General features: G+C 37.6%; 1 non-coding gene and 1 pseudogene across 1 annotated transcript; one reads left to right on the forward strand and one right to left on the reverse strand.

The window, feature by feature from the left end:
- Positions 1-3,295: 3,295 nt before the first annotated feature.
- LOC141591084 (ABC transporter G family member 28-like) lies at positions 3,296-15,545 on the reverse strand (annotated as a pseudogene).
- Positions 15,546-18,703: 3,158 nt separating this feature from the next.
- LOC141593190 (small nucleolar RNA R71) lies at positions 18,704-18,809 on the forward strand. Its single transcript, XR_012521294.1, has one exon. It is a non-coding gene; the product is annotated as a small nucleolar RNA R71 (small nucleolar RNA).
- The last annotated feature ends 53,280 nt before the right edge of the window (positions 18,810-72,089 follow it).

Raw genomic sequence — 72,089 nt, forward strand, 5'->3', positions numbered from 1 at the left:
ACTATGAGAGAGTCATAGTCATTCACTGAACCTAAATAAGTTGTTGATCACATGAAATCGATTGCTAATGTTTCCACCATTAGAACGATCATGCATGCCATTAAATGCACACACCGTGATGAATCATATGCTTGGACATAATAAGTCAATAACAAGTTAATTCCAATGATGGTCTTGTGAAAGCCTTAAAGAACACCCTTTACGATTCTCGATGAGAATTGAGGATTCGTTCTCGTGTTTGGAAGACATACTAAGTTGTGTGTTGAAGGGTTACACAAACTTAGTTTCCAAACTTATAAGGATTTAACGAAATCCTAGGCCGATATTATTAACTGGGGAGTAAGAGACTAGAGAAATGTTTTATTTTCAACCATTGCAAATTCTAGAAATAGAATCTAAGTACATTGTGATAAGATGGTCAACAAAGGAACTAGGAGTAGATTCCTCTATCATTGACTTTATCACAAATTATACGATAACAGTGGGAGCATCTTCCAGGTGAAAGAGCTCAAGTCTAACAAGAAGACTAGACATCTACTTAGATAAATTCATGTCATTAGAAATGACATTGAATAGAAGGAAATAGCAATTCATAAAGATAAAATGAATGGATACATGGAATATCCACTTACGAAGCTTTTATTGCATTTTGACTAGTGTAAAATGTACACTATAGATTATAAGATATGAAGAAGTAATAGGGTATTGACTATTCATATACGATAATTGCATTTATCGTTTGAGTTTCTTTAAACTCATCCATTACTTTGTTATATCCAAATGGATTGTTGAGACAATATTTAACACCATTGAAGTGAACAGGATTAGCATAGTATTCGCTCCTGGTTACTTATAGGAGGTGACGTCTCGAAGTGACTAGAGTGTGATGCGATTGATGGCAAGTTCAAGTGCCATAGAGTCATATGGGATGACAGTCGATCACATAGACAGACTGTATGGGACACTCTGTCGGGCAGTGACCGCTTATAGAGTTCTGGTAATTCATAAAGCCTGGTTGTGTCAAGAGCTACTATAGTATTCTTATCAGTCAATTCTTTTTACTAGAGACTATTCGCTCAAGTTGGCACAAATTTCTGATTGGCTTTGATTTATGGTCTATGACTGTCGTAACTGAGGTCAAATGAGTATATTTTGGATTATGATGAACTGTGGCTAAGCGAAAGGAATAGTGCGATAGGAATTGTCCACCCCTTTGTCAGGGTTGTTTGAAATCTCAGTGCCACTCGAGGAGTAGTGAACTGAAAATGCGTGGCCACGCTCGGAAGGTATCTACGGTAGATAATTTCGGTCAGATAGTTACTCTCCAGATCGAGAAAACCACTCAAGATATGATCAAATGCAAGTACGACCTGCAAGACACCTTGCATTGAGTGGGAGATTATAATAGGACAAGAGAATTGGTGACGCACACTTGTCTCGAACAAGTGGGAGATTATTGGAGTATGTGTCCTCAACAATAGTGCGATCACATGATTTAAAATCATAATTAAATCTCATATTAAGAATACGTAAGGAATGATTAATTTATATAGTCAACTGATCAACATTAATCAATAATGATTGGCTAACTAGAGTTTGACATTACTGTCGTTTGACAGTGGTGATCAGTTGATCCCTTCAGGTCACACCTATAGGACAATTCCCTTAATAGACAAGATGATTAATTATATGACGATACAAGTTAACCAATTCCTTAAAATTGAACAATTCTTTTGTGAGAGAAAATATTTATATCTTATTGTAATTTGATTAAATAAGATTTATTTTAGTAATTAAAATATTTTATTACTAAAATTGATTATTGTTTATGAAACAATTGAGATAAGAATGAATGGTTAATTATAATTACAATATATTGTGAATTATAATTAAATGACCCATTTTATTTATGTGATCAAGTATCACTAGACAATTTGTTATATGTAATTTAATTAATGTATAAAATAATATTTATTTGATAAATATGCACCAAATTAATTAATAACATGTTACATACTACATGTGACATATTGTGTGACAAGTGACAAATTGACAAAATAAAATGGTAGTCCATTTTATACATAGTGACCGAAAATGGAGGGGTTATGGTGGATTATGGATGATTTATTTTATGATATAAAATGATTACAATTATGCCTATACTACACTAGTCTTACATCTACTATTTCTTGTGAAGAACAAAAGGAAAAGCAAAGACCATGCATTGGCCTTGCTCCCTCACTCCACCCGGCCTCACTGCCCCATAAGAGAATCTTTTGCTCTTATTTTATACTCATTCATTTTTACATGTATTCTCACCTCCTTCTCTCACAACTCTATCTAAAACTTGTTTTAGAAAACATTAGATTGTTCATCCAAAATTCTAATAACAATAAAGGATTACTAGTGTAGTAATAAGGATAATATTATAATCATTTTAAGGATACTAGTATATTAATCTAGTTAGTTAATATATTAGTTTAAGGGATTTGTTTTGGGTGCAATTAAGAGGAGGATCTCAATACTTGGGATTAAGGAGGATCATCCATTACATTTAAGTTCAAGAACAAATAAGGAAGGTGACCTTATTTGTGCCCTTATTTTCGAGCCATATAACAATGTAAGGAACATTGTTTTTCTAATTTAATCACTTATTTAGTTATGCATGCACTAGATCTAATGAACTCACATTAATATGTTAATTAGTTCACCATTAGAAGAGTCTAATATAAGGTTAATGAACCTAACATTTAAGATGCCAGTTACTCTTTAGTAGCACCTCCTCCAAACTTATTTTTCATGATTACTGGTGACGTGTTAAATAAGGAGATATTGTGACATAAGATAAGACACGAAATAAGATAGAGTGTCTAAACTCGTTAAGAAACTTCTATATCTTAGTTCAAGAAAGTGCAAAACAAGAAGCTATGACTATGTAAATGATTTAATTGATGAAACTTTAAATACTCTCTTCGTACCGTTTACTTGTTTATCTTTGATAGCTTCATAAAAAAATTAAAAAGATAAACAAGTGATTTGGACACTTGATGCATGTGCTATGATATGAAATTATGCAAATTAAAATACTCAAAGGATGAGTATGACTAATAGGTGAGAGTATATTGTGTAAATACACAAAAACGATGGAGAATTTTATGAAACTATAATATTTGCACAAAAACGAGAGAAAATTATATGAAACTGTACTGTTTATTTAGATCACGTTCATGGTAAAAATATAGGGTAACTTGGTAAGGAAAAGCCCTATCACAATAAAAGGGCAAAAAACAAGTATTAAATTACTTGTGTCATTTAACTTTTTTATATGGAGTACATGTGTTGTCTTCATTGGCCATGTACGACAATCACATAATTGGTCAAAACGTTTCAAGTGAAATTCGACTTTCTATAACTCAAGTAAACTTTGACAATAGAAGTAACAAAATATCAACAAAGACTATTACCGACCTAGATGTTTTAATAACCTCATGAAAGACTTATACTTTATCTCCTAAACTATGTTAACTTACTTTGACTAAAAATTAAATGTTTGCCTGAGGTAGCTTCAAAATCTTCACAACAATAAAATACTAACGATTTTTAGCATTACTTTTTCTGGAACACAACCATGAAGATGAAAGCTATGATGCGACTAAGTATTCCTGCAAGAATCAAAAAGACTATGCAACGATTCCAATGTTCAAGGCTGTACCCACTTTGCATCAAAGATCCACAACGAGTAATTAGCCATACTCCAAAATACCTACACATTGAGATAAAAAGGACACTATATAGTCATTAAGTCTGCAAAATATATTGATAACGGAGTAAATAATGAATTTAGTATTAAAAACTCATTATTGACACTTTCTTCTTTTATTTTACACATAACTAGGTAATTAAATAAATAACATTTGCTTTATCAAACGTTGTTAAAATATGCAACGTGTATACATAGTCACGTAAAAAGAAATGTAAATTTTACTTATGTAATAATTTCAACAACTTTTTATTTATTGCATATATAAATAGGTATTCATGTACTTTATATTGTGTTTACGATATATATATTACTTTGTTCTACACATATATATTTTGTTAATAAAATTAACATACCTTTTTGCATTTGAAACTACAAAGGCCTCCAAAGCCCACTTCGTGTAAGTATATTTTCCAATTTCGTACATAGTTTTATTATCTTTTTCTTGACTTGCTATAAGAGATAGTACAACAGGTAGAAGCACACACCACTGCAATATAACAAATTACGTATGAAACACACTAATATGTTATGTAATGATTTAAGTTTTATTTAAAACGTAACATAAAATAATATTTAATATAATATTTATAAATGAATAATATGTACAAACACACACACACACACACTCACGCACACACACACACACAAATATTTATGATTAATATGCTTACCAATTGAGCTGGGCCTGTCTCGAGAAAGATAGCTAATGCATAAGCAACCCCAGTCACACAATAAACAAGACAAACTAGAACTGCGTAGTTGGCTTCAAAACTTGATCTAGGGTTGTTGAAAAAATAAAACATAGAGAGATAAACAAGAGGTTTTATAATGGTATTGAAATGATCAATTGTGTCTTTAGCAAGAAAATATGCCAAACTACTCATTCCAGCAGCACTTTCTCTCCAATATTGTAATCTATCAAGCGTAAAAGATCTCAAAGCTGCAATCTTGCATAAAAGAGCTGCAATAATAAAATATGAAAATCAAAATGTCAAATTATTACATATAGCCTAAATGAAACGGTTAACAAAAAAAAATTAATTGCATTATGTTGGTGATGGTGGTGTGATGGTAGTGGTCGCGGACTCGCGTTGCTAGAGATATTGTTATTTTCATTATTATTTTTATTATCGTCATCATCATCATTATTACTACTACTCTTACTACTGCTTTTACTACTACTATTACTGTTAATTATATAATAGTTCATTATTTGTATACACGAAAAAATCAAGTTTTATCTTATCAACCTAATGTTAAGACATTTTAATTCATGTGATAATCTTTTTAACATTTTTTCGGTCTACGTATTTGAAAATGTTGAATAATATTTGAATTTATTTCATGGAAACTAATTAATCCTATTATTTTCATTTTAATAAAAAAAATGACGAGTATTACAATTGATATGAGATCTAAATCCATGTTAATGTCTATCATTTAACAATAGTATCAGCCTTATAATTAAATATATAAATACAATTTTCTTTTAAGTCAAAGTTAAAACAAGTTACTTTATAAGTTATGTATTTTAGAATAAAAATAAATTACTTACATACTGCAATTACTGTGTAATTGTATCCAAGCGCCCCAAAAGTTTCATCGTTCACTTTAGCAAGAGTGCCTAAGCAAGCTCCAGCAAGTAGTAATATTAAATAATCAACTGCTTGTATTTTAGCTTCACGCAACCTTTGTTTTCCAACTCTGTAGGGAAATAATATTATTTTTTCAGTCATTACATACAAAGTAAATTGTAACATAAAATAAACCTTTGAAAATGTGTAAATGATGATATACTTAAAGTTTTATTGATACACTCTAGTAATATAAGTACCATTTACAATTTTCATTCACATTAATTTTATTTCTAATTAATCAAGTTCATGATTTTTAATTTTATTGATGACATTTGATATAATCTATAATAACTTATACCTTCCAAGAAAGTATCTATACTGTAGCAATATTCCAGGTGTTGTTCGATTTGACAAGTCTTTTTCTCTTAAAAAATTGTGCATGAGATTATCTCGCTTTAATACAAGGGCGCACGTCAATTCTTGCCAAACATCTCCTACAAAGGATTTATCTGGACGCTTATCGTTACTAGGTCTTGAAGAACCGTCAGGAGATGTAGAAATTTCATCACAAAGATATAACATATCCGGGGGTACGGATACCCATTATGAAGCATCCATCTTACTGGAAGTTGTTCACGAGTGACATTGGAACCTGATTTGATTATCCCTTCTAAAATATCAATATAATGATCGGGAGGAGTCACTCTCTCCGGTACAATGATTCCAAGACCTGAAAAATACTCTTCAACTTTTTTTGCCGAACCATGATACACTGTAAGACCTCCCTTTGCAAGTAAAATGAAATCATCGAACATTTTGAACAATGCGTAACTGTCCAGACATTTAATACATTGGTAAACAAGTTGATGATAATTATTTTAATTGAATGCAACATAAAATGTTATACTATGTATGAACGAATAGTCCATATTATACCATAAATAATTATTTAGTACCAATGTAAAATTATGCATTATTCAAACTTATTCATTTACACATTCTTTAATCACCCACATAACTTTGTTTGAAGAATAATACTCTTTATAACTCTCATATATATGCATGCAATAAATAAGATAGATTTTATAGATGCTTTAGCTATTCAAGTGTCAAATTTTTCATCATTTCATTTTCCATTTAACTTACCCCCTTATATTGTGTAAATAATTAGTTTCATAGCAAAAAAAATTGATTTTCATCACAAATTATTCAAAATTATCCCCTAAACTTAAAAAGAAATATTTTTTTTGTCGTTAAGCTATTTATTAAGAGTAGTTTGATAAAACTCATTACTTAAGATCGTTATTCTATTTTATTAGCAAAATACATGATAATAAAGTATTAATATAACTCTTATGTTTAAGAATATACGGAGTAATAAATCCTAATTAATAGATTATACAACCAGATGTAGTACAACTGACGTTGTAAAATCTGACTTTATATTAAATTTATAGAATTTGAGTTTTAAATTAAATTTTTCAAGTTTTGTTGTCAAGAATTTGAGCTATATCATAAAGTTTTCGAACTCAATCACTAAAGCATAAAAAAATAACTTTAAGAAAGGTAAAAAAAAGTACACATAAATTCAGTTAGATATATGTTGATTGCATAATGCTAATATACCGCTTGTTGTAGGATAGTATTTGTGAATAAATTCTAAGACAATTTTTCCTTACGAAAAATTCACGTGGTACCTTCGAACTGTGCCATTTTGCACGTAGTACCCAACTTTTTAAGTTTGTGCAATGATATCCTTGATAATTGATTTTCAAGCACAAGGTGCACTTTTTATCGTTCTTAAAATTTTCAATTTAGCACAAATCACAGACTAGATATCAAAATTGACTAATTGTTTTTTCAAATTGATTACCTCTTCGAGATCTATAAATTGATAAAACGAAAATGGTCATTCGGAAATTTAATATTGAAGATATGGTTAATATGAGATTTCCGTTAAAACAAACCCTTTAAAATATTAGTCGACAATTTTTTTTCTCAAATTGTAGATTATAACGAGATAATCATTTTAGAAAAAAAAATTGGCCGAATTTGAATTCCGGTCTAGGAGTTATGCTCAATTGAGTTTTTTAATAGCGACAAAAGGGTATGTTATGCATGAAAATCAAACATAGGGGACATAATGTACATAAACTTAAAATATTGGGTATCATGTACAAAGTGTTAAAGTTAGGGGTACCATCCGTTTTCCTTATTAAGAGTTATTTTAACAAGTTTGATACATTTACGGAGTACATTGTTAGTATCACAAACAAAAAGAGCAATCATATTTTTATTTTTCAGAAAAAGAACAATATTTTTCTAATATATATCGACATTAGACAAGTACAAAAAACTTAAATAGAAAAAGGTGTAAATAACAATTGTTTGTTACCTTGGTTGGTGAATAACCATGGATATATTTACACCTTCAAGTGCTTCACGTCGAAGTGCTCTAAGTAGCAAAAGCGATGATGAACTATCTAACCCGGAGGTTGGTTCATCTAAAATTAATAATGATGGTTCCATAACCATTTCTAGCCCTACATTAACACGTTTTCTTTGGCCTCCCGAGATTCCACGTTTTTCAATAGTTCCAACCATGGAATCTCGTATTGCTTGTAATCCCAAGGCTTCAATTACTCTTTCTATGATAAGAACTTTATCTGGCTTGGAGAGGTCATAAGGTAGCCTGTAGGTTAATGTTTTTAAAATAATTATAAATTTAACCATACAAAACTTAAGCAAATATAAAATGCAATAATCTCATGATCACATCCCTTAAGAATCAACATGTTATATGAGATTTCCTAGAAGAATGTAATTTAAATGCAAAAATTGCTTGAAAATCGTTTGAAATTTTCTATATATACTTTGAACCTATATATTTATATGGGTTATGCATTCATCACACTAACCTATAAATTTATTCATCTTACAATCATTAGGCAAAGTACCAAACTGATAAAGTACTTATTATTTTTGCCAAATAGTTTAAGTTACTCGCCAACATATTAAAAAAATCAAATTATGACGTAAGTTTATATTTATAATTCATATAGTTGGTGAAAATCATGATTTTTTCGATGTAGATTAAAACTCCTCAAATGTCATGAATCAACACTACCTTAATGATTCCACATTTTTCTTATTTGCGTATCTCACTCATAAATATCCCTTAGTATATGAAAAATAACTGTATATAAAAACCAATATTAACCTACTCACACTTATCTACAATATGACCCATTTCCCGTTACCTAAAATAGTCGTCTCAAACACATTAACGTTAATCAAACACATCCTACTTTAATAAAATTTGACTAGAATGAGTAGCCCTTGATCATCCTTAGCTAGAAATTAAATTCTATTAATCTACCCTAATTCACCGTAAACTATCACCATTGCTAAATATAACACATTGTTGATCACTTTAGACTAACTTTTTGACGACAACCATTTGCAAACAAAATAATATCATCGATCTCTTTAACACACTAGTTATTCTCATCATCCTTATTTACAAACTATGATAGAGCAAACACTTCTATACACTTCGACAAAGAACAACAAACGTGCACACATACACATATTCCGCTTATTTTTGAATGATTCACTAAGTTGTGGTTTTGGATTTGACATGTAATTAAAAATTCGAGGTTTATATAGGAAATGCTACATATGAGGATTGATATGGAAGTACGGTTTTAGATTATTGACAGCCTTGCTCGTGATTAGCAATGTTATAAATGAACTTATCATTATATATAGGTGTATGTTCTCAAATATACTTTCATAACTCGCCAAATTAGTCTTTAAGCAAATATGATTGTATTAGTTTCAAGATATTACTTACCTGCATCGTGCACTGAACCTTAAATTTTCTTCAACAGTCAGATTTCCATGTACTATATCATCTTGAGGCACAAATCCAATAATTTTCTTATAAGAATGAATAGAATCATTCTTTCCATTAATAAGAATTTGTCCAGTAACATGACACCCGGGTGCCTTGCCCGTTACGGCAGAAAGAAAAGTAGTTTTTCCAGCTCCGGATGGCCCCATAACAGCCGATACACGACCAGGCATAAGTTTACCGGAAATACAACGTAGTAAATGTTTATTCTTCCCTTTTAAAGTGAGTGTTAAGTCTTTAAAAGCTACCTCTAAAAGAGGTCTTTTACGAACTTCAGTATCGGTTGCCATAGAGATTATTCCAGAAAATGTCAAATTCTTATTTTGTTGTTCCATAGCCTTTTCTTTCTCAAGTTGCCCGTAAGCATACTTAAATATCTGGCTCCGAGTATGCAATTCTTTGGCCTTAAAATTTTTCTTTATATTTTTGTCCCCTATCTCTACATTGAAACCTTCGTTACTTTCAGGATCATCCTCGATGTCTTGCATCATTTTTGTTAGATTGCTTGGTTCTTTCTTCTTTGACTTTGAATCCGTGGAGGATGATGTTTGCGAAGCATTCAAATTGGTACTTGAACCACTTTGTCATTATTGTTGCTTGATTTAAAAAGCCCAAACCCTTTATGTGTCTCTTGTTTAAGTGTCTTTGTCTTAGAGAAAGTACGTGATAACTGTTGTTGAAGTCCTATGGCACGCTTTCGAGCGTTATCTTTTGCCGATTTCCATCTTTCTCGAGCTTGTGCGAGTCTCCTTGCGCTTCGACGCTCGTTCTCTAGATCTCGCTAATCGTTTTTCTCGAGTTGTTAACACTTGATCAGAGCAATTGTAAACAAGAAGTAGACTTATACTTAATATAGCCTGCATGTGTAATTATGTTTGGCTCAAAACATTGATTTCAATCACATGGAGAGTAAGATCACTTAATGATTATAATAAATAGATCAATATGAATGATAATCCATATCAATCAATGTTTAGGCTCCACTTTGTCTTTCTAATGGAGAAAGTATCGTCGATGTTGTAACAAATCATATGTCATTTTATATTAATTAAAAGTTCCAATGAATTAAGTTCTCTTTTAGTTATTTTCTTCTAAATTTTAAAATCCTTTAAATGCAACAGTCTTTAATTTCATAATCATAATGAAAAGTGGTTTAAAAACTATGTAGATATTGATCATAAAATCTTATTTTGTAGTGTTTCTTATCACTACAGTAAATTAAGTTTTTCTAGCTAACCAAAGGGTAACATATTTGTCATCTGATAATAAAGAGTTTAAAATACATAGATAGTATATGAAAAATTGATAAACTCTCGTATCGTAAAACCGATAAAAAATAGATGTAATATCATAATAACATGAGTACATACCATTGTATAAATGTAATTGAAAGAATAATTACCATAATTAGGATGCCATAAGCATGGATGTTTTGATTTGTGGCTTTTGGATTGCAACTCGCTAATTTGAAGCATGCTACAAAAAATTAGGAAAAAAAAAATTTGAATGCTGGCACACCATGTTCATATACATTAACATGATTGTCCGGGGATCTTATCATAGAAAATGACACTAAAATAAAAAACAAATACCAAATTCTCCAAACTTCAAGGTTTTCTGAAGGGGCTTTCCCCTTTAGATACCTTGGAATATCTTTAAATACGTCTAGAAATACATTAGACATGTATGACCTTTTGATCAACAAGCTGAAGAATAATGTTCAGCATTGGGCTACCAAATTCCTTTCTTTTGCTGGTAAAGCTCAGTTGCTTATATCTATAGTGTTTGGGCTTGAATCATTTTGGTGTGCCAATGTTTTGCTGCCTAAAAACAATTCTATAAATGCTAAACAAAATGAGCAAAGATTCCTTCTGGGAAATTGGGGAAGACCAGAGGAAATGGGTTCAGAAATATTGAGATAACATTTGTTCACCATGGCTGGAGGGGGTTTTGATGTGAAGGAGTTGGTATCTTGTAACAAAGAAGTTCTGAAAAATTGAATTTGGATACTTGAAACTAAGTAACAAGGTTTATGTTTCTCATGGAACAAGGTCTACCATTTCTCTTCCACTAATTTTTGGGATGTCATATACAAAGCTAAATATGCATAGAATTTCAGGAGTATTATAGTTTTTAAGGATGAGATACTCAATAGACCAGGAGCACGGGATAGCGCTTCACCCTTACTGAAATAATGGATATCCATGGGCAAATTCTGTGTTTCAGCTGCTTATGTTTGGTTTCGTACCTCCAAGTCAATCCTTTATTGGGCAAAAGCTCTCAAACATCAAAATATTATTCCAAGTCATGGGTTTATCACTACTTTGGCTGTCTAATAGAAACTAGCAACTGTTGATACTCTTATCAACAACGGGATGTATCATGTTAATAGGTATGTTCTCAATCAAAAGGACAATTAATCTCATCAACGCCTATTCTTCCAATGCCCTTATGTGAAAAAAGTTTGGAATGAGGTCTTAAGGGGGCTTGACTTGACAGCCAAAAGTGATACTTGTGAGCAGGAATTGACCTAGAACACTCAAAGGGGTAATAGAAGCCACTGTAAAGAAGCAGCATTGCTGCCACTGCCTATCACATATGGCATGAGAGGAATTAAAGAATCTTTAGAGTGGTTGAACGATCTCCTACTCAAGTTTTGTACAAGCTGAAATTGGTAGTTAGCTGCAGAATGCTTAGTAAAGAAAGGAACAATCTATATGATGTCATAATGTGTAGTCTAAGTTGGGCTTAAAGATAGATAAGCATTTAGGGAATACTCTTTTTATGAATTTCTCTTGTACCCTTTTTATTTTTTTTACCCCATAGTGGATGAATAAAAGGATCATAAACTTCTTGCAAAAAAAAAAAGTATTTTAACCAAGTGTAAAGAAAAAATAAACTTACTTTGTTCAATAGTAGAACCCTTCCTACAATAATGTCTGCATTTTTGGAGAGTCATAAATATTAAACAATCTCATTACATTTTGACTTATGGAAATGAAGAAGACTATTGCATGAAAGAATATAAAAATAATTACATCTTTCGTAATTATGAAATGAATAATGAGATTTTGTCACCTAAGTGCATATTCTTATGTCTATTTTTCATATTATTATATAAATATTATAAATAGGATCAAAAATTTAATATGCATGTCTAGGTGTAATCTCATTTTCTTTTCATATTAATGATTTTTTAGCTAATAATTATAAATTTATGTAGTTAATTAATTTGAACAAGTAGAATACCCAACACTACAAGAAATCTTTTGAGTTGTAGATGGACAAAATGTTCCTGGTGAGCAAAACAGTTCCTCGCTAGTGACAACATCTGACCACATATCGGCTGCACCACAAGTGTGGTTAGGCTTTTCAGGTGGTATTTGATATGTGTACCTGCAAATAATATTTTGTACTAATATATATATATATATCCCACGTAAAAAAAATAAATTTTGAAAAATAAATCAATAACGATGCTCTCTTTTACTTACGGTTCACATGTGCCCGTGGTTTTATTTAGCGTTGCTTCTGGGCAGTAAGCACCTAATGGACAAGCTACATCATATGAACGAGAAATTAGCCCGATTCTTGAAAAGTAGTAGATAAATAATTATAAAATTATACAAATTGCCCTTTATTGTATTAGTTTGGAGCTTATTTCAACTTGTTGCTCGAAAGTTTGATATAATATTGTTTAGGTAACAACAGAATTTCACAACTTTTCGATTTAGTGTACTATATTCATATTCCCCTGATAACCTACTAAATAACATGATCAAATTTTCATCAAAAATATTTAGTCTAATAATTTAAACAAACTAATTAAAATATAACAATTACTCTTATAGAAATTTGCAAAAAGTTATTTTATCGACTATAAAATATATAGTAAAATATATTAATTTCACGATTATAAAATTTAAAACGTTCAAATATAATGTTATCAAAAAGAAATTGCTAATTTCCAGAGGGCAGTGTGCGAAGTTAAATAAGCTTTGACGTTATGTTATTTTTAATAAAATATAATAATATAGAAATATTTAAGTAACTCTGATCTTGTATCATTCTCTACTTTATTAGTAATTTTATTTTTGATTAATTTTTCTTAAAAAGAAACTTACGCATCATGCATGTGATACCCTTAGGGCAAAAAAATCCTGCACAACAAGGTTGGCAATCTTCAGTTCTTTCAGGAAGATCCACGCTATTTTTCATATCCACTTTACGATCTTTTCCGGCACTACATGCCCATCCAGGCTCACATCCATCAATCCATGAGCTTAAGTTACAATTCTTGTTTGGTTTCAGATAACTAGAACTTTTTCTGCTTCCATCTAATAAACTAATCATATATATTTTAGCCTCAGCAGCTGTACATACTCGTTTAGGAACATCTGTAATTCGCAATGAAAATTGTTCAACATTAGGAAGTCATGATGTATACCATGAGTTTATTAAATTCATCCATCGTGCACAAATTAAAAAGATTTAATTTAAAATATTCAAAGTTTACTTAATTAGAAATCATTTTATCCTATAGCCATCTAAGCTATAAAATATATGTTGACATATATTTAATATTTGAATTTTCAAACATTAAAGAAAGATTTTATGTAGAATACATGTGTCACCTAATTAAAACTATCACATTTTAATTTAGGCCTTGTTTGGTTTTCATATAGGAGTTAATTTCCCATGATTTTACAAAACATGTGAATTGCTCAGAACTTGTTAGGTTGGCTTCCGGGAGTTGGATTCATACGGAAGTTTTCAATTACTTGGGGGGGGGGGGGGGGTATAGGTAATTAAACTCCTCCATAATGGAGGAATTGAGAACTCCTAAGAAAATGTAATTCACGTAATTTTGGGCAAACAAACAACATTTATTTTATCAATTCACGTGAATTTCCAGTTCACCTACTTTTGATGGGGCAACCAAACGACACCTTACTGTTGTGATTTTTTAATGATATAATAAGGGTTTTTCATCAGATGGAAGAAGATAGTTATATAAAATTATTTTATGGTTTGGATAACATTATAATGTCTCATCCTAATGGTCATTGATTTATGAAAATAGGACAATACCAACAATAGTATCTATCATTGCTATATAATTGGGAGTTAACATTTTTTTTACCAAATTTGAGTATCATAATTGTGTAGCACATGTATTAAAATTTTCAATTTTTTCGTGGTCCATGTAATTCTTTTGAGAGGTTAGTTCTCGTGCATATAATAGTAGCATGTTACATGACATAAATATGAATTAAGGTATTTATTAACTATTGAGCATGTTTGATTATCATGATTGTACGTGTATTATAATGAACATGTGGATTAAGATTGTGGTAAAGGAGAATGAGTAAATATATATTCTTTCTACTTTTGTTATACCTTAATGATAAATATATATGTTAAATAGAGTGACAATATATATATATATATATATATATATATATATATATATATATATATATATATATATATATATATATATATATATATATATATATCAAACTACCTATTAAATAGAGAGGATTATAGAGTTACTATAATTTAAAATGCTAGCATATTATTCAAATATAAGAATACCTTTTAGTTTTTCCATGCAAATTGTTAAGAAATCAAGGTCATTTCCAAAATCAAAAGCTGAATCCCAATCATATTTCCTAAAAAAAGTAAGATAAAATTATCAAGTTCCACAATGATTCTATTTTAGAAAATAATACAAATGCTATACAATATATTCTACATTTTGGATTACATACACATCTTGAATGCAAAAGTCCAAGTGTTTTTTTATATCTGGCTCAAAGACGTGACTTATATTTGAAAGTTGGGCGTACAAAACTTGTGCGACAACTCGAAGTGCAGCGGGACTTTGTGGCTGACTATTTAATTCTTGTTCTTCATCTTGTGCATAAACATTTGTTATCGAAGATAAACCAAATATAATAATTATTAAAAGAATTATTTGCAAGAAAAAAATTGGATTTATCTTTGCCTCCCTCATTTTTCACCCTCTTTTACAAATCACTCCATTAATCTTCTAAAAAAATATTTTGCATTAAAAAGATTTGTAGGGAAGTATAATATTGCATAAGAATCAATAGTAAAAAAAAATATATGCTAGAAAAAAATATATCAAGATTTTTGATGTAGATGACAATTGAATTAATGATGATTATAGGAGGACATTGGATTAAATATGCTATAATAACATCTCTTTTTCTTTATTTCTCTTTTTTTTTTTCTCACCCTGATTTCCTACCCTATCTATCTAGGTTAGATATGAATTTCTAACTTTTAGAATTGTGAATCATTAGAAACCGATGAATGCCTATATTTAAGGATGCTATATAGGGACAAGTAGTATATTCTTAGTGATGTATACAAATGGTGATTATATAGTGTGTATATATATAATCCATTCAAAACCTTAAAACCGTCGAACAAAACATATTTTTATATCTATTTCGGAATTGAAAATAACAAGTAACAAAATTGACAAACATTACAAATTTTTTTAGTTAGTTAATATTTAATTAATAGGTTAAAGATATATGTGAAATTAAAAATGAAGGTGAAAGAATATAGTCTTATACTCTACTATGCTACAATTAAATATAAAAAGTTAAAATTAATGTTATTACTGATTATATTAATAACAAACTCCTAAATGAGAACGTAACATATTATAGGGTCGCATTAACTAATAACATATTCTTTGTTAATGTGAATAAAGCATTTGCTAAGATTCATAAGACTGAAATTCAGAAGTACATAGTCGATTATGATCGTTTTGTAGACTTGGAGTATAATGTAATGGTAGCATCTTCGAAATTCGCTAATTCTTCTAATCAACCATGATATTTAACTTCAGATATCCTCAATTTTCTTGGCAGTTACAAATGAACAAGGAAAATAAACCTAGTGGTAGAGGTGGATCTTCTTCAGTAAGAGGGAAGTTTATTGCGAATGTTGAAGCAATATCTTTTTTTGAAAATGATACTTTATGTGAGATAAAAAGGAAAGAACGCATATCAGTACCTGAAAAGATGTTAGATCCCTCTTTTGTCAAGTTGTGACAAATGAACCGTCTAAATCGCATGCTCAGAAAAAAGAATTTGTAAATCCATATATTTGGAAGCAATTTTGCAGGTAGGACACTATATTCTACAATAGTTAATGATGGTTTTACATCCCATATGGACAATGAACTATGAAGCCTTAGATCATATGGCTTATGATCTGATACATTCTAAGTGTTATAGTTCTTGCCTAAGCTTATTACAATTTCTTTTTTTGATGAATATATCAAATTAGTGAAATATATTGAGAACGTTGAGATACGTGGTAAAATCATCTTGAGAAATATACCATATCTTCCTAATTTTAAGTATAATTTATCATCTTTAGGAAAATTGTAAGACCAGGCATGCTGCTCTGGATGGATGAATGCAAGTTTATATCATTTAGATACTAGTAACTCTTTACCAGTTGTAATAACTAACTGTACTAGGACTCCGCTTTCTGTTAGAGTGAGCATTGCTGATGTAGCATTGTTTCATAGTAGATTTTGGCATACTTCAATGAGAACACTAAAACATGTATTGCCAGGTTCTACGGTTAATAAACTTGTTTTTTTTTTTAATTGTAATACTTGCATTCTTGTCAAGCATCATAAATTTTCATTTCCAATTAGTGATTCTATAACATCACATATTTTCGTGTTAACCCATGTGGATTTTCAGGGACTTTACAGAGTCAAGACACTTAACTTAGCATTTTACTTCTTTACAAGTGTTGATTTTAGTAGAATAACTTGGACTATCTTTATTAAAGATAATGCTTCTTTTTTTCAAGCACTTAGACATTTTATAGCTTATGTCAAGAATCGACTTAACACTGATATTAGGACTCATAAAACTGACAATGGGAGCGAATTCATTCGAATATAGTGTGCAACAACTGTTTCTCAAATGGTATTGTTCATCAAAGGTATATCCGTGGAAATCCTCAATGAAATGGAAAAGTTGTGAAAAAATTTCAACATCTACTTAAAACTGCCAAGGAATTAAAGACTCCAGCACATTTGCCTAAGAATTATAGGGATCGAGAAACGATGTTAGCAGCTGTTGATTGTATCAATTTGATGCTTACTTCTACTTTGAAATGGAAAACACCCTTATGAGATCTTATTTGGTCTACCTCCTTCTTATGAGCATTATAACCATCGGTTTTATTTTTTATGCAGACATTAACAATGGTGATAAGTTTGAGGAATAAAGCCAATAGATGTCTGATGCTGAGTTATCGTCTCGGCAAAAGGGCTACTAGTTGTATGTCCTTAACTCTCATAAACTCTTTTTAAGTAGGAATGTGTTTTTTAAAGGATAATGTGTTTCTTTTTTATCTAAATTACAAGGCTCCTATGTTTCTATAGTTATGAACCAAAATATATCTCTAAAGCTTACACTTGTGCAAACTATATAAGAGCTCTCACAGGACATTTTGTTGTTTCTGATATTCTAACTTCATTTATATTTCATTAGATAATAATCAGTTTTCTCAACTTGGATTTAATATTCCTCATTATACATCTAATATTGGGATCCCCTCAATATAATTGATACTTAGAAGACGGTAATAAGGTGCCAAACACTAGCAACACTTTTATGGTTCTTGTAAGAAGATCTCAAAGAACAAGGCAGCTTTATACAAAACTGAAGGGTTATATTTATAAAGGTCTACCTTCATTGTTATTCATTAATATACAACATCTAATTTTTTGTACCAATGCCATTCCTTTTACTAATTTCTATATTGTATGTTTGACTCAAGCCATAGATTTAAATGGCCATTCCACTGGCATACCAACAATCACTTGTGTATATTTTGCCATTGTATGAGCCTTCAACTTATTCTTAGATTGAGACTGATCCAAAATGGCAAGAAGCTATGGATAAAGAGCTCATAACGCATGATCAAAATTTCACTTGGGAGTTGACAACTCTTCCTTAGGAATGAATGACATTGGACCTAAATAGGTTTTCAGTATCTATAAGCATACTTTTAGCCCCGTGGCTAAGCTAATTATTGTGAGAATTGTCATAGCTCTTGAAACAACTCGAGATTGGAATTTTTATCACCAGGATATAAACAATGTTTTTCTCCATGATTTTTGGAGAAAGAAGTTTATATGTACATGCCAGAATGGTTTACAAAAGGAAATAAGGATGGTATTTTGTTTGGTTAATATATTCGTGTATGGGCTTAAACAAGCCTCAATACAATGAAATGTTGAATTATCCAAAATCCTTCTCAAACATGGTTTTATTCAATCAAAATTTGATTATTCCTTATTTGATATTTCTCAGATACTTTCACATTGATTGTTACAGTTCATTTCAAAATTGTTGGACAAGAAACCATTGACTTATACCATGATGAAGGCAAGATCTACATATTGCCTTGAATTTTTCTAATGCTTCATACAAGTACTCTTCATCTCTTTGTTTAAATCCCATGAGTTAGGCTTTGGTCTCTTAGAATATTTGTCATCTTCGAAGGGTAAAAATTTTGGTATAAAGCCAAGAAAATCTTTTTCCACGAATTAATACCAAGTATTGCTCTAATTAGGCTCTTGACCCATTGTTTGGCCGGCCACCCCTGTCAAACAAAATATGAACAATGCCAACGTATTTGGTCTTGAGTTACTCTCGTTTAACAGATCACATCGCAATAATCGCAAAATGTTGCTTTGTGTTGGTGGAGATTCTCGCTTGGCATCCCCAAAAATTGACTCCTTTGAACCAATTATATGAAAGCGGTCTTACCAATAAAGTTCCCGGTCAAGTTCACTGGTGTAGGATACCCGTTTGGTAAAGTATCCTCGGTAGGAATGGGGTATGATGAAAATTTAGGCATTTTCGATAGATTAGATGGAACTGAGTTATAGACAGGATTAGTTTCAATTCTTTGTTTTGTAGAAGCGTTTACAAACTCAACACTATCCACTTCTCCAATCCCCACATCAACTAAGTTATCAACCCAAATGAACTAGGCCCCTTTGTTGTCCATGTAGAGCCTCTTTCAACTACCTAAACGTTTTTCTTATACTTCTCAAGGCCCTCTCGATCTATTGATCTATAGGTACTTGTTCTTTGCGAGAAGATAACCTAGGCATACAATGAAACAACTAGAAAACGATTAGTACTACCTTAAGGAACTAGGTTTCCCAAGGAAGAAAAGGCAAAACTAAAAATAGATGAAAACAAGTCAATGAAACAACATTGTCCCTTGTAACAACGCCATTTTTATAGGTTCGTTCTTTCGATGATATCAAACAATACTTTGAATTCTAACTGACTATTTAGGCAAGCCGGAGTTAACACACAAGGGCAGGTGATCAACGAAATGTAATCTACTTAGAGTGGTACCTAGGTCACTATTTTGGTTTTGGTTTATGGTCTAAACTAAAACAATATAATAAAAGCGATAAAATGGAATGTAAACTAAGTTATGCTAAGATAATCAGAATTCAAAAAATTAAAGAGAAATTGGGACAAATGGGTTCATATAGGGTAGATTAAAGTGTAATACTTAGGTCTTGGGTTAACTAGAAGTCTATTTTGTCTAATGGGCCTAGTCTCGCAAGCTAAAGACCCTACCTAGATGACATAAGCTAGCTCTCGCGTACACCGAGTCAATTTACTATAGAAGCATGGTTCTAGCTCACTTAAGGCTCTCGATCTTATAACTGCATGTGCTTAACAAGAGAAGAAAACTTTTAAACATTCATTTACACATTTCAACAAACATGTAATATGCAGCATGAGCTGATCAGCAGGGTTCTACTGATTCTAACCCTGACTCAAGCTCAAGCCAACCACAACCTGAACCATCTCCAACACAGATCCCAAGGAGGCTAACTATTTCTAATTATCAGCTCCCAATTTGGCCAACTGATAGAGTCCTTAGCTAAGCTTAATTGGTGGCCAAAATCTAGGGTTAATCCAGCCTAGTCAGTTTAGTATTAGCATTAAATAACAAGAGGGTAGATGGAATGTCACTGTCAATAAATTATATTTCCTGAAAATGTTCAAGCAAGGACCATAGTTGAGAGCTCGAGGTATTTGGAGGATAGACACTTTCACCCAACATCTTTTTACTAGCCAGCAAAGACATTTAGAGTTTGGAAACTCTAAAAGAGCAACAACTTGAGGCCTACACCAGAAACATCCAAAGGGGACTGACATTCACCTGTTTACCCTCTTATTTTCACCTTTTCTTTTAGTTGACTCCCTTTGTAAAATATATTTTTTATGATATGTATTTCCTGGATGGATTTGTCACCCTTGGATGTAAGAATTAAAACACTAAATCTAGGGTGAGAAGCCTATATAAGGACCTCTATCCACACTGCATTGAGGCCGACTTTTGATGAATGAAAACTAAACCTGAGATTACTCTCAAATCCAATTCTATTCAACTTGTGTTAATCTGTAGTTGTGTCAGTCAGGCCTGGTGGTTAGCTTGTGAATTTCTGTAACTAATTGATCAAAGTCTATGGTAATTGTTAAGTTAATTCTGTGCCTTGATGTAAATTAATTTAGCATTGTTGTTCAAGTTTAAGCTTATAATTCCTATGTTAATCTATGGGTTTCTTTGTTTAAATTTGTCAAACTATAATCTTTAGTCTCATGTGAGTCTTCTTTGGGGATTTCATGTCATAGTTATATCAGTTATTCAATAACAATCACAAAACAATTCACTTCAGTCAATCTGTCAGGACATTCATCTGTCAGGCTACTTTGTTGAATTTGTTAAAAATACTTAGATTGCTTCTAAGATACCGAAAGTTGGTTCAGATTAATTTCATATATTAAAGAAATTTTCTACAAATTTCCATGAATTTAGGAGATCATTTACTATTTTTACCAAATCACTGAAGTTTATAGTATTAACACTTTGTTAGTCAATTATCAATCTAATTTCCTTAAAATAGTGACTGTCCTGGGGTTATACACTGCAAATTGGTACCAAGAGATAGGTTATAACATAATTCCACCTTTTTTTAGTCTGGGTTGAGAGTATTGTGAGTCCATTATCCCTAACTACTTTAAAAACACAAAATAACCATGAGTGAAGAAAGATTTGCTGGAATAGAGCAGAAAGTAGATCAACTAGCAGGAGCTGTCAATGTGATGGATAATGTTATGAATGCTGTCATGGAGAGGATCCCAAACCCTGATCCTAGAAAACCACCACCAGTCAGAGGCAGAGGCAGGGGCAGGGGCTTCCAGGTAGGAGCAGGAAGACCACAATAACCACACCATGAGCAAGTAGAAATGGTCTGATTCAGATGAGAGCAATAAGACTCATGAAGAGATTCCTGAGTACAAATACATGCATCTAACAGTAGAATTTACTGAATTTTCTGGTAGCCTTAATCCTGATGATTTATTAGAATGGATTAAGGATATTGAGAAAGGCTTTGAGTATAAAGGTTATAATGATGTTAAGGCCTTTAATGTTGTTGTCTTGAAACTGAAAGGGTACGCTTCGCTATAGTTTGATAACCTGAAACACCAAAAACTTAGAGAAGGGAAGGAACCCCTTAGATCTTGGTCTAAACTTAAGAAGAAAATAATGATAAATTTGTCCATAAGGATTATACCCAAAATTTATTCATTAAACTCTCAAAGCTTAGGCAAGATGAGAGACCTGTTGAAACCAATTTGAGGGAGTTTGAACAGTTAACCTTACAGTGTGAGATTAATGAAAAACCTGAGCAAAGGATTGCTAGGTTTCTTGAGGGCCTTGATAAAAACATTGTCACTAAGTTTAGAATGCAACCCTTATGGTTTTATGGTGAGGTTGTTAACCTCTCATTGATATAATACCCGCCCCGTTAGGGACCCGTTGACTGGTCGTTGACGGACCTTAGACATATGGTAGACCCTTGAGAACCTTTCATACAATCGAACTTAGTACTTGGCGACCTTTAGACGTGAGGAACTCGATATAGCATAGGCTACTCGATCGAGTAGTCCAGTAACTCGGTCGAGTAGAGGCCACTCGATCGAGTGCGACAGTTTCAGCGGTAAGTTATAAATCCTAAAGTTCTAAACCCCAAATCAGTTTTCATTTCTTCTCTTCCTAAACCTAATCGACGACACATTTTCTCCTTCACCCTCCTTCAACCTTTGATATCCCTTTACACTTGGAGACACCATGGGGATGGAGACTTCAGTCGGGTAGCGGGCTTGTCGCCGGAATGCCGAGCATAGGTAAGTCATCATCATCGTACTTGGGTTTCCTTGTGGTTATGTTGTTAGTAATAGGGTTTGTCCCTACTGTTTGTGATAGGTGTTAATGGTGGTTGCTTTGTCTTCATACGAATTATGCGGTGTTGATGCTGATTGCTAAAGGTAGGTTTTCCTACTCAGTACTGTTGATTGATTGTCATATGTGGTTAAAGTATAGTTGATTTTGTGATAGAAATGTTGTGCTTGTGTACAGGGTACGTCCTTAGCTGAGTGGAGTCATCATCGGGAATGGCTTCCCCCCTTGATTCGCCCCTTGTGGTTCCCGTCACAAGGGGGATGTGCACATTAATGGAAATGGGTTATTCACTCTATGGTTTTGAGCGGGGCTTAGGTGGGAAAGGCTGCGGTCCCCCACTGGTGGCATGGAATATCTGTTGCGATGGATATTCTGGCAGGACTGTACCTTCGGGTTAGTCAGATGATTGGAGTTGGAGATGGTTATGTGTATGTTGTGTCTTGTGTTGTGTGTTGTTTTTTGGTTACTGACCTTATGTGGTGTTGTTTGTCTTTCTTCTTGTTATCTGTCCGCCGTGATCCATTATGGTGAGAAGTCAGTCTTAGTAGGTGTTGATATGTGAAGCTTAGCTGGGCGCGTTGGAGTTATGAGTCTTTTACCGAGTCCTGGCTTGGAGTAGTACCACCGTAGTTGACAGTTGTTTGTTACCAGTTGTATCTTTTCTTTTTGTTAAAGTTGAACCTGTAATAAACATAAATTGTTCTTTATTGACGTTATGCTATTTACTATTCCTCGGGCAACCAAGATGGTAAGACCCTTATCTGCTAGGGAAGGTCTTGTTAAGGCTCATTGGTAAATGGGGGTGTTACAAAGCGGTATCAGAGTGACGATTTTGGAACCTGTAACCAATGAACATAGTGAGTCTAATAAAATGAACCTGGTGTATGTGTATTGGGAGTCCCTTGAATTTGATGTGACTCGTATTTACGCATATTTAGTCCCTTAACTAACTCCGTTCTTATGCTTTCTAGCATGCATTAGGGTCGTTTCTTATCTTTAGCTTCCTATTTTGCACATTATATGAGGTGTTGTGCCTTTGGTAGGAAAGGAGTGTTAGCCTTGCGTGCATGGAGCAAAACAGATCTAAATTTATCGCATCTAACGACCAAAACTAAAAGGAGACCGATACTAAAGGCCTAAGTTGGTAGAACAAGTAATTGGGCAATGATGAAGGACTTCCACGAGTTAGGGGATAACCAAAAGAAGAAAGAGCAAAGCTGCCCTTCTAGACGAGCGTCCCAGAAGAAAGACGGGCATTCCACTAAGGAGGACGGGCATCCCCAAGCTCATCCTGGGCATCCCTAAAGCAGGACGGGCGTCTTTTGAGGCAGCATGGACGTCCATCAAGGGGAGGTCGAGCGTCCCAAGCTAGGACTTGCAAGGCGTTAGACTTCATTTAAGGGGCTTAATCGTCATTTAAGCCCTTAGTTAACCTAATAATTGTACTTAGTATAAATACTCCCTTGTAATAAAAGATTAACATTAACTCATTAGAATAGATTAGATATCAATTAGCTTAATTACATATTAATTCTTCCTTAATTATTGTTCAAGAATTCTTAGATCTAGTTGGGTAATTTGAAGATTATTTGGAATTATTGAAGGATTGACAACTCTTCATCATCAGTCAAGTTTTCTTCTATTATTATTTCTTTTCCATTTTGTTCATCATAAGTTTGGTACAATTTCTTTACTCCTTATTTAATCCTTGTTTATTACTTTACTCTTCAATCATGTTTATGCTTGTTAAAATAATTGACACAATTGTTAACATGATTTCCATGATAATGAGTGAGTAGTTCTTTAACTAGGGTTAATGGGGGATTAGGGGAGTTAATCATGGGGTAGATATTTACTTAATAAGTCCATATGAATGCTTGCTTGTTGTAGTTTCAATTAATGCACATGTTATGCTTGATGAAATGCTTTATTGACAACCTTGCATGATTCTCTTATTCTTTCAACAAGACTTGTAAGACATAAACTAACTCAAGACTTGTTAGACCATGCATATAGTTGAATAGGGAGAATTAAGTCGTTTTAGGTGTTGTAAAGTTGTGACCAACTCGGCTCCGAGACCCAAAACTACCTAGGAATTGTAAGATATAAACTAAACTGGATTCCACTACAACAATAAGTTGCTTGCATCTATGAAACTTATTTATGTGATATCATCATGATTCTCCTATGAACCTATGACACCCTAGTGCCTTTAATCAATTGTTTACACCCCCATTTATTTACCTTGATTTGTTTTCCAATTGTCTTTATTTCCTTTGTTAAGTAGTTTAGGCTACAAATCTCAACTCAAATCAAATTGTGACACTAAAACATAATTACTTGCAATCGATAGCTTAATTCAATACTCGTCCCTTAGGATCCGACCTTTACTTACCACTCTACCAAGAGTAGTTTGTTGAGATTATAAATAGTGTTTGATTGAAAGCTTAGGCGACAAAGTTACTCTCATCAGAATTGCTTGATTTTGAGTAAGAATGCGCCCTCATTTCCAAAATCCCGGCCCCAATATGCTTAAGCCAGTCACTTCGTATGGGAAATGGAGTCGGAAATTGTCTGTGCTTATGTGTGTAATATGCAATATATATGTGTACGAAGGTAATGTCTTGTGTGTAGGTGATAGAATATGAATGCGTAACTGTTTGTATAGTTGGGTATGTGTAGGTATGTGGATGGGTGATGGGATGTAATGCAAGTAAATATAAGGTTATGTGGTGACATGCAAGTGAAAATTGATTTACAGGATTGTAATGTTGATAAAACCGTATGAGCATGTTGTGTTGTAGAATTTAATATGCATATGTATGAGTAGGACATCGTTGGTGTTATGAGTAGATATGTGAATTAAGGTACGTGGTAGTGAGATCGTATGTTTTATGGCATGTAATAAAGTAGAATTGTAATGTTTTGATTGCGGCAATTGTGTTATATGCAAGGTAATCTTAATCGATAGTGATAGTATAGAAATAATTAGTGACGAGTTCTGAGTATGCCTTAGACTCCGAACGAATTGTTATTTTGCAGGAACCACTAATCAGACTCGTAATCTTTTGTCACTTGTTTTGATCTTACTCGACCGAGTAGGTGGGTTACTTGACCGAGTTTGCTGAAAAACAGAATCGTTGTCTATTCTGCCAATGCTGAAACTCGATCGAGCATCCCAAACTCGATCGACTAGAGGCTACTCGATCGAGTACCTCAGATACTCGATCGAGTAATTTGCTACAGTACACGGGCTTCCGTAAAGTCCTTCGAGTTTTATATCTTTATTCTTCTTATTTCTTATTTCTATCCCTAATTCTCTCATAAACCTCTTTCTTTTACAAAACCTTGGTGATTTTGTGCTTGATTTCTTCCGCATATTCCTAAGTTCATCCGCCTAATCCATTTCCAAACTTATTTAAGGTAAATATCTACTCTCTTATTTGATTTTAAGTCAATTTGAAGCATGTATTTATGTTAGATTTTCTGGAAATTCCGGTTCTATACCCAAATCTTGCATTATAATTGTTGTATTTTGATAGAAACCACCTTAAATTATTGTTATTGATGTTAGGAATTGCAAAATTAAACCCGGTTTATGACTATGTTCAACTCGGATTTTTCTAGGGTTTGCCCCACATTTCGATTTTTGTTCATCAAATTCATCTTAAGGTGTTGAAAAAGAATAAGGGATGTTAGTAGTATCATATTTGGTTCTTTATTTTGGTTATTTTCATCAATAACTTTCGTCTTAAAACTCCGTCTTAAAATTGCACATGGCTGAACTTTTGCCCCAAATTTGCTACAATTACCGACTTATTAAGCTTGTTTTTTGTAGGCATTCAGTTTAGTTGCTTCTATGACTTGCTTAACCTTTATATTTTGGAAATTTAAAGCATCTTTTATGAATTACAAAGAGTAGGGTAATTGGCAAAAAAATCGTGTTTTATCTCAAAATTTTACAAACTTTGACATGAGATTTATCTAAAGCATCATCTTTTTTGTATATGACAATTGAAAATTTTTACTTTTGAGTTTTTAAACCCTGATGTATAGCTAAACTATGTTGAAATAGATGCCGAGAACCGCAGCTACACGACAAAGCAAGAAGACACGCGTCGCCGAGGTACAGGTAGGGGAAGGAAGTTACGGACCCGTTATTCCGCCCGTTCCTGGATAGCCTACGATAATCTTTGCTAAATTTAAGTAGAGAGACGCTTTTATAGAGTTTTTGAGTCGCACCTTGAGACCGACAAGGTGCATTGATACGAGTGTGTTGAAAGAGTTGAAAATAGAAGCAGATGTCCGACATATCTTTGAGATACTTGGCTTGGAGGGGTTGTACCACTTGAGGAAACACTATTATGCCTTTTTGACCCTAGAGTTCTTTCACTTATGATGTGGCTGAGAAGATGGTATGCTTCCAGTTGATGAACACTAGTTTCTATCTGACCCTTGACCAGTTTGCCGATCACCCGAGGCTTATACGGCCCAAGAAGGGATATCTTAGGGATGTCTCGACCGAGTGTGGAGCCAGTGGCTACTTGCCCTTGTTCACTCTTAGATTTGCCCCTACTTCGAGTAATATGTTGATCAATGATATTCAACTTGTGACCTTGAAGATCTTTCTCCGGGCCATGACCTGTTTGCTCTACGGAAGGAAGAATGTGAGTAAGATTAACTCACATGAGGTGATGTTGTTGGTCTCTTACCTGAACCCCACCCGACAGGAGCGCTTTTCCAATAGTACCCCGACGATAGTTTGTGCCAGTTTAGTGTTGATGGTGAGGTCTTCGACGTGCTACCTCAGTTGTGGTGCTATCACCACTCACCTAGCTGAGAGGTTGACCAGTTTTGAGGCCTCTGCGGCTCTCAAACCTTTGACCTCTGTTGTCCCGACAATGGACAAGGCCTACTTCATCTCTCAGAAGTTGTTGAGAGCGTTTAGTGATGGTTGTTTAGCTTGGAGGGTGAGTGTAATACTACGGTTTTCTATGCTTATGGATACTCTATCGAGTGGGGCTTACTCTATCGAGTAAGTAAGTTTAGTTTACGAAACAGTGTTATATCTAATGGTTACTCGATCGAGTATGTTGGGCACTCGATCGAGTAAGGGTCACTAGATCGAGTAAGTGACTTACTCGATTGAGTAAGTCGGTTCTGCGGGTTGTTTTAGTCGGTTTTTGTTAGTAACGCGTGATTGATATTTAAAGCTTTCCGTCAGTTTCTCTATCACTTTTATCTTTTCAAAAACCTCTCAAAACAAAAGCAAGTTACGTTATTTCCATCTTCGTGTTTCTATCATATACCAAAGGCTAGATTCGTCGGATCGTCGTGTTCTTTACGTCGTTGAGTTCGTCGTGTCGTGGGTAAGATCCTTGTATAGTTTTTATATCTGTTCGTTGCGTTTGATTAAAACCTTAATTGGGTAATTTGGGGGTTTTGGAGGTATAATGTTGTTTTAGATGGTAATGGTATGATTATGTGTTTATAGGAGGTGGTTTCGTAAAGGAGCAATATTGAAAAGCTGCTTTGTGACGATCTTGTGATTTGCTAATTCCAGGCAGGGTTTTCTTACTTGGTTATTGATTACATATTTATTGATGATGGTTGTGTTTATTGTTGATCGTTAACGTATTAGATTAAATTGGTGTTGTTGTTGAATAAATGGTTGTGTTGTCTTTGTCTGTGGTTCGCGAGGTGTGTCCCCGGCCGAGTGGAGTCACTTTCCGAAGTGGCTTCACGCCCTTGATTATCCCTCTGTCAAACCCGCCACAGGAGGTGATGTGCACATTAAGGAACATGGGTTATCGCTCGGAATAGATGAGCGGGGATTTGGTGGGTACGACTGTGGTCCCCCACTGGCAGGGTGGAATACCTGTTGCGATGGGTATTCTGGCAGGACTACACACTTTAGTGTGTAGTCAGGTGTGTGGAGTTATAATGGAGTTGGGAGTTATTTGTTGTTTCTATATTGTGTACTTTGTTTTATGTAATCAGTAACTGACCCCGTTTTAAATGTTTTGAAAACCATGATGACCCATTCGGGGATCGTGAGCAGTTATTGAGCATGCACAAGATGGCTTGCGCAAGGAATAGCTGGGATGGAGTCGTCACAAGTCTTTAGAGTCTTCCGCTGTGTCTTGAACTTATTTTTTTTTTAAGTTGATGGGTTTTTGGAACGTTTGTATTACTTATACAATTTGGGATTTTGATATTGTACACTTAAATTCATGTACTTATTTATGTATGTTTCTTAATGGTCTATTTGATATACTTTGCCTCGGGTAACCGAGATGGTAGCATTTCCATGCATTAGATGGTCTTCGTAAGGCCCCTTGGTGTATGAGGGTGTTATAGTGAGAGGTAGGAGTTGGATGAGGGTGCCCGACCCGGTACATCTTAACGTGACCGAGCCGTTGGATGAGAGTGACCTTCCTGACCAGACTTACCTGATCATAAACAACCTTCTAGAGGAGATGCCTAAGTCGGTCGGGGGAGACCATGCTAGGAGGGAGGACAAGGTACCCAAGGAGGGGAGAGGATCCCAGAGAGTGAGAGAGGTGATTGGAGTCTTAGTTTGTGCAGCAGGGACCTCCCCATTACCAGTATCCTAGCTACCCGTCTTCCTTCAGCCCTCAGATGCAGGTTAGTGAGCATATAGAGAGAGTGTCCAATGCCTTGGTGCTGTGCAACCTCCATGAGATGGCTATGTGCAAGGTATTGGTATAATACCCGTCCTTTTATAGACCCGTTGACTGACCTTAGACACCTGTCTAAACCTTCGAAAATCTTACGAGATAACCTTGTGACGTTATAGCTCTTTGGAGTTGTTGTTACTCGATCTAGCGGAGGCTACTCGATCGAGTAGCTTAGTCACTCGATCGAGTATAGGCCACTCGATCGAGTAAGTTGCCTACTCGATCAAGTAACGGGAATTTAGCGGGGAGTTATAAATCGTGAAACCGTAAAACCCCAAATCATTTCTCCTTTCTTCCTAAACCTAGGTGCCGCCATTTCGCTTCTCCTTCACCATGGTTCATCTCCTTGAGGCCTTTGAGAGTGGTTACACCATAGGGATGGGATGCTTAAGTCGGGTAGCGGTCTTGACGCCGAATTGCTTTGCTTAGGTATTTTGTCATCATCATCATCATCATCGTCTCCCTTGATTTCAGTATGGTTGTGGTAGTAGTAATAGATGGTTATGGTGGTTGTTATAGGTGGTCATGGAGGTTGCTTGTTATCTTATGGTCGTGCCCGGAATTGTTGCAGTTGCTAAGGTAGGTTTTCCTACTCAGTACTGTTGGTTGTCTAGAGTGTCTATGATTGTGTATCGTTGGTTTAGGGTCATTGTTGTTGGTGTAGATTGGTTGTTGCTGTCCGTGGTTGTTGTGGTTGGCTGTGTTTGCTAGTCTATGATTTGCGAGGTGCGTCCTCGGCTGAGTGGAGTCACTTACGGGAGTGGCTTCACGCCCTTTATTCGCCCTCTGTGGAACCCGCCACAGAAGGGGATGTGCATATTAAGGAACATGGGTTATCGCTCGGATTAGATGAGCGGGGATTAGGTGGGAATGGCTGCGGCCGGTCCCCCACTGACAGGACTGGACCTTCGGGCAGTCAGAGAGAGGTGGTTGGTTGGAGGAGACGGTGATTGTGAATTACTGTGTTAGTTGTGTCGGTTTTTGTATTTGTTACCGCAGTTGTTGACTTTGTGTGGTTTTGTTGTGCTGTCTTCTTGTGTTGTGTCTGCCGTGATCCACTATGGTGAGCAGCCAGTCTTAGCAGGTAGATGTATGGATCATAACAAGGTGCTTGGAGGGACGAGTCTACCATGAGTCATGGCAGAGATATTTTCAACTAGTTTATGGTTATCACGAGTTATATCTTTTGTATCGTTGGTTTGGTTGAAATGACTTGTAATTTAATATAACCGTTATTTTATCGACATTTGATTATTACTATCCTCGGGCAACCGAGTTGGAAACGCCGTTATCTGTTAGGGAAGGTCTTGTTAAGGCTCCTTGGTAGATGGGGGTGTTACAAAGTGGTATCAGAGCGACGATTTTGGAACCTGTAACTAATGAGCCCAATGAACGTAGTAAGTCTAATAAAATGTACCTGGTGTATGTATGTTGGGAGGCCAAGCCGATGCTTGATTTTGGGTGAGTGGGCGCCCTCATTTCAAAATCATGGCCCCAATATGCTTAAGCCAGCCACTGAGTATGGGGATATCGAGTCGGGAATTATGTGCATAGATGTGTATGATGAATAGGTTAGAAATAGCTGCGATGAAGTATATGGTAATGTTTAGTGCATGCAAATAGTGATGACGAACTGTGAAAATGTGTGAATTGTTGGAAGTGTGTGTGGGTGTGATAAGGATGGTGAAGGTACTAATAGTTGCGTACTAGTGTTGGATAATGTGATAATAATAATGAGTTGTGAGTCTTTATATGCGTTTTAGTTAATAACAGTTGTTAAGTAATATGTATGGAATTTTAATGGTTGCATTGATAGAACAAGCATGAAACCGTTAGCAAACTTGAGTAATATATGATGGATTATTGCTAGATGGATGCTTAGTGTAGTGTAACATAAGCCGGATAATTGAATTTGCTAATGCGTAAGCAAATGTGAAGTAATGTGTTGATTGTTTATATGTATGAGCTCATATCATACCAAATTGTCTTGTATAATGTTTGACATAGGATAAATGATATGTGTAATGTTCGAATGAAATAGTTGTGTTACGATTGAGTAGAAATAATGTGTCGTGATTGGATGAAGTAATCTGTGACGATTTCCAATATACTTTGGAATCGACACGAGTTGTTGTAATACCCCGTAATTTAGTGAAGTTTTCATAACTAATTTACGAAATTCGAATAAATAATTAAAGACGTTTATATTTAATAATTGAAAATAAAACGGGATAAATATAAAAATAAAATAATAAAATACGGAATTGGAGTTGGGCCGTGTGCTATAGGGCTTGGGTTGGCCATGTATGTTGCGTAAATTAATAGAGTAGTTGTCGGGATTGAATAATTACTACTACTAATAATAATATATTTTATATTTCCTAATTAGTTCCTTATAACCTTAGCCTAACAATATAAATAGATGAAACCTCAAACAATGGTCCTTATTATTCATCAAATCTGAACAATAAATTATAAAGAGAGAGAGAGGGAGAATAAGAAGGGGAATAGTAAGGAATTTATCGTCTTTTATCGTCTCAAGGTAATATTCTCAGACCGTCTCATGTATACACCTTTGCTTTATTATAACTCGTAAACTAGAACACCTTTTGACGAACTAAGACTGTCACCATGACCATGGTACACCAGGGGGTGACCGGACCTCCGTTTGACCACCATTGACCGACAGGGGAAGGGTTGTTACTGGGGTTTTACGTGGTTATTTGGTGTCTTTGTACCGTTGGTGCAACTCGGATTTTACCCTTGTCATGACTATTATAAGACCTGCACCTAGGTGGGTGGCTCCTAGGTCATTAGTCGACCACTGTGGCTGGTTAGGGGCGGTAAATGTAGTGGCTTTTATGGTGGTTGGTTTGGATTTCGACATTGAGTATTTACACGATAAACTCAGATTTACACCCCTTACCATGACTCGTTTGACTCGAGCCTGGTGATGTCAATTGCGCACATTTAGTCCCTTAATTGAACCTATTTTGCATACTAATATAACATTTCATAGCCATTTTATCCGTCAATTCCTTCCTATTTTGCTTTCCTAGTACGTTTTATATGTCTTATAGGAAAGGAGATAATGAGGCGGAATTTCCGTCTCTCGCGCATATTCGGAAGCTTGTTGATGATCTTGGATGGACTAGTATGAAGAGAAGGCAAGAATGATGACCAAGGATGTAGGAATAAAGAGTATATAGGAGCATCATAGGCATAAAAGCAAGAAAAAGGGAAACAGCAGCTCAACCCGCGCGGGTCAAGCTCAAGTAGAGCAAGATACAGCTCAATCCCTCGGGTTGAGGCTCAGGTTGCGCGTTTTTCACTCGGGACGAGCGGATTGTTTGACAGAATGCTTTTCCTTGCTCCTTGATCCGCGTTTGTCCCTCGAGAGTTGCAATTCTCTACTCAACCCTTAGCATTGTTATTTACTAATCTACCCTTGCTTAACCTAATGATGTACCACTATATATACTCCATTTGTAATAATCAAGGGATCAAGTTCTCTTAGATTAGATTAAACCTTCCTTAGGAGTAGATTAGAATAGATTAATCTCAATCATTCCATAAAATTACATATTAATCTTTCCTTAATCATTGTTCAAGTTTATTATTATTGGGTAATTGAAGATTATTGGGTTATTATTGGAGAATTGACAACTCTTCATCAATCAATCAAGTTTTCTTCTATTATTCTTTGCTTTATTATTTGGATCATCTCATATAGGTGTAATCCCTTTTACTCCTGTTTAATTATTGTTAATCACATCATTAATTCATCATGTTTTGCTTTGTTAGTATGATTGACAACCTTATTAACATGTTAAACTTGATCATGAGTAAGGAGTCCTTTAGCTAGGATTAATGAGGAATTAGGGGAAATAAACATGGGGATTGATCTATACTTAATCTAATATGTTTTCATAATTAATTTGCTTGCTTATTGTGATTTCAACTTATGCACATGTTATGTTTGATGAAATGCGAGCCTATGAATCCTTGCATTTTTTGATCCATCCCTTATCTCTTCAATGAGACTTGTAAGATATAAACCAACTCGAGTCTCATTATACCATGCATGGAGTTGAATAGGAAGGATTAAGTCGACTTGTAGGTATTGTACAGTCTAGACGACTTGGCCCCGGGACCCAAACCTTCTTAGGGATTGTAAGATATGCACTAACTCGATCTCATCACAACAATAAGTGTTTGCATCTAATGGAGAACTTGTTTGTATGATCTACTCCCATGAATTCCCTATAAACCCATGATATCCTAGCACTTGTAATCATTTGTTTACATCTGTCCTTTTGTTGATTGTTTACTTTCCATTGCTTTTATTAGATTAGAATCATCAACCCAAATCAATTGTGACAACCCTAAGCACAACTACAATTAGATTGAACAATTTGAATACTCCCGTCCCGTGGATCGACCCCGACTTGCTTGCTATGCTAGTAGTTGGGTATAAATGTGTTTGATGGCGGACAACGACCCGCTCCATCAAAATGGCGCCGTTGCCGAGGACGGTGTTGTGTATTTGAATCGTTCTTTTGTCTAGTTTTAGTTGTGCTTCTTCTTGAGGGATCTTGGTTCCTTGAAAATTTTATTTCTTATACTTGTTCTATTTCATATGTTTAACATGTCTACATTCACTTTTTGGCAATATGAAAATGAGTCTTTTGATAAGTATATTGCAAGATTTGAAGATTATATGACTCATGCTTGACATCATGGTTTTACTGTTTCAAATTATGAAGCACGTTGTGTTGTTTATAATGGCATGAACCTTGAAACCCGCAACTTGGCATTTCACTTGAGTGGTGGTAGGATATGTGAGATGAGTTGTGAGGAATTTTGGGAATTTGTTGAGTTCGTGACCATCCATTGTCTTAAGAAAATTGTATATGACATCTTTGAGAGTGCCAAGGAAGTTATGGAATCGATAAAAACCACATTTCAAAAATTCATTGAGGAAAATTATGATGAAAATGAGAATTGTGAGAATAAGACACCTTTCTATAACCTTGAGCCTACCCACTATGTCCACAAATTTGCCACTCCTTGGGAAGATGGAGTGCTAGATGAAGAGAGTGATGATGAGGAGGAGTGCGTTCTTGATTGTGAAACCAATGATTGGATGCCGACACCTTACTCTTCTTGTGTAACAATGAAACCAACTTCCATGGAATGAAAGCTTGAGTGAAAACTCACCCTTTGAGGATGACATATTAGAAGGAGATAATTGTGTTGAACTTGGTGAGCCTTGTTATGACAACCCCTTTGATAATAGACTTGTTGGGATGAAGAATATGAGGACATTTGGGAACCCCAAATAGACACCCTCGAAATCACCTTAGATGATAATGAGAGTACTTGCATTGAATGTGGTGATTTTGACTATTTGGAGGACGCGTTGAGTGAATTGCCAACCGACTACCCATTTTATGTTCCTACCATCCATCACATCTCTTATGATTTTTGTCATAGTATTCTTGACATGCTTGTTCGGTCTTTAACTTGGGCATTTTTCAATTGCATAATCTTGTGTTGCTATCCATGCCTATTCATGTCCCATTCCCAAGAATTTGACCGACTTCTACGTGCTTTGAGTGCTAGTGATATTTTGGCATGAATTTATTAATTGACAATCTTTGGTTTGATGGAGTTCCTTAATAACCATTAACTTGTATATATGCATTTAGTGTAATTTTGCATTCATTCATTTAATAAATTGCATGAGAGATGAAAAGGAGGGATCTCATATTTTTAATTGAGCTTTTTGAAGGAAATTGATAAAAATGAGAAGGTAGAAAATGTAAAGAAATGAAGAAAATGGATATTTTGGGCTTGTGCACATCTTTTCTATCATAAAAAAGGTGTTGGGTCAATATTGCTTGAAATCTGTGCATCTCGAGCCCATCCCGTGCGGATTGAAGGACAAGAAAGAAGAAAAAGCTCCCTGCCCAAGAATCTGCGCGAGTTCTGAAGAAAATCCCCATCCCAGCTCCCAACCCGCGCGGGTTCAGATTAACCCGAGCGTGTCCACTGCCAACCCGAGCGTGTTCATTTCAGCCCGAGCGGGTTCAGCCTAAAACTGCAGAATTTGTTCAGGAATCAGGGCAGATCATTACCAACCCGCCCATGTTCGGCTTTTAACCCATGTTCACTCTATTTTCAGTCCGTGATATAGCCTTACACTTCAACCTCACCTACCATCTTCATCCTCTACCTTCAAGCTCAACCCCAACTCACAAAACATCACTCAAATGTCCAAAAATCTGTGAGCTATAATTGTGTTTCGGGTTTGATTTTTGCCTTCTAGCTTCAATACATTGCTTCTAGTGTTCTAATAAGTCATTTTCAAGGTTGTTTTGCTCTTATTTGTGGATATTTGAAGCATTCTTGAGTAGTGATACTTGGTGGATTTTAAGACTACAACAATGAGTTTTTGGGGCAAGAGTAAGACTACTACTACTAAGGGATCAAAGAGGAGAAAAGAAAGTAATTCTAATGCTCCACCGGAGTTCCAAATGCAAGAAGAGGAGTTAGTACCGGAGATAGAGCAACTTGATGATTTCCTGGAGGTAGTATTCATCAAAAATGAGCATAGGAGGCGATTTGTGAAACTACTAGGTAAGGAATTTGAGCCTACTCGTTTCATTTGTCGTCAAATTTTGGATAAGCTTGGTATTGAAGGACAAACCGAGTCTTTATTTAGAGGAACGGGTCTTGAGACTTTATTTAATATGCATGAGGAAACTTATCTTAGCCTCACCTTGGAATTTTTGTGTAGTCTCAAAGTCTTTGAAGGAGAAAGATATGGGGTGTCTTTGGAATTTAGGTTGTGTAATGAGACCCACCAAATACATTTGGGTATCTTTGGTGAAATTTTTGGACTTGTGATACCCAAGACCGACCTTGAGAAACCCGTGGGATTCACGGAGTCACGCTTGTGGAGAGCTATCACCGGGTTGGATTTAAATGATTTTAAGAGGTGTCATGCTTTCTACATTCATCACCCGGTTATTAGAGTGTGGCATCAATTTATAGCGGGGATTATCATTGGTAGGAGTGACACGGGAAGTATGAGTCAACTTGACATGACTTTTCTCGAGTTATATTTGAATGTCCAAGGTTGCCAAAGTACAACTTTAATCGCGCACTTGAATTACTTGTCCGATTTCGAAATCTAGCAAAGGGTGCGACAAAGTCAAAAGGAATTGTGATGGGTGGTCTTGTGACTAAGATGGCCAATGTTTTATGTCCGGGATTTAATGATGATGAGAGGTATGTAGCTCTACCCGGAGACACTTTGATTGATGAGAAAGCTATCTTTAAGCATAACAAATGGTGCAAGTATAATAATTTGGGAAGCATTGATTGGTACACCAAGGGAAGCACTACATTCACCCTTCCTTGTTGGGACCTTCCTCCTACCATGCCTAGGTCGAGATACCTTGCACCTATGCCGAGTTACCTCCTCCCGATTGATATGATTGTGGCTCCACCACCTAGGAGACGCGAGGAGGCACCTTCTACTCCTTCCCATGCACCATCACCATCCCAAGGTCCAAGCCTTGGATTTCCACCGTTCCTTCATGGTGTTCGGCCCTCTTATGCGGAGATACCTCCATACCCTCATGTCTACTGACCCTACTCACCTCCTCCTCCTCCTCCCGGCACCCCACCATCGGCCATGGATATCTTGATGGGTATGATGAGCAACATGGATTTTAGGATCCACCGAGGGCAAGAAGACAACTATTTGGCCCTTTATCCTCAATACTACCATATGGCGCAACAAGGGTTTATTGATCCTAATGGTCTTAGGCCTTCTTGGGTGCAACCTCACCTTGTGTTCCCAAACCAAGGAATGAATGAAGATGATCAAAGAGGAGGAGAGGAAGAAGAAGAAAGTGAAGATGATGATAGCCTTAATGATGGAGGCTTTGATTAAGATCGTGATTGTAAAACCCTTTCTTTCCCTATCTCTCATGTATAGTTGCATTGCATTTTAAATTATCTTGCATTTAGTTTACACCTCACTTGCATTTGTATTATATATCATATTGCATTTACATTGGTTAGTTCATATAGTATAGTTGCATTGTAATATATATCATATGATTAGATTAGTTTGTAATATATCTCACATGTTCATTAGTTAGTTGCATATAGTTAGTTCTTACATTCATACATAGTCACTAATGATCAAACCTATTCATTTCTACACTAGAAATAGTGTTTAAATCGGTTTAGGGAGGTTTAAGCATAGGTGACCATAGTTTACTAGAAAACATGCATCATATAGTGTAGTGTAGATTGCATTCATTTGTTATATATGGCATTTAGAATTGCATTTAGTGAAAGATCATAGATCCTAATTAGACTCTCTAATTAATTATCAAATTATCTCATAATTTGAGTTTATGTGATCTATGTAACATGCATGCAATATAAACGCATATTAATATAAAAGAAGAGGAAAACGATTTTCCTTACATTGAGAAAAGGTAGTATTTGAGCACAACCAAGATCACCCATCTTGGTTGTTCTTGAGCGTAAAATAAATGGCAAGATCCTCCATCTTTAAGTATCCAGAATAGAACACCTCCTTTCTTAAGCACCCAAGAACTTACCCAACAACCTTACTAATATTAACTAGATATTAATAAGATTACCCTTGATAATATGTAAATTTTACTAACAATCTTAATAATAATTATTTTAATTACCAACAAGCTTAGTATAATGTTCATATTAATTTTAGAGAGATGTACCAACTTTGTTCACATGCAAAATGCACAAGTAAAGTAGTGTACAAAAATGAACAACAATTTGGAGTATATAAGAGAGGAAAACCGGTGGAGTAGGGAATTGGTGGAGTGTAGAAATTGTCTTATTTTATGTTCAATTACATATCACATGCAAAAGACATAAGATAACTTGTGGAAGAATAAATAAATAAAGTGTAATGATTATGTTTGTAATCATCGACTACACTCCATTTACACAGTCCAATGTCCCATTTACGGGTCCATTTTGGTTCTTATCTTTGTCGCACAAATACGTGTAATTTTACTTTAGACATCGTTTCATGTTTAAATACTTCCATAATTAATTTCGTTCAAAACACTCCGTAAATATACGTTTACCTCTACACGTATTATTTACGTACCAATACTAATCACATTAGTCAATTATTTCCAATCTTAACAATTAACTGCTCAATTATTAATTCCCGTCTCAAATAATTTATTATTCAATTATCGCATAATTAAATAATAATTTCCGCACCTCGAGTTCACAACTCAATATCTCTCTAAATTAATTAATCGACTAACTTTTTAGTCTATTTATCAAGGGACTAATTTAAAATGTATCTCATACAATTAATTAGCTTACCTGTTGGGGCTCGTTACTTTAGGTGTGACCGAAAGGGATCAGCTGAACACCGTCGTCTCACGACAGTAACGTCAAACCCTAGTTGGCCAACCATTACCGATATACGTTGATCAGCTGACTAGTATTGCCAATGAATATCCCATGCATATTCCTTAATGAGATTTAATAATATTATCACGCACTATTATGGAGGACAAAACTCCAACAATCTCCCACTTGTCCGAGACAAGTTGTGCGATGATTATAACACACAATTGTGGATAACTCCTTATCTCAACAATATCCTGCTTGTACTCTACAAGGGTGTGTTACCAATTCTCTTGTCCATTTTAACAACAATCTCCCACTCAATGCAAGGTGTCTATCAAGTCGCACTTGCACATGAACATATCATGAGTGGTTTTCTCGATCGAGAGTGTGACTACCTGACCGAAAAAATCTCCCATATATTATTTCCGAGCATGGCCACGCATTTGTAGTCATAACTCCTCGAGTGGCATTGAGATGTTTAAACCCAACGTGGGTGGATAATTCTTGTCTGCCCTATCTATCCTATTGCACAATACAGATCACCATGACCCAGTAGATATCCTTTGGCCCCCTTTCACGGCACGACCTACGACAAAAACCAAAGTCACTCAGAAACTGCACTTGCTCAGATAATAGTCTCCAATTTAAAGAATCAACTCATAGGAATATCATAGAAGTCCCTGCCACGACCAGGTGTCTGTAATAGATCTAAGGGACTCTATTAAAGTCACTGCCCGATAAAGTGTCTCACAGTCTGCCTATGTAAACTACTAGTCATCCTTATGACCTTATGGTGTTGAACCTACCATCAATCGTCTTACAATCTAGTCACTCCGAGATATCACCTCATTAAGTGACTAGGGTCTAATACAGTGTTCATCCTATTCACTTGAATTAGGGCTGAACATTAGCTCCACAACCAATTCGGATAAACAAGGTATTCATGTTTTCAGTCAAACTGAATAACTGAGTTCTTAAAGAGACTCAAACAATGAATGCGATCATCACTTATGTAAATATCAATACTCTATCCAATATTTACATAACGATCTTCAGTAATTAAGGTATACTCCTCAATCAAATTGAGATGACATTACTATCATGTCTACCTTATGCCAACGGTTTTGGCTAGAGGATTAGCAATAGTTGCATCACTCTAATTTCCATTACTATTTTCCTTTTGTTCTATGTAATCTTTTCATCACATAGAACCTTTCTAAGTACATGTCTAAACAAGTTTTTTAGACTCTGGTTCTTAAGCCAGTCAAACAGTCCCACTGTTTTCACAGTCTCTCGGGAGACGATATTCGGCTAACATAACTACTCTAGTTCGATTAAAAATCCGGATATCAACTATCTCTTTTACAACATCGGTTGTTGTAATGTACTTAGCTTTAGTTCATGATTTATACATATAACTCTTATACAAATCCTTCATATGACATCTTTTATGTATGACTCCTCATACATATATGTATAACTTCTTATACATTTATATATATAATTTATTATACATATTATTCTTTATGCACATAATACTTTTACATGCTAACCATTCCTTAACGAGGCCCATAACATCTTATAAGCGTAGGAATGTTTCCGTGTAATCCTTTTACACGAAATTCATAAATTCCTCCAAACTACAAGAGTAAATCCTCAGTGCTTCTCAAGTACTCAAGGATGCTCTTGATAATCATCTAGTGACACTCACTAAGAAAATATTGGTAATGACTTCTCATATTCTCAATATGATAACTCCCAACGAGAGAAGCTTTTAGCATATTTAATAGATCCTGCAGCGGAAGCACAAGAGATCATATTAATTGTTCAACAAGTTGAACGAGTCAAGAATCTTATCACATAAGTCCCTTGACTATAATGCCAATATCCATGGAGATCTATCTCATTAGATCCGGATGTTTAAGATGCGCCATGTTACTCTCATATATTCACCCGAGAATATTTCTAGTCACTAATATGTCAAACACATATTTAGACTAAGAAACATCACCTTAGCTACATTTCTAGTCACTAATATGTCAAGCACATATTTTAGACTAAGAAACTCACTTTAGCTCCCACTAAACTCCATGTATCATCATGGTACCTTGACACTCGAGTAATACCATTTTGATAGACTACATGATTGAACCCAAAGTTCCAACTACTTTGACGTATATTAGATCACAAAAGGGATCTTTCAAGTATCCTAGACTTCTTAGCATTGACAAGATTAACAAAACTTCTCCCTTCATGAGATACATTCAAGGAGAAAGTTTCGTTATCTTTTTGCCAAATCTCATCCTCATGAGAGGCTATATTGTTAAGAACATACGAATTGATAAAGGCATTTGGGTTGTCATAAACTCTCTACAACCAACCCAAATTTTAAACATCTTATGTAACCTTTACGACAATATCAAGATAACCTACGAAAGTATTCGCCCTAAATCAAGTCTCTAAAACATCTGGTGTTTCCTTACTTATCACATCTTGTGTAAGGAGATCAATTCGAATTGCATGGTGACACGTCATCACATAGAGTTCATGCCATAGAAAAGTCTTTGATGAGGGTTTAAGATTCGTCACTTTTGAAAAGTAACACAATATTATCGCAAAATTATCTCCGTATAACCACTGAGCCACAATAAAGAACGTCTTCTTGCATTGTACTCACCACTGAGCCTCAATAAAGAACGTCTTCTTGCATTGGACTCAGTTTGTGGGTCTTGGACTTCCGTAAGTTCAAAATTTCTCTCACTCTGTCTTCCAGAATATGAAAATCTTTCTAGAAAGACAGCATTACGAGCCACAAACTCTTTGTTCTCGTTTTGGAGGAGTAAAAACCAACTAGTTCAATTTTGGATAACCCTCACAAATACATAAATTGGTTCTGAACATAAACATTTATGGTCCCAAATGTATAATAATGACAAGTTAGGGACCCTCCCTATCCATATCTCATATGGAGTCATTAAGGCTATTATAGTCGGGTTTTAAACTTTTAGTGAGAAAATACCTTACAAAATTGCGAAAAACCTCAAACTATATCTTATAAAGTTTGGTTTATCTTATTGACTATACCATACTCTATGGTTCACAATCTTCTTAGTGATTATCAAGGTCATTACTTGATATTACCCATTTGATCTTCAAAGTCATTACTTTGAAATTTCCGATCAACATTATGATCTCGTCGTGCTTTTGGTTTACTACTTCATTTTGAAAATATAACACGTTTCAAAAATCACTTTTATGTCTTATTAAATAGATACGAGGTTTTCATATCTACTCGGTAAAAGTAACGAAGTATATTTATAACCAACTATTGGCCTTACACATACGTATGTATATGGTCAATCACCTCACTATTGTGTTTCTTTTCTGCAAAAGAAAACATAATTTATGCACACACACCATAAGATTCTCAATCAAATGGTTGTTCGATGTGCTTATCGTTTATTCATTTAAACGAATTTACTTGAGGTTAGATCAATTGGGTTCACCGAATTAGAGACATTAAAACCTACAAGATAGTATAATATTTAGTTTTCGTGAAGAATGTAAAATTCCTGTAACCTGAGTGGTCTAAACCAACCACCAAGTTATCATAGGAGTAGGTACAACCTTTTGTTTTAAATCACATAAGTGATGCCTTCTATGTATAAACATAGATGATTACATTCTTTTAAAACCAAATTTAGGTACATTTGTCCCCATCGAAATCATTGCTACTCTAGCACCATTTCGATACAAAAATGTCCTATGTTAGACGTCTTACGTTTTATCAATTCATGTAAACTTCTTTACAAAGAAATGATCCATACGTGATATCTCATACCAAGATAGTGGAACTAGCCTATCCTTTGAGTAGATGTCTCTATCAACTTTGTCCTATTATATATATCTAGGGTTACATCTTCTTAACTCCCACTCACTTTCACATTCCGCTTTGCTTCAACAAGCAAAAATGAATCTTATGAAGACCTCTCTTCAAGTCATTCGTGATATTTTATACACTTAGTAAGAGTGAATTACTATAAAGTGAGTGCAACATGTGGCAAAATCTCAACTTCTTGCGAAATTGGACTACCTAACCGTTCAATTGTTATCATATGCCTAAACTCTTTAGCGCATAAACAATTGATTTGGCCTTTCTTGAAGTGAGCCATTTGACGGTATCATATTGGAGTATTCTAAGTGTTTTTGAAAACTCTTTTCGCAAAATTTTGAATTACTCTTGAGTAATAAAAACTAATATGTCATCTTCATGATGGAGGTGTCACTTCCGAAATCAAGATTCTCTTGATAAAATGTGACTTCCTTTTAAACTCGTAATATGAGTTTGCAACATGAAACCCTTTTTTAATATGTATGGACGTTAAGTTGTATAATAATCACAAAAATCGTTGTAAGCTTATGTAGGTGAATTGGTAAATCATGTTATCAATCATTAATTCCTTCAAAGAAACCGCTTTCTATGAAATAACGAAACAAGTATAATAATAAATAGAGGATGAAAGGAGGATGAAGTGCGCGATGTCATACATTTATGAGAATGAACGAAAAATAGGAAAAATTAACATTCAATGTTTTAATTTTACTTGTGAAACATCTTTAACAAGTTTTAACATTTATATAATGATCTCCCACTAAATTATATAAATGATTCCAAGACCCGTCTTTTGACAAAAATAGGCATCGCTTGGACGAAACATCCCATAATTATCAAAATTCGGTAAGTCAACGCTTGACTAATTCTACCATGAGAACTCTTGGTCGACGGATTTCAACAAACCCATCTACTAGCCCCGGTATACAAGACCGTATTATACCCTGTTGTGTCCAACCAACTTTGGCGCGTGATAACCGTTTACCACTCTACTTACCCGAGGTAAAAAGAGAACACCCCGCTTGGGCGAGCATGACTCTAATGAACAAGGGATTCATAGGTGTTACTAATTGGTAAGGCTAATCTCAATTTTAGTTATGTGAGAGATCTTGTCAATTTATTAATAAATTCCCTATAAGTGAACTAAGTCGGTGAATGTAAATGACGTGAATTGACAACCGCGAAAATAAAATGCATGTGAATGGCGATTTTGGCATGCGCGAAAATAAAAACAAGCAAACAAGTAAGCATATGAGTAAATCCTAGTATGGCCACCTAGTTAATAAAAACTAGACTATTAAATATCGGAAACCAACTCCTTGGTCCCTTGCCTCTTCATTCCAAAAGTGGCTTCTTCTTGTGGGATTTGGAACACCTTCCAAAAATAGACTCTGTCTTGATGTAATCCGTCTTTTGGAAACGCCGGATAAGAATAACTATTACAATTGAATTACATAGCTATTCCTATTATACATTAATTAATAAAAAAAATAAAACTATTAATTAATTACAAACCGACGATAAGAGATCGTATTTAATTACAAACAAATCGCTATTCCCATTCATTTCGGGTAATAACGATTAAAATAAATTAGGCCATACTAGGTACAACAAGATAAATACTTTAAATAAATGACAATCGTTCATTCAACTTAAATAAATATGCTTAAAATGCTGTAAAAAGATGCAAAAATCACCCTATCTATCAATCGTTGGTATCCATCTCGGTTTTTTGTGGATTTAATCGATTTTTAACTTGTAAAAATCAATAATCAACTCTTAAATCTCATTTAAGTCCAAAACAATTTTCCAAACTGTTTTGGACCTCAAAATTAGTCCTCACTAATTTTATGATGAATAATTAGTTTGATTTGGTGATATTTTGCTAATTTAATCGGTAAATTCATAATTTTTAAGTAATAAATCCAAAATAATTGAAACATTACCCAAAAATTGAAACAAAAATTTTGAGTATTCTGGAACACTCCCAAGAACACCAAAATGTCAGAAAAATTACCCCAAAAATCCGGATAAAATTTATGAAGAAAAAGATCGATATTTGTCGGTTTTTAACCACTAAAACCAATAAACATCAAAATAAGGTGAAATCACATTTTAAATTTCACTTTTAACTTTTAAATATACATAAATTTATCAAGGGCAGGAACAAATGTTTCAAAATTATGATTAATTTATTTCACTTTTATCGACTTTTATCTCATAAAATCAATAAACATGCAAAACTTCAAACCAACCTTCAAAAGTTTGCATACAATCTGTAGAAAACATGCATGAAACACCATAAAAATTTAAACTAATCATATTATTATCTGATTGAACCCTGGATGAGAGAGAGATGTGAGATGTGAGAGAGAGAGAGCCTTCTTAAATAATAATAATATTGATCAACAAAAACGAGTGTCGCCAACACAAATGTCACAACCACCATTCTGAACCACCACACGCCATCATCACCTGCTGTTGTCCTCCCACCGACCGCCCTGTTGCCCACCCCTTCCATCCTCTCTAAGTCCGGCAGCACGCACATAGGTCACCGCCCCCTCCATACCAACCACCATCTCCACCGCCATCCCTCAAACCAACACCACCACAAAAAAACCCACCGACAACCACCTATAAATCAGCCTTAACAAATTCCATCCTCAACCCCCAACAAATTCCCGATAAACCCAAATTCCTATTATTTTCCCCAATTCTGGAAAATTCCCAGAAAAAACCCGATTCCTCAATTGCTTTACCCCAACAAGTGATTAATTCAATCAGATCCAAATGGGAAAACACCCTAATTATCAAACTGACCGGGAAATTAATTGATTCTGGCCACCTCGCCGCCTCCATCAAGACTCTTTGGAACTGTAAAAAACACCCTCAACTCATTGGCCTTGGCAAAGGATTCTATTCCTGCAAACCCAAATCGATCACGGATCTTACCAACATCACTGATAATGGCCCCTGGTTCATACAAGGCCATTACTTCCATGTTCAACCGTGGAAGCCCAACTTTCAACCTTCCTCGACATCAATTACGACCATTCCCTCTTGGTTAATCCTCCCATAGCTCCCCATAGAGTACCACCGTCTCGACATCCTCAAAGCAATTAGAAATTCAATTGGAATTTTCATAAAACACGACCCCAACGGTTTGAACAGAAACAATGCTAGGTTCGCCCGTATCTCGGTCCATCTGGATCAATCTAAGCTGATCCCAAACAAGGTTTGGCTTGGTAATTTCTGCCAGGAAATCAAGTTGGCCGATAAACAAATTTATTGCGTTATTTGCCATGGGTTTTGCAAAGGAGTTTTTTCAACCTCCGATAGTCGACCTCCGGCTGATGCTACTCAAGGAAATTGCGATAGTGACAAGTCCACTTTGGAGACTGTTGCTAATTCCAAAAAGGACCCATCCCTTTTTCAATCTGAAAATTGGACCATTGTCCCTTTTCATGACTCTGGTAAAGTTCATTTTACTTATCCTAAATTACACTCTACATCCCCTTTAGGAAAGCCTACCCCTGTCCCTTCTGAGTTGTGCTCTGACTTTAACCCCACTCCCCCCTTTTCCCTCTTCAACTTTAACTTTAATCATAATTTTGGTTTTCCCTCCCTTTCCTCTATCCTTAACCAACCACTTTTCACCCCTCCCCTACCCATTTTCTCACTCCCCCTCCTAAAATCAAAAACTCCCTGATTTCCCACTCCACAAAATGACGACACCAACCTCTCAGTCACAAATAGACCCGAACCCGACTACACTGCCGACACCGCTCCCTTTTCTTGTCCCAACCACCTACATACCACCCACACCCCTGTTCCAACCCCCTCCATCACCCCGGGAAAAAATCACCCTCCTCCTCTTTCACCCGGATGCGAGTCCAGAGGAATACTTCCAACCCCCACCACTCACTCAACCAGAATTACCAGTCAACGAGACCACCTTCACTTACGAACGTTGCCTCATCTCGCGTCATGTAACCGTACCCAACCTACGGTCAATTCTCGCAAACCCGTACAACCCGCCCCCACCTTGCAAAAACATTTGTCTCATAAACACCCGGATGCTCTCGGGTTGCCTCCACCCGACCCATCTACCCGACCTCTCAGACTTACCCAATCTGCCCCCGGTGCTAATTTGCTTCTTGATGTGGTTCCTAAAACATCATCACCACCTCCACCCGTCTCTGACTGTACCACCCGAGCTGCAATTTCTACTGGATCCTATTTCCATCTTGCCTCAATTGAGAAGAATCTATCTATTGAATTCGACATCCAAAGACCTTTGGGTAGCGAGCTTCGCTAATGCAGTAGTGAACTTTCGAACTGCCACCCGCCTGAGAGCTCTGGACTTATGGTGCAGCTGGGACAGGGTGCCAAACTCAGTGCACAGGAAGCTGCTTTTAACCTTGTGCGAACTGAAACACAATCCTTTACACCCAGACCACGGGCTAGACGTGGACGTGGCCGAGGCCAACCTGAGAGCTCAAACCAAGCTAAATGACTCCCTCTCTGTCCCGCCAAACATGAATATCCTGTTCTGGAACTGTCGTGGTATTGCGAGGCCCTCCTTCCGCACTCACCTTGCCTATCTCATCAATGCCCATAACCCTTCCATCGTCATCCTCTCTGAAACTCGTGTAACCTCCCCTAAATCTCTAACCATTGTGCGTAAGCTTCCTTTTGACTCGTTTGAGGTTCTGGACCCGGTGGGATTTACTGGCGGTATCATCATTATGTGGAATTCGGGCAAGGCAACAGTCACCCTTCTCAACAAATACAACCAACTCATTAATGTGGTGGTTCAGGTACCCCTTACTTCCTTTAATTTTCTCCTTTCTGCTATTTATGCTAGTCCGAAATTCTGTTTGCGTCGAACACTTTGGACTAAGCTTGTTAATATGTCCGACACTCATAACCTCCCTTGGGTTTGCATGGGCGACTTCAATGAAGTCACCTGCCCCTCCGACAAACTTGAGGGCCGTGGAATAAAATTAAACCGAACTGACTTGTTTAAGAACGCTTTAGACTCTTGTGACCTCATTGACATCGGGTTCTCTGGACCCAAGTTCACATGGACCAACAGAAGACGTATTAACCCTATTTTGGAAAGACTTGACCGGGTTTGGGTGAACCAGATGTGGCTTGACCAATACCCCAACTCCCATAACTTTCACTTGACTTGCCTCTCCTCGGACCATTGCCCTATCATCCTAAAAACTTCCCTCCCCCCACCCCGTGACTAAACCCTTCAAATTTGAAAGTTTTTGGAACTATAACCCTTGCTTCCTCCCCCTTGTTTCTTCGACCTGGCCCTTCCTGTGCGGCTGCCCCCTACCAAGCTCACTAGCCTCGGCCTCACCTTTATTGACTGGGTTGCCGCTACTTTTGGTAGCCTTCCCAAAAAGAAAAAGAGAGTCTCCTCCCGAATCCATGGGGTCCAGAAAGACCTTTGCAATCACCCCTCCTCTAGTTTCCTCATTGACCTCAATGACTCTCTCACCCATGACCTTAACTGTGTCCTTGACTTTGAACATCACTATTGGAAGGATAGGTCCCACATTAACTGGCTTACTGATGGTGACCGGAACACTTCCTTTTTTTAGAAATCTGTCACCCTTCGTAGGTGTTTCAACCGTATCCTCTCCCTGACTAATGATATGGGTTTGACCATCTCTGGCCATGACGCCCTCAATAGCCATATTACTCAATATTTTGCCAACCTGTTTACCTCTGAGAAAGAATTCACTCTCGCCCTCCTTCCTCTCGGTCCCTCAGCACTGGGACCCCCTGTATAACTACCTTCACGATCCCTTCCGAGGAGGAAATTAGTTCTGCTCTGTTTTCTCTCGGCTCCAACAAGGCCCCCGGACCCGACGGATTCCACGCGGGTTTCTTTAAAAGATGTTGGGATATCATCAAACCTGACTTCATCCCCATTATTAACAATATTTTCTCAACAAAACATGTCCCTCCTACCATCAACCAAACCATTATCTCCCTTATCCCAAAGATCCCTTCCCCTCAAAAAATCACGAACTTCCGACCCATTAGCCTCTACAACACCACTTACAAGATGATAACAAAAGTAATTGTTAGCCGTCTTAAGCCTCACATGCATAACCTCATCTCCCCTAACCAAGGGAGTTCTATCCCTGGACGAGGGACTGATACCTACTATATCATTGCTTCGGAGATCCCCCATTCCATGCACTTCTCCAAGAGTAAATTGGGTTGGTTTGTCCTTAAACTTGACCTCGAAAAGGCCTTTGACAGACTTGAGTGGGATTTTATTAGAACCTGTCTCTTTGCGGTCAACATTGACCCTGACACTATCTCCCTTATCATGAGCTGCATCACTACGGCCTCCGCTCAGGTTAACCTTAATGGTTCCGCTCTTGACAATTTTCTCCCCCCTAGGGGTATTTGCTAAGGCGATCCCTTTTCCCCTACATCTTCATTATTTGTATGGAGGCCCTCTCCCGTCTCATACATCAGTCTTGCTACGATAATGATTGGACCCCTTACCCCATTAGGAAAGGGGAGCCTCTTTCTCTCATCTTCTCTTTGCGGATGACATTCTCGTCTTTGGAAGAGCTTCTGAGAGAAATCTTTGTGCCCTCCAAGATACCATTCTTTCCTTCTGCTCCTCCTCGGGCCAGAAAATAAATTGTCTTAAAAGCAAAATCATCTTCTCCAGGCACACCCCCTCTTCTGATGTTCATCTCTTTGAGGAAGCCTTAGGCATAAAAAAAACCAACAACCTTGGCACTTACCTTGGCTATCCTCTTCACAGTAAAAAACCTAAGAAAGCTGATCTCCACTTTATCCTTGACAACATCCAAACCAAACTTGCCAATTGGAAATCCCGCTTCCTCTCTAAGGCTGGGATAATCTGTCTCATCAAATCCACCCTCAATGCCGTACCCAGCCACACTATGCAGTTCATTCGTCTCCCTTCCTCCATTCTCAACGACATTGATAAAATCATTAGAAGCTTCCTTTGGTCTAGCCAATCTTCTAAGAAACTCCATCTTGCTAATTGGGACCTTGTTACCCTTCCCCTCTCTCTGAGTGGACTAGGTATTAAGGCTGCCAAGCCGCACAACAATTCTCTTTCCGCTAAACTGAGCTGGAAAGTCCTCCTCGACAAGTCCTCTCTTGCCGCCAAAGCCTTACATAGCAAATACCTCACCTCTCGTCCTCGCTCCTTCTCCTATGGCTCCCATATTTGGAAAAATTTGGGAATTGGGTGGAGTTTCCTCAAGAATCACCTCACTTGGTCTATTGGTGATGGTTCCACTATCCGGTTGTGGGACGATCCATGGACCAGCCTGGGGCCTCTCCGGGCCGCCATCAGTGGCCCACTTAGCCTTACCTCCTCTACCGAAAGACTTTGCACCATTATCTCTAATGGTACGTGGTCTTTTGACTCCCTTGACTTTGATCTCCCCGACCATATTACCCAAGTCATCCTCTCACTCCCTATTCCCTCCTCTCCTAGATGCGACATCCTCTCCACCTCCCTTGCCCCCAAAGGCAAGTTCTCTGTTGGGGACACTTACCACCACCTCTCTGGACCCCCCGCCACCCTCTTGCCAGCCATCCCTTCCCTTCCCTCTGACTTGTCTTGGTTGTGGGATCTTTATACTCAACCAAGGATCAAAGTATTCCTTTGGCTCGTGTGGTGGAACAAGTTACCGCACAAGGCTTCCCTCTTTGCCAGAAACATCCTTCTTAGCCCATCTTGCTCTCTCTGTCACAGTCCCTCCTTCCCTAAGACCTCTATTCATGTCCTCCGTGATTGCAGCTTTGCCTCTGATTTTTGGGCCTCCCTTAATGTCCCAAACTCTTTCTTCTCTCTTGACCTCCATTCCTGGATCTTTGACAACTGTAATTCCCCTTCCTTTAGCTGGAACACCCTTTTCACCTTTGCCACCTGGCGCCTTTGGCTAAGGCGCTGTGACCTGACCTTCTCCACTCCTAACCCCCGCCCTACTCCCTCTTTCTGCGCCTCTATCTTCTCCCATGCCTTTACCTGGACTAGAGCCAATGACCACACCCCCACTGCCCCCTGCACCGGTACCGCCCCTCTTGATGCCTTTAGCTTTCCTGTTAGCTGGGCCCTTCCGCCGCTGGGTTGGCTCAAAGCCAACATTGATACGGCCCTTTTCCCCTCTTCTTGTTTAGCCAGTCTGGGGTGTGTCAATAGAGACTGTTCTGGGTCTTGGGTTTTAAGTTGGTCACTCCGCTTCCTTGGGAGCGACCCTTTCCTGTGTGAAGTGCTTGCTATCCGTGATGGGCTTTTACGTTCTAGTGTCCTTGTGAACAATGTCTTGATTGCCTCTGATTGTTTGGATGCCGTCAACTCTATCTTGCAGTCTACTGCCCCTTGTGGTCCTTATACTAACATCATCCTTGAGTGTAGGGCCCTTTTGCAGGACTCACCCCATTTGAAGCTGATTTTTGAGAAGAGGACTGCTAACCGTGTGGCGGATGCTATTGCTCATCATTCCGTCCATGATACTAGTTCCTTTTTAGGTTGTTTGAGTGGGCTCTTGCCCCTCCCTTTGTTGTTGAACTTTGTACTAGTGACTCTGTTTTGGCCTCTGAGCCTCTATCCCCCGACCCGCCCCCGTGATGTACTTTAACTTTTTTATTCACTTTTAATGCATGTTCCCTTCATCCAAAAAAAACACCATAAAAATTTCATGATCCGAATCAACTTTTAACTATTTTTAGTCAATTCTCAACTAAAATACGGCATTTTGAGTCGGTTTTCTACCAAAAATCATTAAAAATAGCAAAATAACTTCATAAATCACCAACATTTACCACAAATATTTTGAGATCAGTAGGTATACATGCCCCAAAAATTTCGTGCTAAAACCTCTTCTAACACAATTTTTGAGTATTTATACATTATCTCATAATTTATTAATATGCTTAAAATCAACATGCAAATTACAAGCCTAAGCTCTGATACCACTTGAAAGATCATAGATCCTAATTAAACTCTCTAATTAATTATTAAATTATCTCATAATTTGAGTTTATGTGATCTATGTAACATGCATGCATTATAAAAGCATATTAATATAAAAGAAGAGGAAAACGATTTTCCTTACATTGAGAAAAGGTAGTATTTGGGCACAACCAAGATCACCCATCTTGGTTGTTCTTGAACTTAAAATAAATGGCAAGATCCTCCATCTTCAAGTGTCCAAAATAGAACACCTTCTTTCTTAAGCACCCAAGAACTTACCCAACAACCTTACTAATATTAACTAGATATTAATAAGATTACACTTGATAATATGTAAATATTACTAACAATCTTAGTAATAATTATTTTAATAACTAACAAGCTTAATATAATGTTCATATTAATTTTAGAGAGATGTACCAACTTTGTTCACATGCAAAATGCACAAGTAAAGTAGTGTACAAAAATGAACAACAATTTGGAGTATATAGGAGGGGAAAACCGGTGGAGTAGGGAATTGGTGGAGTGTAAAAATTGTCTTATTTTATGTTCAATTACATATCACATGCAAAAGATATAAGATAACTTGTGGAAGAATAAATAAATAAAGTGTAATGATTATGTTTGTAATCATCCACTACACTCCATTTACAAGGTCCAATGTCCCAGTTACGGGTCCATTTTGGTTCTTATATTTGTCGCACAAATACGTGTAATTTTACTTTAAACATCGTTTCATGTTTAAATACTTCCATAATTAATTTCGTTCAAAACACTTCGTAAATATACGTATACCGCTACACGTATTATTTACGTACCAATACTAATCACATTAGTCAATTAGTACCAATATTAACAATTAATTGCTTAATTATTAATTCCTGTCTTAAATAATTTATTATTCAATTATCACATAATTAAATAATAATTTCCGCACCTCGAGTACACAACTCAATATCTCTCTAAATTAATTAATCGACTAACTTTTTATTCTATTTATCAAGGGACTAATTTAAACTATATCTCATACAATTAATTAGCTTTCCTGTTGGGGCTCGTTCCTTTAGGTGTGACCGAAAGGGATCAGCTGAATACAGCCGTCTCACGACAGTAACGTCAAACCCTAGTTGGCAAACCGTTACCGATATACGTTGATCAACTGACTAGTATTATCAATGAATATCCCATGCATATTCCTTAATGAGATTTAATAATATTATCACGCACTATTGTGGAGGACAAAACTCCAACATTTAGCTAGAGCATGCATTCATTCATATCATTGCATTTATTTCCATAAAACTTCAAAAATCCAAAAACATGTATTCCTTTTCCATTCCTACTCCTACATGTATATTGACGACAATGTCCAAAATAAAGTGGGGGATGAGAATTTATATTCCAAAAATAAAAAATAAAAACAAATTGAAAATTTTTGAAAAAATCTCAAAAATATGTTCTTTAATTTCATAAAACAAAATCCATAAAAATTTGAAAATTTCAAAAACCAAAAACATGTTATTTAATTTAGTAGTGTAGAATTGTATATGCTTGTGTTTTTGTTCTCTTCTCACATAGATACAACACTACATTTGAGGCATTAGCAAGGGAAAATGATGACCGCTTGGTATAATCGCTCTAATATCTATTTCCCTTCCATTTATTTTCATAATTCATATGAGGAGGATGGGCTTACATGTCAAGGAGGATGTGGTGTATTTTGTTGTTGCGGTTTGTGTACCTATGTGTTGTTAGGAGTTACATTTAGTTTATATGGTATAATAGTTAATAGAAGCATATGCATTAGAGTTGTATATATATTAATTGCATCATGGCATGTAGTTGCACGGTTAGAAAATTTTGTGATAATGCCTATTTAGGAAGTTTGACAAGTGTATATAAGGCCCTTGTAGATAATTTTTCTCCTTGAGACTTTGTTTGCTAGAATACCCTCAAGACACCCAAGGATGTGTCATACTAGTATCTTTTGACCCATGGACTAAGGCTTAGTCAAGAGTACCTTGTGGTGTGATAACTCCTTGGCTACCGTTTATTCCAAGGTGACCTTTGAAGCCATGAAGCCGTTCTTTCACTTCTATCATCATATTTTGTCAACAAAAAGGGAATGAGCACAAAAATCTCCAAATTGAGTTCAAGTACGAAAATGAAAATAAAAAAAAATTTGCACAAAAATGCATCAATGAAAAGAGGAGCAAAAATAGACTCCTATGCTTTAATAAAAGTACCCTTACTACAAAATGGGGTTACTTTGAAAATGTTCAAAAAGAATGCAAAGAAATTGCCAAACATAAAAAAATGGCACATCAATGTTCTCAAAAAGTCAAATGCCTCAACAATTGGGGGGAAAAACAAATCAAAAAGCAAACTACAAATGTGAAACTCAAAACATCTTGATCCCTTTCATCCATTGATCTTATTTTGTTGCATGGTGGAAAGGGGACGACCCTTCTTCTTGTCTAGGCAAGAGGGGGAATTCCGCGATCCTATAGTATTTCTAACACCATAAGGAGTCTACTCTTGACAAAATCATTTAGCGATTGTGGACAAAGGTAACCTAGTTTAACACAACTTGGAGGTGATTTGTTGGTATCCTTTTAGACTTAGTAACTAGGAGAACCAATATCTATGATGAAGTGTGTACCCTTGTAGATGATTTTCACCACTTAGATGAGGAAAGTGGCTATTCTTTTGTAGATGCTTCCATTACTTGTTTTGTGTGCTTAATGCTTGGATGTATTGCCATTTTGGCAAGCCCCACCTTGCCTTACAAGGAGGAATCTTACCTCATAGATGTCTTGTTGTGAGTTGAAGGGGTGGAGTGAAACCCGCTAATTGTCTCACATTGGCTATATTATTAGATTAGTTTAAATAAAGGTCTAGTTCTAGTCACCTCTTTACTCGGGACGAGTTAAGGTTCGGTTTGGGGATGTTTGATGTGATTATTAATTGTGCATATTTAGTCCCTTAATTGAACCTATTTTGCATACTAATATAATATTTCATGGCCATTTTATCCGTCAATTCCTTCCTATTTTGCTTTCCTAGTGCGTTATATATGTCTTATAGGAAAGGATATAATGAGGCGGAATTCCCATCTCTCGCGCATATTCGGAAGCTTGTTGACGATCTTGGATGGACTAGTATGAAGAGGAGGCAAGAATAATGACCAAGGATGTAGGAATAAAGAGTATATAGGAGAATGTAGATACCTCATTTCTGCACCTCCCGCAAACCACCCGGTGATGATTGCGCCGCATGTTTGGTACACGGAACGATTTATGACAGTTCGTAAGTTTATCATCAAGTGATAGCTCAAATACTTGTGTCTACCCCTTGGTCGTCATCTACGTGCCATTACGGTCGTTTTGACAGTAATTATAGTTCATTTGGTGTCCGGGTCAAAAACCGTCTTCATTTTCTAATAAACCGTTTAAAATGCTGAAACGGAATGTTCTGGAATATTCCGGATATTTCTATTCCATAATTTTAATCTTTTCATCTTTTGGCAAAATATATCCCGAAATCATATTTTAAACAAAAAGGAAGTTGAGATCTACCGCAATTCTATAACAGAAACGCGGAAAATCTTTCTTCCGCAGGAGGAAACTTCTGGGGAAAGGACGCAGCATCCGCTGCGCCTCTTCCAAGAGCCGCAGTAGTAGCTGCACCTCTTCCCCAGCTCTTTTATGCATATTTTAAGATCTTTTCGAGATTTGTTTCCAAAGTTTTACCGTAACCCTAATTTCTCTGTGTGATTAGTATAAATAGGGACCTTCCTTCCTCATATTTCTCACGTGAGTGTCCGCCCTTATCTTCTTCCTTTACATTCTAAGACCGCGTTATTTGCTTATTGACGTCTACATGCTTGAACTTTCGACCACTAAGCTCGGATCCTTCTGAGTACCAGTCTCGTTTTGCATGACCGACCAATTTGACCAACTCCACTCAATTAATCAAATCAATTTAATTTAAATCCTCTTACGAGGGCACTTTCATCATACATTCGAGTCGAGCAATCACTAATCGTTAACTTAGTTAATCTCGTTTCGTCAAACATGTAAGTCTGAGGGTGTTAATCCAATGTTTTATTATTGTATCTTTTTATTGTATAAATTAATGTAAGATTTACGTCGAAAACATGTTTAAAACCGATTTATAAAATCTTTTATCAAACCTATTTTCACGGATTAACAGAAGACAGACGTCGAGAAGAAACGCAGCAACTACTGCGCCTCTTCCTGAGGTTGCCGCAGTTTCTGCCTTTCTTCTTCTTCCTTTGTCCTTTGTTGATTCGTCTCTTTTATTTCGTTTTGTCTTATTTTCTTTATATTTCCACACGCATAATTATAATACATAATTCATAATAATTTATCACCCTTTAAATATCCAACTTAAATCCCAAGTATCAATATTTGCGGGTTTTCGTCATTAAAGTCAAACCTGGGTTTTAGAGATTCGATTTGTTCATATCAAGTCTCTGGAATTCGCCTTTTGTATATCTTTCATCTGTTTATCACCACCCTCATCAATAGTTTAACATAGCAAACCTAATTGATTTGTATTAATAAACCTAATTTGTGATTAGTCTATAATTCACGTTAGTTCGTTCTAATTAATTTAAGTTCGTTTTTTATCGCTTTTATGACTAATTCACATGTAAATAATCCGCTAAATCACTTCTAATTGAGTCGAACATTAATAATCGATCATTAAATTCACTAAGGAACATTAACAATATGCAGTTCTGGCTTCACAGTGAAAACTCACCTCAGGAACAGACGCAGTGACCACTGCGCCTCTTCCAAGGGACACAGCACTGCTGCGCCTGTTCCGGGGTGATTTATGTCCATGAACTTTCGTTCTTGATTTAACCTAGTTTGTTAGCTTATGTATTAATCGACTGTTAATCGTAATATCACCACTAATTTGTCCGTTTTCTAACCTTAATTATTTTCCTTTTCTTTTCTAAAATTATCCGTTTTAAACGTATTTTCGACGTAAATCATTAAACCAATGTAATTATTGTAATTTTTTTTTATTATTGTTTATTTTATTTATTGTACTTTTTATTATATTTTGTTTACTCTTACATGTAATCAACCTTAAATCCTTACTTCGACCCAAATGTATGCTAAATTACATGTTCACCGACTTAGTTAATTCTCACATGCTAGGATTAATTTATTGGATGTTGCATTGCATGCATATAGTCGACAACATATCAAGTATAGATGATTTCTCTAATCATTAGTAGAGGCCGCTATCGAGGCGGGCGGGATTAGGTGTTCGATCAAAAGAGCTTCCTAATACGTACCCTCACCCCTTGCTCCAGATCTCTGTGAACATCCGTGTTCATTGGCATCCACAAGAGTCATTCTAGACATAGAATGCTAAGGGTAACGAGTTCTTGGTGTCTATGTCATTACTTTGTGTCTTGACATGACGCGAAGTATTCGTACGATTTCCAATTTTCCACAATAAATTGGTGGCGACTCCACAAATGCAAACGCTTGTTTTCCCAAGCGCCCCGTGGCCCCCCCCCCCCCCCCCGTGTCCACAGTTTGGCGAATCCGCTGGGGAGTAATACACTTACGTGTTGCCAGGGGTGAAACTTGAATAAGGTTAGGGAATAGTTTATATGATACAGTTGTCGGTTTTCATTACTCGATCTTCTTAGATCGTTTTATTCGGCCTTCCTAGGCCCAACCAAACCCATTCGACCAATCGTCCCGTCTAGACGGCCCAAATTCTTATATGGGCCTAAGGATGGATAGCGATTGACGTCAACCATACCATGATACTTACTCATGTTTCTATCAAGGGCTTTCACTACTCGAGGGAATGGACTAGGAATCAGCCTTACTCTTGTTTGGCGCGGACCTCTCAACAGAACCGAGTTTGATTGCTCAGTATGGCAACCCACCCTTTTAAGCCAAAACCCTTTAATTGCACTCAGCATACCGTTATAATGCCTGTTTTAATGCTTGTATCAGATGTGATCACCATTTCCTAAACAAAACCATGACGAATTTTGTAAAATAAAAAAAAAATCTCTTTTAAAATGTAAATATTTTCGAGGAATGGCCCAAATTAGCGCAAAATGAGTCGAAACCCTGTTCAAATATCGAGTCAAAATTCGGGCCTCAAAACCCATTTTAAAACCTCACTTCGAGTCAACATTCCTACAACTACACTACAGTTGATTAGGACAAACATTTCAAAACTTTGCCATTTTCAAACCTCACTTGACACAAGTGTCACACTGCCACTTCACAATTCGAGTCTTTTCTTTGAGTAAGTGTGCTAGAGTGGTCGATTGTGTTTTGATTCGTCGTCGATCTTTTATCCAGTTTCCAAGATGTCTGGAACTAGTCGCACAAGTGTCAATGGACAACCCCAAAATGGTAATGATCTAATCCTAGACGCGCTCGCTCGTCTCCAAACAAGTCAAGAACAAGCTTATGAACGCCTTAATGCTATTGAAAGCCGGATTGTTGCGGTAGAAGCTAGACTACCTCCTGTAGAAGATGAAGTTACTAGTGAATGTGTGAATGATAACCTACCACCCTATGTTGGACAACCAGAAATCAACCCTCCAGTAGGTCTTACTGAAGCCGAGAAGCGACTCCAATACTTGGAGGAGCAACTAATGTACCTCAAAGGAGACAATATCTATAGGGAAAACAATCGCAAGTATGAGGCCGTGAGTGCCAAATTACTAACCAACTTCAACATGAATGACATCCCAAAGTTCAAGGTACATGAAAACCCTTTGAACCACATTCGTGCTTTCAAAGACTACATGTCTATCAAAGGCATCAAACCCAAGATGTTCTTAAGGATCTTTCCTTCATCTCTTGACACCATTCCTAAGCAATGGTTCTATTCTCTAGAGCACAAGAAGATTGCCACCTAGGATGACGCTGCAATCGAGTTCGCTAAACAATACGCGGATAATGCTGAAATCCAAGTCAATATGCGCACTTTAGAGGTTCTTACCCAAAAGGTGAAAGAAGGTTTCACAGACTTCCTAAGTAGGTGGAGGAAGACTAGTACACAACTTGTCGAGCGTCCGGATGAAGCTACCCTTGTAGAAAAATTCGTGGATAACTTGAGACCCATCTATGCAAATCACTTAAGGTACCAAAACATTAAGACCTTTAAGGACTTAACTGTGCTTGGGACAAGAATCGAAGATGACATCCGTAAAGGACTCTTGTCCAAAACGGTGAGTCGTGGATATCAAGGCTCGACGATTCGTTCTTATGGCTCTACTAGCAAGACTGATGAGGTTAATATTCTCGAATCGTCAAAGAAAAATAACCCCCAAAGGAAGTTCACAAACATTGGCGATACATACTCCAATGCTTTGAAGAGATTGATGAAACAGGGTAAGCTCCAACCCATAAGGCCTACACCTGATCCAGAAAAGAAGACCAAGTTCTGGGACGAAAATTCATACTGCGAATATCATAGAGGTAAGGGACACGATACAGAGAAGTGTTACAAACTTAAACATGTCCTTCAAGATATAATCGAAGACGGTCGCCTACCCATACCTCCTGGAGGTAAGCCTAACAATACTCAGAATCCTCTTGGAGTTCTGATGATTACAAGTGGAGAATCTACCTTAGATTGTTCACACCTCATTTCTCCAATCGAAGATGAGATCCATGCATTAGAAGATGAGAGGAATTACTCCACCATTTCTCCTACCATAGATGACTTTGTTGCATGGGCAAAGAGTGTGAATAGACAAGTCTCAGAACTGGAAGATGTAGTAGCATCCCTCCGAAATCCAAACACCATGCCTAAGGAGAGCATGCCACTAAACCTCTCTCAAAATTATACAATGCAAGAAGTGGTAATCGTGGTTGATAACCTAATCGATCAAATAATCCACTTAGAAGCTGAAATCATCAGGTTGAGAGAACTTGCTACAGTCAATGGCATATGGGCCGATGATGATGAATATGAATACCTCACTGAGCACTACCTAGTCAAGATTAGTGAGGACATAGCCAAAAATGGTGAAGACCAAGATATAGACCACCTTACTCGTTCACGCCGTCCATATCAAAATGTTTCTCAAAATGGTCCCATAGCTAATGGTCCGGTTACTAACACCAACGTCGTCACGCCAAATGATGGCGAAGATACATCTACTGATTACTTGCTAAAACAAGTACAGAAGACAAAGGCTGATCTTTCAGTCTGGCAACTAGTTGCAAGCTCATTCCCTCATCGCCAAGCTCTACTGCAAGCCTTGTCTAAATTAAACGTGGCACATAACTCTACACCTAATGACATAGTCAACTTGGTCTTCTAAGATTCAACTAAGCTAAGTAACCCGGTTACTTTATCAGATGAGGATTTACCACCTTTCGACGCTAGTCACAATTTGGCTCTATACATTACTGTCATTTGCTTAAAGAAGAATGTGCCAATGACTTTGGTAGATGATGGCTCCATAGTCAACGTCATACCATTAAAAACAGCATATAATTTGGGCATGAAAGAGTCGGATTGAACCCCTACCAACCAAGGTGTTCACGCATATGACGGTACACGACGTAAGGTAGTAGGACTAGTCAACCTCACCATAGCCACAAGGCCGATTGAGCGAAAGGTTAACTTTCAAATAGTGGATATCGAAACATCATTCAACACACTTCTGGGAAGGCCTTGGATTCACGCTTCCAAAGCGGTAACATCAACCCTCCACCAGAAAATCAAGAATCCACTAGATGGCAAAAGTAGGGACGATCACTTCGTCACCTATCAAGGCAGTGACAGAAAAGATGTCAAGCAACCAAGTAGTAATAGATCCAGTATACGAGTTTGGGGACTTCCATAGCACAAACCTCGTAGAAAGCGAACTGGCACCCTTATACTTCAATCCATATTCCAATTTAGTGGCCAACCACATACTCAAGTCTCAGGGATACTTCCAGGGAATGCCACTGAATCTTGTGCGAAGAAATACCTTTGCATCTTATAAGGAAGGAAACTCTCAAAGGATACCATTAGGATTGGGATACAAACCCACGAAAGAAGAAGCTCTAGAGATGCTCAAACAGTTTCAAAACCGAAAGGACGTGGGAATCCAAATGCGACCCTACCTCTCTACCCTAAATAGATACTTTGTTAGAGAGAGGAATCACGAATACTTTCATGGGTTTCCCGAACCTTGGGACTACAAAGGAAGGCAACTAGCTGGTATCGAGATCTTTCATGATTGCTATTTCATTCCTTCAGAAACGGTTCCTACCGTCAAGACTCGTCAAGCACCGTGCTTAGACGAATAGGCTGTTAGCCTTCTGTTTGGAGAAGATCGATTTGTTAGAGCTGCGCAGGATAAGATCATTACCATGATACTTCAATATGACCATTTCAACCCTGCCGCGATAATCACCGAAACCAGTTCGAATCAGCAAAAAGGATGGAGAAAGTCGCTCAAATAGACAAACAACCAAGGAAGACTCTTTAAACTAACCACTAGAGAAGGAGAGATGTTCAAAGGAGAAACAGAAGACAACGAATTTGAGTCGGAGTCGGAATCAGAGTCGGAGTCTAGAGAAGTCTCTAGAGTGTCTCCTCCTGTCATCACCCCCAATCGCGTTGTTTCTTCTAGCATAGTATCAAGTAGTAACAGTAGCTTGAGAAATGTCCCAACAGCTGTCCCTCTACCGCCACTGACTACTGAATAAATGGCTTCTTTGTTTCAACTATTTTTAAAATTTAATATGAATAAATCAGATTCTGCTTACTCTTTGTGTTATTCTAAATGCAATTCTATTTACGATGATAATGAGGATGATCCAGACGCAGACTCAATCGAACTACCTCCCTACATAGATAAAGAAATGTTACAAGAAGGGGAAGGGGCACCAGTTATAGAGAACACTGCAACATAAGAACCGAACTAGAACCCCAAGTACTTAGGATAAGGACAACCCTGAGCCCAACCGAAAAGGCTAGTTTCATAGACCTCCTACACGAGTTTAAAGATGTTTTTGCTTGGTCCTACAAAGACATGCCAGGGATCGACAGGGATATTGAAGAACACAGAATTCCAATCAAACCAGCTTTCAAACATGTAAAGCAGAAGGTTCATCGAATGAGGACATAATGGGCTCTTAAGATCAAAGAAGAAGTTGATAAACAATTCAAAGTTGGGTTCATCAAAGTTTCCGAGTATTTACACTGGGTGGCCAACATAGTACTCGTACCCAAAAAGGATGGGCGAATCCGTGTTTGTGTTGATTTCAGAGACTTAAACAAAGCGAGTCCCAAGGACAACTTTACTCTACCACATATCGACATATTGGTGGACAATACAGCGGATCACGCAATATTGTCCTTCATGGACGGATACGCAGGATATAATCAGATCAAGATGGCCATAGAACACATGCATAAGACTGCCTTTGTTACTCAATGGGGCACATATTGCTATACTGTTATGCCATTCGGATTAATCAATGCTGGAGCTACGTATCAACGCACTGCAACCACACTCCTACATGACATGATGCATAAAGAAGTAGAGGTGTACGTGGATAATATGATTGTCAAGTCCAAAGATAGGAAGGGGCACATTGATAACCTTCGCAAATTCTTCCTAAGACTACGAAAGTACAACATGAGACTCAATCCTCAGAAATGCGCATTCGGAGTAACGTCAGGCAAGCTTCTGGGATATGTCGTCAATCAACGGGGAATAGAAATCGACCCTTCCAAAATCAAAGCCTTAGTCGAAATGCCATAACCTGAGACAGAGAAGGAGGTCAGGGGAATTTTAGGCAAGGTGGAATACATAAGTCGATTCATATCAAAACTTACCATGATTTGTGAACCCATCGTCAAAAAGCTAAAGAAAACAAATCAAACCATATGGGATAACGACTGACAAAAAGCGTTTGACAAAATCAAGGAGATACTAGGCAAATCACCAGTGCTCATGCCTCCTCAACGAGATACTAACCATGGGGGCTATGCTAGCACAAACCGTCGGAAAATAAGAAATATCTATCTACTACCTTAGTAAGAAGTTCTTGGAGTATGAATGCAAGTACACACCACTCTAAAAGACATGCCTCGCTCTTGTGTGGGCAACAAAGAAGCTACGCCATTACATTCTTCGCTACACCGTTAAGATGTACTCCAAAATGGATCCTGTCAAATACCTCTTCGAAAAACCCGTTCTCAATGGACGCTTGGCAAGGTGGACATTAATGCTCTCAGAGTTGGATCTCAAATACGTACCTCTGAAGGTTATAAAGAGTGTGCCGTCGCCGAGTTCTTCGCAGATAATCCCATCAACGACAACCAGGCAGTAGACACATGGTCATTCCCAGACGAGGACATACTACAAACAAGTGTAGACTCTTGGGACCTTTATTTCGATGGAACATCAAATCTAAGAGGGTTTGGAATAAGAGTATTGCTCATTTCTCTTGAAGGTGAGTATACACCACTATCTGTCAAACTAGACTTCGAGGTGACAAATAACGCAGCAGAATATGAAGCTTGGCTCATTGGACTACAAGCAGCAATAGGTTTAGGCATAAAAAATATCTGGGTTCACGGAGATTCATCCTTGATCATCAACCAAATTGCGGGAGCTTGGAAAATTCGAAGTGAAAGTCTAGCACCCTATCAGGCCAGGATAGACCAAGTTGCCCAATTCTTCAATCAAGTGACTTATCTACATCTACCTTGAGAAGAAAATCAGTTTGCAGACGCTCTTGCAAAACTTGCATCTCTGATTAACATGCCAAACGATATGGTAGAAATGCCTTTCTGCATCGAACGACGGTCAGAACCAACCTATGTGCACCAAATTACAGATGAAGAATAAAACCCAGGGGAGCCTTGGTTTCAAGCCATTCTAAACTTCAAGCTCAATGGTACATATCCGCCGGATATGGATAAGAGAGGACAACATGCTATACGCCTACTAGCCTCTCAATATATCCTCATGCAAGGAGAATTGTACAAAAGAACACCTCTTGGTGTAGCTTTACGTTGCCTTGATCATTCACAGACACAGAAAGTGATGCAAGAAGTCCATGATGAAGAATGTGGCCCTCACATGAGTGGACCAATGATGGCAAAGAAAATCACGCGTCTGGGATATTACTGGACCATAATGGAATCCGATTGCATCAAATATATCAGACATTGTCACAACTGCCAAATCTTCGGGAATGTGCAACATGTCCCTCCTTCACTACTCTACACCATGACATCTCCTTGGCCATTTTCTGCTTGGGGAATCGACATCATCGAGAAGATCACCCCAGCCGGAACAGGAGGGAATGTGCAACATATCCCTCCTTCACTACTCTACACCATGACATCTCCTTGGCCATTTTCTGCTTGAGGAATCGACATCATCGGGAAGAACACTCCAGCTGGAACAGGAGGTCACTGTTTCATTTTGGTGGCGATCGACTATTTCACCAAATGGGTAGAAGCAGCATCTTACACTAGTCTCATAGCCAAGAACGTGGAAAAGTTCATACAAACCAATATCATCTATTGATATGGTTGCCCACACGAAATCATCAGTGACAATGGATCACATTTCCAGGCTGAGAATGAACAATTGCTAGCTAAGTACAAAATCAAACACCACCATTCTTCACCATATAGGCCACAAACTAATGGCGCGGTGGAGGCAGCCAATAAGAATGTTGTCACAATCCTCAAGAAAATGATCGATAATTATCGAGATTGGCCCAATAAGATACCGTTCGCCTTATGAGGATATCACACATCCTTTAGGACGCCCACTGGAGCTACTCCTTTCTATTTGACTTATGGCATGGAAGCTGTGCAACCAGTTAAACTAGAGATCCCATCCTTATGCATCCTACTCGAAAGCCAAATTCCAGAAACCGATTGGAAAATAGATAGATATGAAGAACTCATCCTCTTGGATGAATGTAGGTTGCACGCATTACATAATGTGCAAACATATCAGGCGTGTATCAAACGAGCCTTTAACAAAAGGGTTAAGCCTAGAAACATCAAAGAAGGAGACGTAGTCCTCAAATCAGTTAGAGCACTTCTCCCTATCGATCCACGAGGAGAGTTCAAACCCAAATGGGCCGGACCATTCTTGGTCAAGTCCATACTCCCGGGGGGTGCCGTTAGAATCACAGACCTAGATGGGAACAAATTTGCCAACTCAACTAACCTCGACCAACTGAAACGATATTATGCCTAGAATAGGACAGAAACGCGCCTCGCGTAACACCCGCGTGCCGCTCATGCGACACGAAATAAAGCTTATGTCACCTTGCTCTTGCATTTTAACAATTCGTCATCCTTGCATCATCAAATAAATTGAATTGTATTCTACGAGTAAGTAAAGCTCATGCTCAATTTCTAGTTCGCGACAAGCTCTTGCTTAGAACAATTATTCTTTTATATATACTCGAACTACGCGCAAGGGTTTGATTTTATTTTTTTAATTGAATACGTAGGCAATCCTTCGCAGGATACAACCCATTATTCTAAATGTAAATAGAAGGACATTTGCATTTGCATTTGAAATTCGATAAGAATAATAAAAGAAAAGAAATCATAATAGTTTCATAACTAATTAATCTTTTATTCATTTCTTCCATAAATAATAATACTCCGCCACATAATATAAAAATGCTGAAAAATAAATAGGCTAGGATTTTGAAAAACACCACCATCTATTACAAATAATAATAATAATAATAATAATAAATAATGCTACGACCTAGGCTACTCTTCCATCTTTCCTTTGCCTTTGTCATTTTTATCATACTTCTTGTCTCGACCACGAGCCGGGCGCTCCTGTGCTATCTCGGACCTGATCACCAAAGGTCCCTCTCGCGGTGTAACTTTACCATTTCGATCAACCACCAACTCTACGACAGGAGAATTCTTCGGTTTGTTTGATGGATGAACAACTCGGAATCCAGCTTCTTCCTCCCGCTCAGTCAAATACTTCTGGTTCTCCTTTGCTACCTCATGAATCTTGTAGTCAACGGGCTCGCGCTTCCTCAATTTCTCGCGTTCCTCGGCAGTAGTAGCCTTCCTCCATTTCAAATAGGAATCTGATACCCACAATGAACTAACAGACGAATGTAGGAACCACATGTTTCTCTGAGCCCACTTGAGGGCCCACTCTCTACGACTCTCGGTAGTACGTGCCACTGCAGTCTGAGGAACGGTATCAAGCTTGGGAATATTCTGTTTAAGGCCCACCTGCCTCATCAATCTCTCCGAGAGGATGCATACCATGAATTCCTAGCCAGGAATGCGTACTGACCGAGTAGGATCTAAGGATGACACTCTAGTGACTGACTTAAGATGCTACCATGGTACGACCCATCTGATCAAAGGACCACCTTCATTTTTCAACCTGTTCTCCCAATAGTTGCAAACCCGAGTGAAGTCCACCATATAGAGCCTGGTCCTCATTGCAATCGAGCTAGCAAGATATCCTGGAACATTACCTGGGGGCTCGATCAATCGCAGACGCTCCATGAGCCAAACCTACCAAAGACGGGAATTAGTATCCCACCGAAAAAAAAAACGATCGAAAAAAAAGCAGTTGGTTTTGTACGTGAAGGTTCTTACCTGAAAAATGATAGGACTTCCCAAATACGGAAGCTCACGGTTGGCTTTCCTATTATCCAGCCCCAAAATGATCTCTCATAGACACAGACAAGCTAGGCTGTTGCGCAGCTCCATTTGCTCAATCAAGCTCAAATAATGAGGACCTCATCTCATTTCCTTATCAACATGCCCCTGGAGGACATAGCCATGCAGTAGGCAAAACCCGAATGTCCTACGCCTCGCTACATAAGAGATAGAAGGGTCTTCCCTATTTATAAATCGATGAATAAAGTCAAGCATACAGACTCCTTTTGAGGTAACAAGACGGTCAACCTTAGCTCTAGTCAGTCCAAGCAAATCTCTAAATTTGGTTTTATACCCTTGAGAGCTAGAGGGTATGGCAGGCATATTTTCTGGGTCCCATCCTCCAATTGTAGCAAATACCTCAGGAAAAGGGCAGATGTCACCTCTAGGGAAGGAAAATACATGGAAGTTAGGGTCCCAATATTCGAGACAAGCATTCAAGAATGGTTTCACATCCTTCACCAATTTGAGACTCAAAATCGACCCCAAATTGAAAGCACCAATATCATGCTTCTGAACGTTTGTAAATTCATTTGTCCACTCCTTGAGACGGTTTTCCAAGGCATCCATGATTTGTAACTTTTTTTCTATGTAATAAGAGAGTTTTTATATAATAGACGGAAGAAAGATGGGAGAATTATGTGAATAAAAGCTCCCTCAACGTCTATATTTATACTAAAAGCTGTTTCCTAAATTCCGTCAGAACTGACCAACTGAGGAAATGGCGCAGCACCTGCTGCGCCTCTTCGAAGGATCGTAGCTCGTGCTGCGCGTCTTCCTTAGAGGATTTCTGTGATTTTTCCGCGTTGGATCTTTCCTAATTCCTTTTGCTTATAATTTCCTATTCTTATAGGTTATTATTTTGGTAATTCCGTTAAATTACCATGTTTCCTAATTTTTCGGGTACGCTTCTCGAGACGAAATCGACATTTTCGCCAAATAAGCACACTTACCCATTTCATTTTATTTTCTTTTTTGGGAGAATCATTTCACTCCCCGTTTCACATTTCATTCCAAACGTATACATTTCTTTTTTCCTTTTTTTAGGCAGCAGCCCTCCCTACCGCCCGGTCATTTTTTGGCAATTTTTCCGCTCATTTCTGGGCAATTTTTTGCATTTTTTTAGATCTTTTCCTCGTTTTGCGCTAGTTTAAGCCATATGTACAATATGTGTTTATGTGCAATTCTATCTAAATTTCGGCAGCATGACGGCGTAAACCGTCATCTACCAAACCTGTTCAAAGCTACCTGCAGGAACAAATAAACAACCCAGCATCAAAGGCACTCAGGCCATCATATATACAATCAAAATGCCATATGTACCTCAAACTGGGGGCTCCTGCCCAAAACAAGTCCAAAAATCCAAGATGAAGTCCTTAATGTACAAAATGTATACAACACTGCCGACGATAACACAAGCAAAGACAACTACTCCTGGTCGCCACCTCGCTCGGTGACCTTAGCTTCGAGGGCAGCGATCTCGGCGTCCCTGACCTCCAACTCCCTCAATAGGAGAGCCGTCTCCTCCTGGGACTGTGCCAGCTCCCGCTCCAGGTCGCGCTCCCTCTGCAAATGACAAAAAAATGCCTCATTTCAATCATTTCAAATGCGAGAAAATTACAACAGAATTCGAAATAAAGTAAACGAAAGGTTCATACCTGTCGTCCTCGGCCGCCAGCAAGTGCCTCGAGGGCTATAGCCCGTAGCCGGTTGTCCACCCTCCACAATGCCACGTACCGAGACAGCGCCACCTGCATTTCAATAAAAATGATTTTAAATGAAATGGACAAATGTATTCTTATACAACAAAAGCTAAACTGAATCAGGGGCTTACCCTCCTAACCAAGTGCTGCTACTCCTCCAGGCCAGCATCTGTCACCACCTCGCCAAAGTCGCGGAGCTCAGAGATCGTTGTCATCCCCGCTGCGTCAGTGTACTCAAGGGTCTCGGGGTACGCTGGGGGCTCGACGCCCGCCTCCTCAACCTCCTGTAAAATTCAAAAGAAGTCTTTATTCGATGATCATTCATCATTTTGTCAAGTCAACTTGAAAGGGGAAAATGAAGCACTTACCACGACCGGCCAGTATGCCAGCCTCTAGCGAAAAACAGAGAGTACTCCTCACCAAGGAGGAGAAGAGCATCGCTACTAACGTCTGCCAGGTCAGCCTCACTCTCAGCGTCAGAAGGCTCCCTAAACATGTTCCGAGGAGGATCGATCGGAACCGTGAAGGCATGACGAGAGCACTGACGAGTCAAACGCTCACCCAGATACCACACTGGACCCATAGATGTCCTCAGCAGCAACCGACTTGAACTCCTAGGTCGAAGGACATCAGCCACGAAAGGAGTGGCATCGGGGTAGTCCACCCAAGGCCTGGGCAGCCACTAAGACAAGCGAACAAGGGGTCATTCTTATGATTGCTTCAAAGGGATAATGAATAAACAAATGAAGGAAAAGTGATCAAAAATACTTACGTCACTCAGCTTCAGGGCATTCACGCCCCGTCGACAGACATCATAAGAAGAACGTTGGCTCTTCCTACGACACATCACCCAGTCCCTCACTACAGGGTAAGCTCTCGGTCCAGGCTCCGTCCTCTTGGGCGCGAAGCCCGAGAAGTAGGAGTACACCCACGCCTGCAAAGCAAGACAATCGATGACGATCTATCACGATTCGATAAAAAGAAGAAATGATCTTTCTTTATACGAAAGGAAGGTTCATACCTCCAACAATAGTCCATGGCCAACAGTAGCAGGAGAAGTCCCCGTTCTCCAGCAGCTCAGGACGAACCATGGCCCTAATGTAGCGTGTGAGGACCGCAAAGCCAGGAGTGACCCAGTCCCAACGACCTAGGTCACTCAGGTCAGAAAGGAAGGGAAGAAGCTTCGTCGACAGCCTCTCCCCCTTGTCTCCAAGGTAGAGTGAAGACAAGAACCACCAGAGCCACAGACAAGCCCTTTGCTCCGTAGTACAAGGAGGAGGAGCCACCTCCCTCCCATCCATCGTCACCAACGTCGGGGTCTCACCCGCAAAGTAATCCCTGACGTAAGAGCTCGGCACTAACCCGGGAACCGTAGCAGCACTCGCCGCCAAGTTCCAGCCGATCAGCCTCCTGGCCTCAGCCGAGTCCACCCTCATGGCCATTTACGGCCACACCACAACCTCCTCTCCACACGGTAGACCAGAAATCATGTCGTAGTCCTCCAAAGTGACCCCGACCTCACCAAAAGGCATGTAAAAGGTCGAGGTCGTGTCCGAATACCGATCATGGAAGGCTCGAATTACTAAGCTTCCTTCCCTTGATCTCCCTCCACGCTCCCACCAAGGCTCCAAAAGCTCCTAACTCGATGATGGCCTGCTCCTCCTCCGACAGTCTTCCGTAGGCCTCCATCATCGTCGTGTAGCCAGAAAAGGACTCAAGCTCCCAGCCTCGTGTATCGATTCGACGCAAAGCTATCTTTAGCTCAAAGTGAAGGAGAAATAAAACGGCAAACAAATAAAGAAAGATGATGAGAGAATGACAACCTCGAGACTTACCAAACTCTTCACCGTCCTCTAAGACAGTTGGCTCTCCACTGCCCAAATGAGATGGTGACAATCACATTTCTCAGCCCACTCAGGTGCCCTCGCTAGCCGGCGACCGCCTCGTCTGACGTTAGCCCGCCTCGAGGCCTCCTCCTCAACAACCTCCTCAGCAAACGCCTCCTCTAACACCTCCTCAAAAGTAAGAGAAGGGTCGAAGTCAGTGTCCACATCCATCCCCGACGTAGAAGCCATGTCACCTGCAAAATTAGAGCAAATTACGCCACGTCAACTGACGACGAGCCTTGGTGAAAGTGAATTCCAAGCATTTCAAGCTCCGAATATGGCCTTTTATTTTGAAACCCGATCGTTCATGTGGTAAAATGGATCAATTCGTCTAAGTTCGAGCCTAGTAATGGGTTTGAGTCGTACTTTCGGCAGCATTTCGCTATAACGGTGATTATGCCCTTGAAAAGTGTCTTGAAAAAGCCGTCACAAATCAAAAATCCGAGATGGTGGGAAGTTTACCCAGCACACAAGGATCCCAAATACCAAATTTCAACACGAATGGGCAATTCTAAGGCTATTTTCGAAAGAATTTACAGAACAGTTGAGAAACCGTCTCAATTCTACTCAAATGCTCAATACTCAATGAATATTCAAAAAGAATACATGGGTATGTTCCTTAAACTACCAATTATCCATTTTTAATATCAATTTCACAAGACAAATCCATTTGGGGGAAAAGCCCCAAATTTTCGAGTTATTAGGGTTGAAAACCCTAATTGTTTCGATTCAAATTAAGCAAAATGCAGATGTTAAAGAGAGAATAAGACACATACCTCGATTAGTCATGATTAATGGAATGGATTTATCAAACTTTGATGGAAAATGATTGGAATTTGAGAGAGTTTAGAGAGTTTTTGTGTTTTGTTATTATGAACATAACACGGGTTCTGTCGAGTTTTTACTCAGACAGGGACGAACCCAGGAAAGGACGCAGCAGGTGCTGCGCCTCTTCCAAGAGTCGCTGCTCTTGCTGCGCCTCTTCCTCAGCTTCCCTCCAATTCAATTTTCAAAAGTTCGTTACAAGTTCGTTATTCGTGGGCCCATCTTAGGTGCGCCTCTTCTCCAACCATATATCGTATATTTGGTCCATTTGATATTTATTCTTTGTCCGGACCCGTATTTTCGAGCAGATTGTGAATTGTCACAATACTTTATCAAGACTTCGCTTGTAACAATGAGCGGATTTTCTCTTACGGTGTTTCGACACGCCTGAATTATTTCCCCAGCGAGAGTTCATGACAGCCGATTGTACTTCTCAAGATATGGAGTTCGTTGGAGACCAACGCAAGCAGATTCCCCCAGCAGTTTCTACCGATGTCCTGCTGCTTTCGATATTATATTATACTTTGTTCCTATGCTAACTATCTCGTAGGTTCCCAGACTACCCATGTTCCCACACCAAGCCTTCACCGATAGGATCACACTCCTTTGAAATTGCCTTTTTCAGGTTCATATGCCCAAAACCATGTTTACCCTTAGGCTGCCTTCTCGCCGATGTTTTCTTTTAGGGTCTCATACCCTTAGCACAACCTTTACATATCCTTTGGGTCCTAACCTTAGCTCTTACGCTTACCCTTAGCTCCTACTCACCTCCGGAAGCATCTCAAGAAATGAGTCTCATGTATGGTTTCTTCTTATGGCTGCCGAGCTTACTTACGTAGACTAATGGACTTTAAACGACCCCCCGATAGTCGACAGACTCTAAAATGTTCCTGACGACAGGTCCTTGGCTCAGACCCCTTGAGCCGCCTCGCGTCGCCATAGTCGTCAGGTTGTAATATTTGATTGACTTGATGGCAATACTTTGACTTTCGCCTTGTCCAAGCCTCAGTCAAAGTGGGGGCTCTGTAGATACCTCATTTCTGCACCTCCCACAAACCACTCGGTGATGATTGGGCCGCATGTTTGGTACACGGAACGATTTATGACAGTTCGTAAGGTAATCGTCAATTGAAAGCTCAAATGCTTGTGTCTACCCCTTGGTCGTCATCTACGTGCCATTACGGTCGTTTTGACAATAATTAGAGTTCATTTGGAGTCCGGGTCAAAAACCGTCTTCATTTTCGAATAAACCGTTTAAAATTCCGAGTCGGAATGTTCTGGAATATTCCGGATATTTTAATTCCATAATTTTAATC

This window comes from Silene latifolia, chromosome 7 (genome assembly GCF_048544455.1).
Source record: "Silene latifolia isolate original U9 population chromosome 7, ASM4854445v1, whole genome shotgun sequence".
Classification (NCBI taxonomy): domain Eukaryota; kingdom Viridiplantae; phylum Streptophyta; class Magnoliopsida; order Caryophyllales; family Caryophyllaceae; genus Silene; species Silene latifolia.